The sequence below is a fragment of the Ursus arctos genome, unplaced genomic scaffold, assembly GCF_023065955.2.
Source record: "Ursus arctos isolate Adak ecotype North America unplaced genomic scaffold, UrsArc2.0 scaffold_21, whole genome shotgun sequence".
NCBI classification, from domain to species: Eukaryota; Metazoa; Chordata; class Mammalia; order Carnivora; family Ursidae; genus Ursus; species Ursus arctos.
The window spans coordinates 21,844,171-21,916,259 of NW_026622886.1; the positions used below are offsets into that span (position 1 = coordinate 21,844,171).

Here is a 72,089-nt window from a genome sequence, read left to right on the forward strand (position 1 = left end):
AATAACTTTTGGGTTAAAGAAGACAAATGTTGGGCCAAAGAAGAGAAATTTTATTTGAAGTAAATGGAAACGAGAGAACAAGTTACAAAAATTTGTGGAATATCATACAAAGCAGTTGTAAGAAGGAATTAATAGCAATAAGTGCACATATCACAAAAGAAGAAAGACCTAAAGCCAACTTTGTCTTAGGAAACTAGACAAAAGTTTAAAAAATTTATCTTATAAACAGCCAAAATTTTAAAAAACGACATGATACATTTAATTTTTGTAATCTTATAATTTTCTTACTTTAGAGCAATTTGTAAATATGAGAAATTGGGGTACAGTGTGCTATAAATTCAATGTTTGTATTCCCCCCAAATTCATTTATTGAAATCTAATCCTCAATGAGGGTATTTAGAGGTAGGGATTTTGAAAGGTGGTTAGGTCCTGAGGGTCAAGCTTTCATGAGTGTGATTCATGCTGTCATAAAAGAGGCCCGAGAGAAGGTCTCTCGCATCTTTCGCCATATGAGGTTATCACAAAAACACAATGGTCTCTGAACCAGGAAGTAGGCTCTTACCAAACACCAAATCTGCCAATGTGTTGATCCTGGGCTTCCCAGCCTCCAGAACTATGAGAAATAAATGTCTGCTACGTATAAGCCACCCGTTCTATGGTATTTTGTCGTAGCAGCCTGAACAGACCAAGACACTGTGTTTTCTTCACAGATGGACTATGAAATGACTGTTGAAAACTGTTGGATTTTAATGCACCTTTTTCTTAGGGATGGGATGATGTGAACAGAAAATGTCATTGTTGTTCTGGTTGCAGAAGACATTTGGGGAAGAATCAGCCACATCTTTCCTCAACCCTCAAGTGTTAACATGTGAAAACCCCTAGCCTAGATTGCAATTCATTACACTTGATAACAAAATTCTGTAATATAGTCCACCTGGCATTTCTATCCTCTCAACAAAACATAAACAGTCATGTATAAGTCTGTTAGCCAATTTCATGACTTTTATATACCATCAATCCATTGTAATTTGTTTATGGACTTGTGTCAAATGTCCAGTGTTTTAGTCTCAATGATTTAACAAATAATTATTGAGCAACTGTATACCCATTATGCCAGATGTCCAGAATGATGAAGTTGAAAAGACATGGCCCCTACGTTCAACCGACCCATAGTCTAGTGAGATAAACAATTACAAATACATTTTCAAAATAATGGAAATACTGTGAACTTTATTTATATGAAAACATGGCTTGTTTTTCCCTATGTGACAGGACTGGAGGCCCTTGCGTAGACTGTTGTGGACCGTTGCCCAGATCTCTTCAGCATTGAGGCCCTCACTCCTCTAGCTGCCGGAATTTTTGACAACTGACAGTTCCCAGCATGGCCACATTGGTGAGGGAGTTTCACCTTGCCTAAGGTTAAGCCCCTTCCTGGGGGCGACTCACACACCATATCTGGCTGATGTGAGGGTACAGAATTGCTGAATTCAAGTTAAGTCTCAAGTCCTCTGAGCTCTAGAAATTCCCAGGTGACCAGCTGAGGCTGTGGTTGTGACTGCAACACAGCTCTGCTTCTCCTTCTGTCTCATCCTGCTTTCCTCACACCTTCACAGGGATTATTTCTGAGGGCTTTCTCCAATCAACCTCCTGCAAGAAAGCTTTGTCTCAAGATCCACTTTCTGCTGACCTAAGACATCTCTGACTATATGCACATGTAGGAGTCCTAAGTGTCAAGGAAAATCCTGAGGGCCAGACTGGAAATAGAATAAGACATTAAATAAGGGAGTCTGTTAGGGGAGACCTGATGTGGGATTTATAGGGCATTAGAAGACCCTTGAGACTTGGACTAGACACTTGCTTCAGGTAACTTTATCCAGTAAGAGCAGAGTGGCCGATCAGCCCGGGACCCAGTTAGAGTAGTTTTAACACATAGGAGGTAAGATGAGTGTAGCCCTTACATTGCTGTTATGGGGAGTCTCTGTGACATTTCGGAAAGAGGTCTGAATGACCTCACAAACATGAGGAACTAGAGATATGTTTCTGACCTGATCCCAACAAACTAAAGTGGCCTTAGGTAGGAAGTCCCCAAATATGTGTATGTCTGACATCTTATGGATTAATCATTATTAACTTTCAATTAAATAAAAATATTGGAATTTGGTTTTAAAAGTATTGGGTTAGGGGTTATTAAACATTTTCCAAAAAGTGAAACCTCTGCCGTTGATAACAGGCAATGCAAATTTAAGCGATACATCGATGAATAGTTTTATTAGAATCATTGTGTATTTATTTAAGCATGTAACAGAAAATTTACCATATGATGATGTGGTTTTGCAGACTTTATTATTATTTAGAACAATAACCATTAAGTAAATAATGAATAATCAATCAGTAAAATACATAATCATTGAGTAAAACAGAGATGATAACAAATTATGATGTTGGTGATCTGTCTGAATTTTGAAGGTCACTGACTTATAGGGGAAGTAACAGTGGTGATGGAAAGATGCAGTGTGGAAAAGCCTTGGGGTATGGAAATGGAAGTGGAGAGGCGCATAAGAAAGTTTGGACAGCAGCACTTTTGCAACGTTACGTGTGGGGATCTAGGGGTCATCTGTGGGGCTTTGGAGAACAAATACGGTTGGTGATGTCTCAACTCTGCAATATGGCGGGGAAGCTGGAAGGGCTGAGATCTTCCAGTTACCACTCTGAAACTATACTTAGCTTAGGTGGAACATTGACTTGATAATCTGCCAATCTAAGGGGACTTTGTCGGGGAAGACAGGTTTTTCTAGCTGTTTAAGGGCAGGTAACATAGAGGAGTTTGTGGCACCTTAAGTCCTAAGGGCTAATGTTCAATAACTATCTGCCTTGTCCCACTATGTGCCCTGCCTGTTTTAAGCATAAGAGATCCAGCAGTGAACAAAAGGGATGCATCTCTCTGTTCTGATGGAGCTTTCATTTTGATAACCATATCCAGGATACCCTAATATAAATCCAGTTTACAGTGAACTGAATTGTGACTCTTAAATTATGAATGAAAGAAACTTCACTACTCCCAAGGTAGCTTTTGTCCAGGACTGAATTTTTGCTTCCAAAAAATCTCTACACAAGGCTTAAATTATGTCTCTTGTTTGGAATTAAACATTTAAGTGGCTTGTTTTTAATTTCAACATACTCAGTATTTTTAAAGAAATTTTAAATGTACTTTACAGAAATAGATGCTATTCTTTCAGGAAGATATTGTTTTTAGTACTTTCAGAAAAATAGCTAGTTAGTGTAGAAAATATTTGTAGTAAGACCCAGGTTTATTTGACTATGCCAAGTTAAACTGTTTTATAATCATAAAACATAGCCTTACGTCCTTTGTGTCACAGGCCTGCTGTGACAGGACACAGATACCTTACTGAAGCTCAGTTATCAGTACTGAGCAAAGAACTGAAAATCAGTGCCTACTGATAAGGAGTCAGTACCATCATTCCAAATGCATTAGCTGTTCTTCAGATTATATTCTCAATGTTTGTAAACAAACATTTGGCAATATTAAAGCTTCTTTGGTGAATGACTTTCTACGAAAAAATCTGTATGTTTTAATTGTTATGTTTTGTTTGGTAATGCTTTTAATTAAAAATGTTAGGTGTCTTTAAATTTCATCTTTGACATAAACATAGCAAGCTCCCCGGGCACATTGACTAGGATTTACTGATGGAGGACAGGGTTGTTCTCCAAGAAGAAACACTTCCCTTGAAGCAATATGGTTCTGGCTTCTTCATTGCCTGTGGTAATTTCCTCTTATTTCACTATCTTCCCATTTAAATATGTATTTTTTTAACTAGAAAAAAAAAGTTTTTTTTTTCCTAAATCAAATAATTCTACTTAAATGGGGTATCTAGGATAGACATATTTGCGGAGATGGTAGAATAAGGTTTACTGAGAACAAGGGGAAAAGAGAAACGGGGAGTTATTATTTGGTGGGTACAGAGTTTCTGTCTGGGGTGATGAAAATGTTCTGGAAATGGACATTAGTGATGGTTGCATTATAAATGTACTTAATGCCCTTAAATCGAACATTTAAAAAGAAAGCGATGAAATTTACATTATGTATACTTTTACCACACACACACACACACACACACACACACACACACGGCCTTTGAAACCACCAAATTTGCAATGGCATCATTAAATATTTCTTAATGTAATGTTGGTGTCACCATATTCTAATTTCCAGCCGGCAACCATCAGGATTTGCAACCACATGAAAGCAAAAAAAATCTCAATTATTTCCTGGAATCTCTCAGAGCTTTTACTACGTGGTTTTACTCTCCTCAGACAGGCACATAATGTTCTTATCATTCAGAAGGTTAACAAATCACCTATTTAAAGAGCTGCTTTGATAGCACACACTTCTATGGTTCTTGGCCTGTGGGAAGAATTAAATACTCTGTTTCTAGTTGGACAGTGTATTGTTTCCGACCATGAGTAATGCTAGGGAAGTTACTGAAACTGGCCCCCAAGAATGAAGATGTTTCATGAGAAGCCAACCTTTTGATGAAGAAAGCCCCAAAGAGATTTAAACCTGAAACACCAAATGTGATCATGCCTCAATTTTCTTTTTTATCCCCACAGACTCATAATTATAAAGTAAGCTCACAAATTGGTGATTTAATGCTTATATAAATGATATGCTTAGACATCATTCTATAAAAAATGGGCACATAAATTATTTCTGAACAGTAATATTTCCTCAAGTATTTGAAGTGGATTTATTCAAAATACAGGATTGTTTCCAAATATAAAAACTCTCATATGATTTAAATGGGAAAGCATCTTTCACTTTGTTGTCATGTTAATGTATGTCCACATCAAAAAATTCATCTCGTGAATTATTAAAGAATTAACCTCAACAAGGCAAATTACAAGGAACGAATTATTGCTATTAAAGGGTCAACTTGAATCAAATCAAATAGTGCTCAAGGGGCTATAACTATCTCAGAAAAAGTTCTAAATGAAGTCATTATTTTACAGTAGACATTAGAGCAAAACTTTTCATTCGGTTGCCTACTTAAATTCTAGAAGACTGTATTCTGTGGTGGAGCGTTCACTTTTCCTAGGATACAGGGTAAATTGAAAGGAGAATATTTGCAGACCAAATAGGCGCCATGCAGTAAATACACACTCCCCAGACATGACCTGCATCTGAGGGCTCCAAACCAAACAGGACATAACTGTCAGGCTGGAGGATGAAGAAATAGCAACACGGAGGAGAAAACAGTCTCTTAAAACCCTCAGTCCATTCTGACATTTTCATTCCTTGACAGAAACTTACGTAGCTTCTCCTGTACGGTTCGTTCTACATCTTTTACAAATACAGACTCGTTTTCTCCTGTGCTACCGTTTTACCCTAAGGTGCTCTCGTGAATGGCGGAACTGCCTAAGGTCACGCAGATCATCAGTGGCAGAGTCAAGAGTCAAACCTGAGCATTCTGCCCCAGGGTGTGTGTGCTCAGCCATGATACGAGGCTAGCTCCCTGAAGAACTAATGAAATGATCTTTGTGAAAGGAAATCACAGACACCGGGTCCCCTTTGCTTTCTACAATTCAGGCATTGCACGTTATTCTATTCTATCCCATCTCGTGCTTGAACTCAACTTTTGTCTTCACGTGGGATGTCTTCCTTTGTTTGAAAAGCAAGTACAGCCAACGGAGTTTACTTCCATGGTGTAAGGTAGCAGGCCTTGCTTCCAGCAGCACTGGTCAGCCAGCAAGTAAACAGGCAGGAGCAGGGCCAGGAGGTGGTCTTCTGGGAAATGCCTGGCTTTTATCTCTCTCTTTTGTAGTTTCTTTTCACTTCCATTATGTGCATCTCCTGAGCTGGTCTCATCGGTCAAATGATGACAATTCTGCCATCACGCACTGTGAGAACAGCCTTCATTCAACATGAAGTTTTCCACATGTGAGAATTCAGAGGGAAAAATTCTGCATTAATCCTTCCTATTTTTTTTAATCCCATAATTCAGATTGCACGCTTTCTCCCTCATTACTTGCCCTAGAGTCACCTTCAAGGCTACAAATCATTATAGTGCCCTAAAAGCTGAATTCACATAAAATGGTTAATTTCTTAGGATTTTTGCATCCATCAAGAGCTTTAGTTAGCATAATCCTTTTTGCTTGTTGCTCTTTTCCATTGAAAGAATGCTCTCCCTTGAGATAAAGAAGCAAGCAAAGACGTTTACTCTCCCTGCCTTTGCTCACATGACGAAGCAGCTGGTCAGGATGGCAGGGAACAGTGAGTGGAGTACAGGGCTTCTTCAAGCCTCAGCTCTGTGCTTGTACGATTGATTATGAGGGGGGCTCCTGACGGGCTCAGTCGGTAGAACATACGACTCTTGATCTCCAGGTTGTGAGTCCCAGCTCCATGCTGGGTGAAGAGATCACTTACAAATAAAATCTTAAAAAGGAATGGATTATGAGAATTGATTATGATAGTGCCTAAATGTTAGGGTTCTCATGAGTCTTAATTGAGATAATGCCTTTGAAGAATACACCACAGGGCCTGACCCAGGACGGGTGCTCTAAACGTTTATCTTTAATATATCACATTCCCTTCCTGAGCAGTGGGCCTGTTTTCACCATGTTCATCTTCTTGTTAGTAAGATATTAATACATCAAGACTAAAGCAATACCTTCCTTACTAGTTTCCTTGATTCTACTTTCACCACCCTGCATGAACTTGCTAGAGTTTCTCTGCTAAAATAAAACTTTTTTTAAAGATTTTTTAAATTTATTTGACAGAGAGAGACACAGCGAGAGAGGGAACACAAGCAGGGGGAGTGGGAGAGAGAGAAGCAGGCTTCCCGCTGAGCAGGGAGCCCGATGTGATGCGGGGCTCAATCCCAGGACCCTGGGATCAGGCCCTGAGCCAAAGGCAGACGCTTAACGACTGAGCCACGCAGGTGCCCCTAAAATAAAACTTTTATCATGCTATTACCTCATTCTAATACCTTTGATAACATCCAGCTGCCAGCACATCAATTGGCAGATATTAATCACCAAACGCATTCGGTGAACAAATAAATAAACACACGGGTGCCCTATGGGAGACTTTTCACAAACTCTACCCTCTTTTCTTAACCTTATCTCCTGCTAGTTATTACCATCAACAGAGAGCATTCATTTATCTATCCTGTGACTTCCACAAGTCAGGTACCATGGTAGCTGACGAATATTCAAGGGTAATAAAAGGGCTTATGGCTTCTTTGAAAGAAAACATTCACTTAAGCCACATTGACTTATTTATTGTCTTTTGCCTTCCCATTGCCAAGATTTTGATAGTTCTGTTCTGCCAGACCAAAAAGCTCTCTCTTCTTTCACATTCTTTTTATCCCTCAGGTTTCAGCCGCTCAGCTTGTACCTTGTTCTCCATAAACACTTACCTAACTATCCATGTGTAAAATGATCTCTCTCCCATCCCTCCTCTGCTTTTCTAAGACAATTATTTTTAATTATATCATACTTAACTTTGGCTAGGAATTATAATTATATAATGCATTAGAAGTTTCCTGGTACGAAAACTCTAAAATGCTATTATATATATTATATAACATATATATATTATAGGACATATAACATATAGCATATTATATAACATAAATATATATAGATAAACATATAATAAACATTATATATATATATATATATATATATAATATATATGGTTTATGCACTATCTCCTTACTGGTGTGAGTTCTATAAGGTCATGCCTTTCACATTGCACTTTTTATTTCTTAGTATCTTATATTAACCTAATATTAATATTTTGTCACATAGTCTTCCTCAGTCAGTATTCGCTGGTTGATTGATTGTTTGATAAGTTACTGGAAATTTCCTCGTGTTTAGCAGAGAGGTATGTTGTTTGCCCACAGTACTAGATATTCAATAAATGTTGCCTTGTCCCAGTACAAACTGATCGATTCATGAAAAGAATAAAAATCTCTTGACTGCCGTTGATAAAAAAGAAGCTCCCGAGCATTCAAGAGAAGAGGCAGAGAATTAAGGAATTGAATACCTCCTTGTGGTGAAAGAGAGTTACCTTTCCCCTGTCTTAATTCCCAACTTGCTCTATCCTTGTCCCTGTTCCCAGAGTGGAGATTCTTCCCCTGGGGTCTCTGGCTACTTATAAAGTCCATGAATGGTTCTGAGCAGGACCTGGAATCCAGTACAACGTTCTGCACAAGGAAAGGCAGATAGTTATATTTAGCGAGTACAGAGTAAAGGTTTAAACTCAAACTTATCTAACTGCTTTTCCGACTCTATCACGGCTTAGATGATTTCTTGCATCTTGGACTGGGGGAAGGATACAGTACTGGAGTGTCCAGGAAAGTTTTGCAACACCACCACCACAGCAGTGACAGCAAGAGAAGCATCAGTCAACACTTACGTATTATTTGATGTGTGGCAGGCACAATCCTAAGTGCTGTATGTCTTAACCTATTTGAAACCTCTCCACAAATCTATGAAGTAGGTAGTACTATGCTTATCCACAGTTTATAGTTTAAAAAACTGATGGTCAGAGAGGTTAAGTTATTTATACAAAGACACAAGTACATGGAACACAATGGTGCTGGGTGGGGGCAGAGAAGGCTTGTGGGAAAGAAAGATGGCCAACGTAATAGTTTTCTACTACCAGATTGTGTTTCAAGCCACCCTGTATTCAAGGCTACCCTGAATTCCACCTGAACCTTCTTCCTTGGCCAAAAGAGAAAATCTGTCCATGGTGGCAAAATAAGGAGCCAGACAACCCATTCCAGCCCCTGACCTGACCTTGAAGAGTCAGTCTAAGAATAAACCAGTCACATCAGGTTTGTGAAGATAATGACTTGCTTCCAGACCTCTTAGAAAATAAAAGGGTGTCCGAAGGAGACCTTTCTAAACTCTGGCATTCTTCACATCTTTAATATACAGGTACAATTTAAATCACTTGTATTTGATGTTGGTGAGGAAGAGCGACTAGCCTTGAAATGAACTTTGACAACCTGTAGAATATAGTTACCCTGCTAACTAGTGGGTTGTCAGTAGAAATCATAGTTTAAGTGGTTTTAACAGCAGATGTGGAATGTGCTCTGAATTTGAATATTTCAAATATCTATAAGGCAGCCAAGCTTTAGGTGAACCCTACCCCCAAACGTTCCAATTTATTCAGGATAAATTTCAGCAGCCTCTGCACAAGCACTGCTTCTAGCCTCAAAAGTGTTCCAAGAGACCTGGATCCTGACGATAGCCCCATGGCATCTTTGTGACTTAACTGCCCATGACTTGCTTGTGTCTTAGTGTCTTCTGCCTAAAAGTGGGTGTGACAATGTATGCAACTTCACATCCGATTAATGGTATTTTAAATACGATGATGTTTGGTAAAATTCGTGGAGTTTTGGAAGTGAAGTTCTTACTAAAATTTAAAAAAAAGGGAAATATTTGTTCTTGTACAAATATGGCATGTAAAAAGAATTGTAGCTTGGTCACAGTTTTTAAACTAGTCTGCAAAGACATGCTATCCAAGAATTTTGCTAATTAATTTTCTTTATTAAGAGTTTGGTCTTTCTTAAAATCGAGTACAATGGAAGAGTAGATTAGGTGCAAGAAGATCTGGGTATTAGTTTCTGTTGTGCTTCTTACCAGCTCTGTGAATTTGGGCAGATCATCGGACTTTCATTTACTCATCTGTAAAATGAAAATAGTGGAAATGATTTCCCTTGCTCATCTCAAAGGATTGCTACGACATACATCAGAAAACAGTAAAAGCTCACATTTATGGGAGCTTAACTTATCGGGCCATGCTCTGAGTTATGCACTTTATATATACTGCTTCAGTTCATCTTCTCTCCAATATTTTAAGTTAGGTAATCATTTTTACCTATCATACAGATATGGGAACTAGACTCAGAGAGGTTAGGTATATTGTCTTTACTATCAGAGGAAAAAGCCCAGATGTGAACGGCAACCAAAATGACTCTGCTTTATAAAAGTAAGATGGTCTACCTGTCAAGATAATGTGTCTTCTTTTCCTCTTCCTTTCCTACTTCTTCTTCCATTTTCTCCTTAATACCCTTATCCCCCCACTCCTTTCTCTCTCTTTGGTGACAATTACTGCCATTATTCATCATATGCACTATGGTAGGGTTGGGTTTTGATTCGCAGCAAACCAGGGCTGGGCAAAGCAATAATCATGGTGGAATCTATAGCCAATGTTCTGTCTTTGTGTGGTCATTCACCAAGTGTTTCTTGGGAATTTACTATATACCATGACTGTGCTGGGTACAGGGACTCTACAAATGAAAATGATGCACTTCCTCCCTTGGGGTGACACACATCCGTAAACAGCTATTACAGGAAGAAGAAGCGATTGCATGTCGTATGAAAGAAATGGATGCAAGAGGAGTTCAAGAGGAAAACGTCATTAATTCCACATAAGGGGATCATGGATTTTGCACCAAGATCCAGGGAAAATAATACTTGGCTTTTTTTTTCTAAATGATCGGAATAACTGGGCATGTGGTTATTCAATGTCAAAGACAGGAGGCGTGGGGTAAGATGTTATAAAATTAGGGAGGCGGGTCTTGGGAAATAAGGCAAAATGTCATGTGACAGCACCCCTCCCCTCCTTTAGATACCCACTCAAGAATTTAATTCCTTCAAGTTTCATCAAGGCAAAAGTATTTATTGTAGAATTGTGTACTTGGATGGCTAGAGGAAGGAAAGAGAAGGTGGAGGATGGGAGAGCTATCCTCTCAAGTTTCACAGATGTTGATTTCAAGTTTCCACCTGGTAACAGCCTAGGGGCCAGGGCAGAAAGATACAAGTCAAAACATAGAGACACACAGGGAGAGAATTAAACAGCATCCAGCAAGGGAATTACAAAAACTCAAAAAAGCTTTCCAGTGGCTAAATAAATATCTTTCCTTGTGTTTACACTTTTTTTTTTCTATTTACTGAAATTTGAAAAGAGCCATAGACTCTGTTGCCTTTTCAAAGTTCTGAATTATATAAAAGTATAGTCCATGAAAATCAAAATTTTCATACGCAGGCTAAATTATAATGTGACCAATTTCTAGTATCTGTGTGTTTTATTTAGAAAAAAAGAAGAAACCCAATGGCTGGTAAACAAGAAAGAATATAAACTATGAGTAATGAAATAATAATAGTAATTAATAATAATAATAATAATAATAATAATAATAATAGCAAACGTGACATTCTTTTCATATAAAACCATTACTGTCTTCCAGGACACTTTAGAAATATGTTCAAAATACATAGAAAAACTCCACAGCAGAGTACTTGAATTTGCACAAACAGCCCAAGGCAAGTAAGAATCTGAAAGAGTATTTTCATATAAATCTACTCATGTATTTCTGCAGACCACATTTAAAATAACCACAAGATTAATTTGGTTCCATTTGCCAGATTTGCACATCACGAAAGCAAGAAAAACTGTCATTTGGCAAGTATAAATGTTACTTATAAACAAGACTAGAAAGGGTGGATAGTGGAGTGAGGCTGGGGGTGGGGAAGCAAACCCTTTAGTTACAATGTTTTAGGGAAATGAATCGACACAATAAAACAAATTTCAAATCAAGTTACCCCTCTATACCACATAAGCAGTTTAGAATCTTAAGCAGATGCAGAAGGAATAAAGCAAATGGGGAGAAAAAAGGCCGATAAACTTTCTGGCTGCAATACAAGAGACATATCATTACCATATGATCTAATGTGGGTGTCAGCCGGATTGTGTTCATTGAGGGAAACCTTATTTTTTAACTGTGCTATGGAGTAGAAGCAGGAGGTTTTCAACCTAGTGACAGTCACAGAGCAGCACCTACCCCCTCCTCCTTTCCACACCTGCAAACTCTTTTGCTTGGGCTGAATATTTAGTGTAATTACATCTCAGCTTTGAGGGCTCCTGTGGCAAATCCCCGGATTAAAAGGTATGGTTTTCAATAATTGTCCTGAACTCTGCTACAGACTAATAAAACTTCGATCAAGTTGAGAGCAAAAGGAATTATTTGGTGAGAGAAAGAAAAGAAAAAAAAATCGTGCTAAACTTTTGATAATCTTTATGCAGTATTTTAAACAAGTATTACTTGAAGACAGAAGTTAAATATTTGGTAAAATGGTTGAATGCATTGTTTTAGTTCTTTCTGTTCTTGCAAAGATGTTTATTAAAAAAAAAAAAACTATAACCTAACACCATGACTATCTATATTGATATATTTTGTATTTGTACTAATGAAATGTTTTACCTCTTTAGAAAGTATTTAAATTCTAGGTCAGCATACTATTTGTAGTTGGGTTACATATATATATATATTTAAGGATTTAGTTCCCTCCTGAATTCTTGCATATTTTCAGAACTTTTAAAACCTCAGAGATGTGAACTCTGGTGATTAGCGGCAGAAATCAAATAAATGTATATTTCTACAACCTAGAAAAGAATAGAAATTATCACCAGAGAAGTGAAAATAAACATTGAAAATACTTATGCTGCTTATTAAAGATAATCTCACAGTTAGCTACATAATTCCTTACAGAGAAAGAAAAAACCCAGTCAGTTATTTTCGATGCAAATGAAATTTTATTGTAAGGTACATCACTTGAAAACGAAGGTGTAGGTTATTTTTCTTGCTAATTTCAAAACAGGGGAACACAATGACCACTGGTTAAGTGGGCTCCCAGTGACATAAATTCCTGTGGCTTTTTCTTTTCCTATTGCTATTTTGACCAGAAAAAGAACCAAATGCCTCCGATAGCTTTCCTTATTTATGGATAAATGCCATTTTTATTGTCTATTTTTAAATTATTTCCATTATTATTGAGGCTTTTCCTTCACCTAGTGCTGGGGGATTTTTATTTTGCTCTGCAGTTATAGTTTTCCTTATCTCCTGAGGGTTCAATTTTGATTTTGAAAGTCATCCCAAACGCATAAATGACATCCTACAAATGTTGAACTGAGTGATATAGTTAATTTAATGGGCTGAAGTAGTTTAAGGAGCCAGAAATTATTATTTTTGATGAAACACGTATAAATTGTGGCGACTAGCTTTAGTGGAGCAGTGATATTATACTTAGCAATTAACATCTAGGAAAGAGTCATACTTTTTGAGAATGCTTAAAACAGTTTCAATGAAATTTAGAAAGTATATTATCTCAGGAATAATCTCCTTGGTTTCTACAAGGGCATCTGCTCTTTTTTGTTTATTTTTCTTATATACTAAGGAAGGAAGGGAATTATTAAGAAATTATTAATATCAACTGCCCCCATTAATTGTTTTAAGATGCTGGGTCTTCAAGTATGATGACACTTATTTAAAAGAAATCATCTCCTGGGGGAATTTGTATAAAGTTTCTGGATGCATATTCTTCTCCAGGACATTCAAGGTTAAAATGCACACACACACACACACACACACAAATCAAAATGATAAAAATAAGTAATGGAAACTATAAACTTCCAGCTTGTGCTCAGCGTTAAACCAAGAAAAATATTGTACAGAGAATTTGCACCATTTTAACAAGAGTAAACACATATAAATGATAATATTCGTCTGAGCTAGCGTTCAACATTTCCTTTTTGGGGTTAGTGAAACAACCAGGCATTTTCTGTTCTGGAGAAAAGATCAAAAAGCAACATCTGCATTAATTCTCATTGCTATTTATTCAATCTGCTATTACTTTGCTTCATTTTTCTTCTAAAATTGTAAGATATTAAGTATGCAACACTAGCAAACTGTGGTAAACCGTAAACATTGCATTTTAATGTGAAACAGACAGAAACCACTCCCTTAGATCCAGTCCAAGGGAACACTGCCAAAACAATGGGGCTCCGTTAAAAGGCTAGGCAGCAACTGAGTGGGAACAGGGAACACGCTCCCAGAGAAAACCTGATACCAAATTTAAAGGGGCAGTGTGAACAATAATCTTTGTGGTATTTTTTAAATGAGAAGCCACATGCCAGTGCTGCCTTACACATACCCAAGTAATAAATATGAACTTAAGAACAAAAGTGTAAGAAATCCAAAAACTTTTTTTTTCCTTCTCCAGTGCATCTAGCCAAGAATTTCCAGAAGTTACGTAGATAGATGCATTAAGGTTAGGACATCCAAAGTGGTTTATTTTTTTGTCTTTGTTTGTCTTGGATTTGTTGTTGTTGTTGCTTATGTTACAATTGGCTGATGACTGAAAATCATTCTTGGAGTTGGGTTATGAATGGGCAGCATTAATATGATTCTTGTAAGTGTACAATTCAAAGTAGATGGAGGGGAACGAAAGATAACATCTGCTATGTGTTTTGGGAATCCTTAGAACAGTTTCAATAGGATTCGAAAACATATCAAGTCAAAAACACACTGCTTGCTCTCCACATGATCAACTCCTTTTTGTTATTCAGATCTGTGTAGTTCCCTTCAGCCACCTGAACACCAGCTCAACGACAGATGTATCTAACACGCTTATTGAATGAATGGATAAATATTGTATGGATTTGTCGAAACTGTACTTTTGTTTGTTTACAAAATTGCCCTCTGGGTAAAGCCAGATGACATGTAAGTCCTGTAAAAACCAGGAGGCTTTTCCATATATGTTTATTGTTTTATTAAAAAAAAAAAAAGATCAGTTTGAGAAACTGGCCCACAGATTTATCTTAAAAAATAAATTATGTTCCACCAAGTTGAGGTTTTCCATTTGTTACCTTTCTCAGGCTAGAAATTTGATATTGAGAAAAGATAAGTTTGTGTTTTAAAAAATCAGACCGACTGGTTGCCCGGAACAAGCCGAATAACTGGTATTGTTAATAAATTGATGGTCAATTGAGTCATTTATGTGCAAAATGTTGTGCAAGGCCTGGGTACAGAACAAAGAATAATAAGACACGCCCTGAAGGAGTACATCTTCTAGTTGGGGGGACAGACCAAGCACGCAAAACAAATTACAGTATAATGTGATAAGTTCTTTAAAAGAGGTAAGAGCAACGTGCTTTAGGGCACAGAAGAAGGAGGAAGCAGCATCCTGCCTGGATGAGCCAGGCAATCCACAAGGGAAGTCCATTAGCTCAGTCAGTCTTCACAGCCATCTTACAAGGTAAGTATTTTAAATGGCACTTAGCTTTGAGTGTCGGGGTTGAGGTGGCGACTGGAGGAGAGAGGAAATGGAGAAAAATAAGGCTTGAAACATCGGTTGATACCAAATTATGAATGGTCTCACAGGCCACAAAGGGGACGCGAACCTTACTGGCAAGCCTTAGGAAGTCAACGAGGAGTTTTCTGTAGAATAGAAATACAATAAAATCTAATTCTCCGAACATGACTGGAGCAGCAGAGTGGAGGATGACCTGGAGTAGAGGAAATAGTCAAGGCCGAGACCAGTTGGAAGCTCTTGTTCAGGGAGTGATGAGAAATGTCTGGACCAAGATAAATACAGTGGGATGGGGAGATGACATTGGTTTCCAGAGGTATTTCTGATGCAGGAATTGAAGAGCTCTCATGTGTATAGACAAATTTTATTTGACTGTGGCTTGGCTTGTGTTGAATGAGCCCTGAGAATTCCAACATGGTCTATCATCATAACAGTTTTGCAAATGACGTGAATATATAATATACTGTCTCAATTTGGACCCCAAATTCAAGCAAGCAGATTTAAATTACATTCAGATTTCTTTTCCTAAGTAAATAGCTGAGCAAGGTAGTCTGTTACGTACCTTTCAAATACATTTCAGTGTTCTGCTTCCTAATAGTAAATGAAAGATTTTTTTTTTTTTTTTTTTATACTTTACACTCACTCTACTGTGGGGTGTTATATGAGACAAAATGCAGTAACCAGGCGGCACGGCTCTTCTAAACCTCTCGTTTATTTCCTAGGTTCCTTGGCTGTGAAAATACATGAGATAAATCATGAAGGCAACCATCATCTTCCTCCTGCTTGCACAAGTTTCCTGGGCTGGGCCCTTCCAACAGAGAGGCTTATTTGACTTTATGCTAGAAGATGAGGCTTCTGGGATAGGCCCGGAAGAGCATGCTCCTGTGGATTCTGACCTCGAGCCTCTGGGCCCTGTGTGTCCCTTCCGCTGCCAGTGTCACCTGCGAGTTGTCCAGTGTTCTGATCTGGGTGAGTAGGTGCAGCTCTACCTTGCTTCATTCACAGGCACGGCTTCCCGAGGGGTTAGCATTTTCCTTTGTCATCTCTGCAGTTCCAAATGTGAGAGACAGTGCCATCTATGGAGAAGTCAAGGAAGCTGAATAGCCTAGCAAGAAGGAGCTCGCAGTTAGGAGACCTTTTGCTTTCCTTTTTAAGTTGGGGCTCCATCACTCTTGCAATCTCGGAAGAGTCACTTTTTAAAAAATCTTTCTGAACTTCATGGTCCCCCTTCTGTAAAATAAAATTTTGAACAAAACAATGTCTTCTGTTCCACGATTCCAAAGGGATGGCTTACTTTAATTCCGTGATTTGCTTTCAAGAAATGTTAGATATTAAAACCTGGGTGATGGCCCTACTCTTGGCTTAGTTAGCCCAGATAACAGAGTTTGAACATTACTAAATTGTAAAGTATGCAGTTATCAGAAGCAAAACAAGTGAAGTTTTAGAACAAAAAAAATTATCTTTCAAGTACCAAAATACTCCCTTAATCTCTGGGGTCTTAGTTTTGCCTTTGCCTTTGGCATGTTGTAATCTAGCTATTTATATTCTTTAGAAAGTTTCAAAAGCAATCTTTACAACTAAGATACGGTGTACATATTCAATATAACCACAGGACATATATCTTTAGACTAACACTGTATACAGCTTGATTTATCATGTTTCAAGAAAACATTGGCCTGGGAATTCCAAGAGCAATACACTCAAAAGATAAATCTCTAGAAAGTTTGAGGCCCCAGCAGATGGGCCCAAGGGGAATGAATGTAATTGACATGACAGTTAAATTGCATCTCTCTCTCTCCTCCTCTGTTTTTGGTTCATTTTCTTATAAGGAAAAAAGAAAAAGAAAGAAATCCTCACAGAATGACTCTGCCATTGTATATTTCCTTATTGAAGAAACTCCATAGTATAGTTGGGTACTGCTTTAGGGAACCCTATATCTATTCAGAACATGCTTTCTAGCAGTATTTTGCAGGAAAATTTGCCACTAACCTCTACAGTTGGAATAAACTACATGCTGGAACCCAGGAAAACATAAAACATGTTAAATAGTAACAACTCAAAATCAAACATTCAGTATAGTTTTTAAAATGTTGACATATTGTATAACCATGTAACACCCAGAAAAAAAGTGCGTGGAAATGTTTTTAAAAAGCTACAGGATAATTCCACTGGATTCATTCATTCATTCATTCATTCACTCATTCATTCAGCAAATATATTGAGATCCCACAATGGGTCAGATCTGTTGTAGGCCCTGGCAAGAAAGGAACAAGGAAGACAAATATGGTCCTTGTTCTTGTGGGTCTGATATTATATTGGTGGTGATTATTTCTCTTTTGAATTGTATATTTGCTACAAGTGGGATTAGATCACTCTCAAATTCTATAAAAACTGTTATAAGCATCTAGAGATTATCTGCATTACTGGTATGAGCAAGAAAATTATGCAGTTGAAAATATTTGCACATAAGAATCACCATGTGATGGATATACTAGGAGTAAACTTTTAAAAAAATTTATTAAAATGGCCGAGTTCCTAAGAAATGTGAAGCCAGTTAAATCTCACTTTGCCTCTGGAAACAAGGTTAAAAGGATTCATGGTTATCCCCATATATTGCCAACAATGAACAGTTGATATTTTTAAGGAGGAAAGACTTGGGTACTCGCTTCACTGATTTTATTTTACATAACTGTAGTTTGCTCACATTATAAATAGTTTAAAGCTTGAGTCTGATGAAAGCATTTGAGACAGTTTTCCAGTTGTCTTTCATAAAAAGGCCTAAGCCTATTGCTCAAAACTAAACAGAAAAATCCAGTCTCTGGAATGGTCAAGTTCATTGGCTTGGGTGTCTCATGATACAGTTTTGTTGATGTCCTTGTTATTATCTTGTTTCAATTTATTTTGTCTTGTTTTTGGATGAGGCCATTTTCTACATGTTACCTTTTATCTAAGAGCCCAGATTGCACATCATTCCTTTAAAAGGCTGACTGGCCTTATATACTAAAGAAGTAGCGAAGATTATAATAATGAGTTGTTTGGGGGACCCCTACTGAATGAAGAGAACCAAGTTCCCACGAGCAATGGTCTCATCTAAGTTACTTTTAGTTTTTATTAAATTTGTATTTAAATATATTGTGAAAGGTTTTGGTCAGATATTTCTAAAACAGAATATGCATTTCAAAAAGGAAGAACAATCTGTTTGCCTTTAAAGAAAACATTTATTCACACTTTCCACTACCATCTGACTTCTCACTTTATGTTCTTGGCACCGTTCGGAACCTTGACATCCTCATCTGCAGAAAAATCACAGCCGGCCTTAGAGATTCTAATACTTGTGTGTGGTGCCTGGCTCATAGTGGGCTCTCAATATGTATTTTCTATGTGTTGATTATATGGAGTAAAAGGTGAAAGATATGTAGAAAAAAACAAGGAAGGAGAAATAGACAATCTTATTCATCGTAAAGGCAACACAGTTTATTTTATTTTTTGTTTTATGTTATTTAGTGATCTGAACATGAACCTTGAATTATTATAATAGAGAAAAAGTGTAATGCACTTTGGGGTGAGAAATGTGAATGCTTATCCTTATCAAAAGCTAATGTTTTCTTAAGGATTATCCTTGCCAGAGCTTTTAATGAGCAGAGGGGAGCTACAGTGTTGAAGGACAGTAGTCCTTTGTCATCTTATATCCAAACATGTTTAATAGAAGCAAACATTCCTTACTAAGATGTTTGACTATTTTTGCCACTAAGAAGTATTTTGATGAAGTTAAACTACATAGAATTTTTAAACAGTTCTTTTAAACAGTTTTACATCAAAGCTAAGATGTAAAAACTCTGAAATTGGAATTGAATAATTAGTCCATAGGAAAATTTGAGGTGTTCAGGAAGACACATGGACTGTTTAGTTCCTCATTCCAATTTATCAGAATAGCATTATGTATGTTTTTCTCTAGCATGGGGGATTGAGAAAGTAAACATTTTTTCACCTGTCCAAGAAAGTAATGAGTATGCCATATATATTGGCCAATTGTTTGGCTGAATTTGTTGTAATTTAGCTTTTATTTTGAACCAGAATTGAATGAGACCCCCATCTTCTCTTCTTTTTTTGTTTATCTATCCTCTTAAGACATAAAGCAATTAATTCCTAAATGTAGCATTTATAAAACAAATAAATGTAAGATTAGCAAATTCAGAAATCTATGGGTTACCTTAAAATAATAAACCTACAATGTAATTCATACTTGTCAAATCTTTTTAAAATGTCCTAATATTGATCCTGTGAATGGATGCTGGTTTTTTTAAAGATTTTATTTATTTATTTATTTGACAGAGAGAGAGAGCACAAGTAGGCAGAGCAGCAGGCAGAGAGAGAGGGGAGAAGCAGGTTCCGCATTGATCAGGGAGCCTGATGTGGGGCTCGATCCCAGAACCCCGGGATCATGACCTGAGCCGAAGGCAGACACTTAACCAACTGAGCCACCCAGCATCCCAGAGTGCACACTGCTTTAAGTACTTACTATCTTGAAGGAAAACAGTTTCTTATTTATACGTATATTCTTTGGCTCAGGTGTTACCAGGTAGCATTATTTGATGTTGGTTTTCATCTTGTCGCTAAAAGGCAGATCAACCCTGGCAGGTCAAGTAAGCATAAACATTGTGGTTTTGGGGTTTTTTTTTGTTGTTGTTTTTTTGTTTTTTGTTTTTTTTTACTATTCTTCCGAATTAAATAGTTATTGATACAATTCTTTTTTAAAAAATTTTTAAAGATTTATTTGAGAGAGAGAGAGAAAGAGAGTGGGGGGAGGGGCAGAGGAAGATGGAGAGAGAGAATCTCAAGCAGACTCTGTGCTAAGGAGCCCAACAGGGGGCTCAATCTCAAGACCCTGAGATCATGACCTGAGCTGAAATCAAGACTCAGATGCTTAACCCACTGAGCCACCCAGGAGCCCCTTGATGCATTTCTTATAACAAATTTCAAAAGAATTTAAATGGCTTTTAAAATTAGTTAACAGTTGAAAGAACTTGGGTTTTGCAGTTCAACACCTCTGAACTCTACTTCTGCTTTACCATTTACTACCCGTAAATGTTAAAATGTTGAAACGCATTGGATAAATGGGAATATATCACATTTCATTAGGTAAGAATAGAAAATATTGATAAATACCATACTATTCTATTTAGTTTACCAGTTCAGACAAAGTTGGCTAGTAACATGAGGATATTCCTCATAATGTTCTTTTATTTTCCTTTGAAACTGAGAATCTCTGAGAAGTACATGGCCTGTCAAGCTGGAAAAAATAGCACCTTCTTTCCCCTCCCTCCTAAAGAGGACCACATCACCTCCAACTATAAATAGATATGAATTAGAAAATGGTATAATTATCAAGCAATCTATTCAGTCTTCTCCAAACACCATTCCTTTGAACAAAATGGGTTTGGTGAAGTGGAGAACAGTGAAACATTTGGCTATTTTATAATCATAAATGATTCACAACCCACATAGTTGGCTCTCTAGAGATGATGTTGGAAGATGTAACATTTTATTTTGCCGTGTAAAAGCAGTGCAAATAACTAATGGTTCCTAAAATGTACTTCATATGGCAAAGGATATTTTAGTTTTAAAAATGTCTTAGCAAAAACAAACCCCCAACCCCTCCCCAAAAAACCAACAAAACAAAACACACACAAAAAAAACCCATACAACCCTTTACACTGCGTAGTTTTCTTCTTTTTAATCATTCTGCTTCAACTGGTGAAAATTTTGTCAGTAGCCACCACTTGGAATATATAAGCCATAGCTCATTTCTTGTTTGGGGAAACTGGTTTTCCAGAAGCAAATTTTATACATAAAGTAAATGAACCGTTAGACTTCCTTTGTGAAATCAACTCAGAAGAATAAATTAGGGCTATTTTGTAGAGGGGCAGAGAGAATGCTGGCAGCTCAGTTGCTTTTATAGTTTATGTCTGGCTCTGCAGCAACAGGGACATGGGGTGACCCTGTTAGGAGTTTCGGATGCATCCAAAGGGTGTGCCTCAGACGTGGTATGGGAAGGAGGCTGTGCACAGAGCATGCCCCATGTGTCGCCTAAATTCGTATTGGGTAGGATGAAGCATGACAGATCTTCAGATGAAGGGGAGGAATTCTCCTGTGACCCAGATGGCCAGTGTTCCTGACACCAGGGGTTAAAGATGGGGAGGAGGAAGAGAGGAGTCAGAGAAAGCCAAAGCATCTGTCTTTTTGACCTGACTGAGAACTGACATACCCCTGGTTTCCTTCTCGGTCCCAGGAGGGAGAGAGAGGCAGCTGTGTAGGATCAAGGCATTTGGTCAGCCTGCAGCTGTGAGGCATTCTCCTCTGCAAGATCATCCTGGCTCCAGAGGACAGGATGGGACTAGGTTACGAGAATATGGATTCCCCCGGACAAGAGAAATGCAGGAGACCCTCTAATCTGAACTTTTCTCCTTCAAAGAATAGCAAGAAGATTATATATTTCGTTGAAAATAAGGATAAAGAAGAATTAGCCCAGTTTTCAATCCAGTCTTAATAAAAGGAGAAAGCCCTGTAGCAACTACATGACAATGCTCGGGATTCAGTTAACCTTGAGTTAGTCTGAAGATCACTTTGAGGCGATGCGTGCAGCTTATCTACTTCTGTGCTTTCACTGTAATCCACATTTGCCTAGATTATTCTCTACTACCCCACATATACACTATGTAATAGTTATTCAGTGTATTTTGTTTACCTAGTTAAACATTTCCTTCCTCTACGAGAAGGGAAGCATTCAGAACCTATTTCTGTATACCCTCTACTCAATAAAATGCCTTATACTTGGTAGATACTCCAAAATCAATAGATGCCTGATGAATAAGTGAACATATGCATGACCTAGTGCTTGGATGAGTGCATAATTCTACACTATGCTTGATTCTATCGAGCTGGAAAAGAAGGAAACGTGGCTAACTGGGAATTAGGAGTCATGGAGCTTTGGTACACAGCGTTTTTGCTTTTGTTTGTTGGTTTTGTTTTGAGGATGACCGTACATAGAACCAGGAAGGTTAAACCTTCCTTGAGTTTATTTGAAAAGAGAATCGAATTAAAAGGGGAATGTCCTATTTCTGAAAGCTGGTTCAACTGCCACCACAATCAAATTGCCATTTTTAAGAGGGAAATAGGGAACCATGCATGCCTGGAACAGAAAGGTTTTTGAGGGAGCTGGGACTCCAACATGTCATGTCATGTGCCAAAAACTGAAGCGTATCACCATTGTCCTAATTATTAAATGGAAGACAGAATTATAAAAAACGCTGTTGGAAACCAACAAGAATAAATCTTAGAGTTTGGACCCCTGCCACAGAGCAGGGGGGAAAGAAAGCATGATGTCTTAGGACAACCTGGCCTTTGTCCAACATGATGTTTACCAGATTGCTGACATTCGCTAGCAGAACCATGCTATTCATCACCGGGACAACTTGAAAAAAAAAAAAAAAAGTACAATTCTCATTAGCCTTTATTTCAAAAATGATTTTCTGGTAACATCTTAAGTAGAATTTTATTTACTTTAATAAATAACCCTGTTTTAAAGTTCCATTTACAGAATTTGGGAAAACAAATAAATAATTCAGACTAGCCTTGGAAATAATTGCATTTTAATGGAAAATTTAGAATTATAGTAAAGGATGCTCATGGAAAAATAATGAAATTTAAAAAACCACTCCGTTCCTGTTACTACTGCTGAATAAATATTATCTCAAAATTCGGCGACTTAAAAAGATAATTTTATTTTGCTCATTATTTAAGTATCAGAAATTTGAGCAGGTCTCAGAAAGGCTGTTCTCGCTTGGGGTCTCTCAGGCATCTCAGTCAGGTGTTGGCTGGGGCCATGGCCACGAGGAGTCTAGCCAGGCTCCACACCCAAGACAGCTCACTCTCATAACTGGAGTTGGTGCTGCTGTTGCCTGTGAGCTCAGCTGTTCTGTCATCTGGAGTGCTTCACGTGGCCTCTACAGCAGGGTGGTCTCAGCTTAGACAGGCTTTTTTACACAGCCCATGGCCCCTGGCTGCCCCCAGAGCAAGTGTCCCAGAAGAACTGGGTAACAGCTGTACAACCTTTTCTGACCTGGCCTCAGAAGCCATGCTCCGTGTCTCTTCTGGCCCATTCCATTAGGTCACAGAGACATTATAAGTCCATCCCAGATTCCACAGGAGGGGAATTTGACTTCATCTTTTGATGGGGTTGGTATTAGTTTGTATTGAATAAGAGCATATAGGATGGGAGATATAATTAACGCCATCTTTGGAAGATGCAATTGTCTACATACTCACTTAGATTTTGTACATTTCTAATGAGAAACACAGGCATCAATTAAGTGTGATATATAGAAGGTCCACAGATATTACACATCCCTGTGAAGGTCATTATTTAATAGCCGCAAACTACTTAAGAGGTCAGTTATATGTGTGTTAATTTACAAGTTTATTTCATTATTACTTAAACTTTCTACTTAAGATTTTAAGAAAGGCATGGAGTCATATCTTCACGGCTTTCTTTCTATTGTAGAATATTGTTTTTGGAAGCGAATTTTACCTGGCTGATATTTCATTTTAAAAGCTCAACATCTTACTTTCCATATAGATTGGGAATGACTATAAAATTGATCTGTTTCAGTAAGAATGATTTAGTTAAAATCATATATGGTTAATAAAATCATATATATATATACACATATATATATTTATATACATATATATACACATATATATATATAGAGAGAGAGAGAATTTGTTTTTTATTTAAAAGCTTAAGATAAAAATATACTTAAGGTTGAAAAACTGCTTTCATACTCTTTGAGGATTAGTTTCAGTTGAAATAAACAATTTTTAGCTGAAATAAAGTTTTTAATGACCTCAAAAGAATCTTTGGCTCTAGTATCTCTACCCCAGTCTACTTCGTGCTCGGCACGTTCAGGTGAAGCGATAGAGGCAAGGGAATGCTACAGTAAAGGCTCCTAGTTAGCTCTCGTTAGTGTCTGAGTTGATTTTAACTCACAGCCACTCTGACTCGAAGGATGATAACGCTGACCAAAGCAAATAACCCAATATAAACAAAGACTGATATTCACAAATTTGACAAAAGAGTGTAACTTTTGCCACTATTAAACTAGAGTTAAATGGACCAGGAGAGCTTTTGGGAAGCTTAGTTATTTGTTGGGGAATATGTGCTTGGTAAACCGAGGGGTGACCAGCCAAAGGTAGACAAGCTCTTGAGAGACCCTAAACTTCATGGGAGCCATGATGAACACAACAAGGCCACGAAGGGTCTGGTAAGAAGAGCCAACCCGGGAATAACAGCTTTAAATGAAGAGTCTGTGCGTGATCCATACGCAGAGCAGCATTATAATTATGTTATACGGGGAACAATCAACCCCTTTGTCACAGATTTACAGACTAAATAATCAGCAAGATAATTGGAGCTGCACCCTTTCATCTCCTTATTGATGATACTTCCGGGTCCCAGTAATTGAGGGCCCGCTCTGCATGATGGTAGGAGATGATTCTGTAGAACAACTTACTGAATTCTCACAAAAATTCGGTGAAAGATGCAAGAAAACCAAGGCCTCAACAGCTGAAGCAGCTTGCCTGGGGATGTTAAGGATCAAGAGGAGGAACCGGGATGAAAATTCAAACACCAATCTTATTTAAAAAGTTATAGAAACATTTTTAAATACACAAAATCTGCAAAATAAGAGACTCTGGTGCATACATCACTGAGCTTCAACAAGGGTCAACTAACGCGAGTATTTTTCTAGGTATCTCCACCCACCTTCCCCTTTCCATTTTATGTCAAAGCAAATTCCAGATGTCATGTAATTTTATCCAACCGTATATCGGTATGTTTCTCTGAAAGATTAAAGCTCTTCATTAATACAATTATAATAATCAGATCACATTTAAATTTAAAATTATTTCTTAATATCATCTATTTATTTAGTGTACACATTTTCAATCATCTCATAAATATTAGAAATGTTTTATTTTACAATTTGTGTGAATTAGGGTCCAAATGAGGTACATATATTGCAATCATTTAAATAGCTTTTAAGTCTCTTTTAAACTATACATTTGGAAAACTAATATTTCTTTACTTTTCCTTACAGTTTATCTGTTGAAGAAATTAGGATTTTGTTGAATCCATTTCTTTTTTTAAGTTTTTATTTTAATTCTACTTTGTTACCATACAATGTTATATTAGTTTCAGATGAACAATATAATAATTCAACATTTCCATACATCACCCTGAGCTCATCAAAACAAGTGCACTCCTTAATCCCCATCTCCTGTTTCACCCATCCCCCCATCCTCTTCCCTTCTGGTCACCATCGGTTTATTTTTTATAATTAAGAGTTTGTTTATTTGTCTCTCTCTTCTTTTTTCCCCCTTTACTTGCTTGTTTGTTTCTTAAATTCCACATATGAGTGAAATCATGTATTTGTCTTTCGCTGACTGACTTCTTTCACTTAGCGTTACACTCTCTAGCCCCATCCATTTCATTTCAAATGGCAAGATTCCATTCTTTTTTATGGCTTAATAATATTCCATTATATCTATATCTATATAGATATCTTCTTTATCCATTCATTAATCGGTGGACACTTGGGCTGCTTCCTTATCTTGGCTATTGTAAATAATGCTGCTAGAAGCATGGGGGTGAATGTATTCCTTTGAGTTTGTGTTCTTGTATTCTTTGAGTAAATACCCAGTAGTGTGATTGTTGGATTATAAGGTAGTTCTATTTTTAATTTTTTGTGGAACCTCCATACTGTCTTCCACATTGGCTGCACCAGTTTGCATTCCCACCAACAGGACAAGAAGGTTCCTTTTCCTCCACATTCTCACCAATGCCTGTTGTCTCTTGTGTTGTTGATTTTAGCCATTCTGACAGGTGGTGAGCTGATATCCCATGGTTTTGATTTGCATTTACCTGATGATGAGTGATATTAGAATCTTTTCATGTGTGTATTGGCCATCTGGATGTCTTCTTTGGAGAAATGTCTGTTTATATATTCTGCGCATTTTTAAATTAGCATTGTTGAATTCATTTCTTTGGCAGACTTAAGCATGTACCTTTGACTTCCGTATTTCTTCTAAGTTGGGAGTTATATTTAGAGGCTTAATCAGATTCAATATTCATTATTTGCTTGATTGCTTTTGACAATACTTATCCATAAATGAGGATCTGTTTCTTCATCCATGGTTTTATAATTGATCTCTTCCCATGAGAAATACATGTCATACTGAGGAACTCTACCATTGGATTAGTTACCATGTGGGACAGGAAGGGTAGTATCCCTCAGACACATGTAGCCAAAAGTTCCTCACAAGTATGTCAAAGACACAGAGAAATTGAGAGAAATTTTCAGTTGCAGATAAAGGGGATGATATATCTGATGATAGTATTTATTCTTAAAATGTTTCTGGCCAACCAAGAATCAGAGAGAAAATTAAGACTATTATAGCCAGGTGTATTCTAGTACTTCTGAGGAAAAGTAAGAACCATTATGAAAGCAGGATGTGAAGAAATGATTGTAACAAAACATAGCAGAAAAGATCTTGAAGCCATGACCATGAGCTTTTCACCATGGGACAGCAGGACAGACTATGCTTTTAAAACTAATCAATCAAAAAGCTACCTTTATGTGTAAAGCGGTAAGATCACAGCTCTCATGAAATACAGTCATTTGTCCCTGCTTTTCCAGAACTTACAGAAAAGAAAGAAAACTAAAGTCCAGGACAATACCTCTTGAGCTTATATACACACAAGAGTTTATAGGGGGTGGGGGGTCACTGTTATCTGGTGCGTTAGGATGAATTTTATAGAGGAAAGGGGTAAAGGGGTTGTTAGAACATTTTAGGGGTTGTTAGAATGAAGCTAGAAGGACATGGGTGGATGGAATAAACATAAATTATAAGAACAAATAGTTTTGAACAATATGTTCAAAGAACAGTGTAGATCAGCATCTTTAAAAAAATACACTGTGTTTACATGTGTATATGGCATGTTGGATAGGTCTAGAGTGAGGTCTCACCATCTTGTTCTTGGTTTAGTTTAAACATGAGACACCTTAGATAAGCCATATAATTTCATTTGATTTCTGTTTCTTTACCTATAAAAGGAAATATTGGACTAGCTTAGAAGTTCTTTAATTTCTGGGACAAGTGAAATTGTTTGAATGTTGAACAAGTGAATTTCTTATAAGGTCAACACCAAATTCAACAGAATAACAACAACCTGCCATCTGCTTATTATAATTATTTTTAAGAAGGTATATTTAAAACAGAACAAGAAGCTAGTTTCAGAAATGTGTGTGTTAATGTATGTGAGTATGTGTGTGTGTAATTTATATTAAAACTAACTTGATTACACTCATTTTTTTCTAATTTTGATATAGACTGATAAGAACCTCATCATAGAGTCTATCTGATCAGAGTTTAGGAATCATAGACTAGCCGTTACTTAATGGTCCTTCCCTTTGTGACATTCTAAGAACTAATAACTAGGATAATGTCCCTGTTATACTCTGCCTATAGTTGTTGAGCAAGCTAGTTGACACCCCATGCCCTGGCTAGACCTTAAATGTAACAGTACGTTATTGCATCTGATGTCAGAATAAATATAAAATTTTAGTAAAAATTCTAATATGTAAAATCCCTGAAATGGATATAAATTTACTAGTAATTTAATGATTTTAATCATTAAAATGACTTTCTAAGCACAAAAATGCAAAGATCACAAGCTTAAAGCTTTTTTATGCTAAATCTTCAGAAAAATAATGTATACAATTCACTCCAGGAAGTTCCTAAAATTCTAGAAAGACAAAATAATCAAAATTGTTAGCCAAGTAGATATATGATTTTTTTCCTCTCCACATCTGAAATTTATCTGCACTTTGGCTTTGAACAAAGGTTAAGAGAGCCGCTAGGATGTAAGTTCAATAATGTATAAAAGTAAGCATAAGTGGAAACTAAAACTTTGACAAGAAGCCCACAGAGTAATAATGAAATGTAGGCAGTTAACTTTTTTTCCAAATGAAAAGAAATGTCTTTTCTTGGTTGGAGAACACTAATTATCAAAGATTTGGCAGAAGTCTGCCACTCCTAATTGCATGAAATTATCAAACTGACATTTCTGAAAATGGCAGTGATCGTGACTGCATAATGCAGTTAAATATCCTCCTACAAGATAGCTGTTTATCGCTGAAAACACTTCACTCTTGTCATTTCTCTGTGAACTGTTTCTGTAGTAAGTTCTTGGAATGCATTTATGTACGTTTAGAATCACATGTATTTCAATATATCAATTTATAATAATAGTTGATCTCCGGATTGGGTACTAGACATTTTTTTCCCCACTATCAACAGAGCCATGATAATGTGAGTGAAAAAGTATTTGCAGAGAGCTTAGAAGGTAGGTGATTTCAGATACACTTTCTGTAATTTTCACGGAAGACATGAAGATAGCGCTATGACTGCCATGATAATTTAAGAGTATACGCTTACATAAGGTTCAAAATTGGAAAGACATCTTCCTAACATAGCAATTATATTCCCTGTAGCAATTTTCTTTTTAATTGAAAACTGCAGATTGAATTATATTTTCTATGGGGATGCAGGCAATTTCTGTGTTGGTCCTGCTCTATTCCCAGGGCCTGATAAACTGATGGTGTCTAGGAGGTATTCCACAAGGCTTTGTTGAATGAATGAAAGAATTCAAGTTTCAGGTATGATGGAGAGGTTGAAAAACTTTTCTGGTTTATATTATGCAACCTCAAATATAGAAAAGATCACATGAATTTGAGTCAATAGAATATTAAATTTCTGCTTAACATCATGCATCAATATGAAACAAAGCCAATGGAAGAGAGAGAGGCGTTTTAAATGTAGATCTGTGGCAATGTTAAGTTAGGTCCAATGGACCTTTGATGATCTGGCTAAAGCTTTTCTTTATTAAATGGTATATTTATGTAGAAAGGTATAGATTTAGAAATCAGTTGGCATTTTCTTTCTTCTTTGGAAAGGATAAAGCAGATATTTTAAACTATAATTGATATAATTCCTAGAAGAAGAAAAATATGGCAGTGGTAAAATTTTCATTGCCACACTGATTTTTTTGTGAACATATCCTTTATGATTCTGCGGTCCTGTGGCCCTTTTACTGACTGCACATTGCTTTTACTCTCATGCAAGGTCTGGAAAAAGTGCCAAAAGATCTTCCCCCTGACACTACGCTGCTGGACTTGCAAAACAACAAAATAACTGAAATCAAAGATGGGGACTTCAAGAACCTGAAGAACCTTCATGTAAGAGTTCCTTGTTTCTTTGTTTATTTTTGAGTTGTAACAAGATCTGACTTACAGGATTTTTTAAAACAAAACTTGGGTAAGGCCAGGAGTACTATATGGTAATAAATAAGCACAGAACCATTTATCAAATTCTCCATTTAGGGGCTGAGAGAGGAGCACAGCATTATATTCATTAACCCCTAAAAAATCAGCCAATTTTCTTACAAATACCCCACATATCTTTGGTCTTTGCATCCTAAAAAATACTTTATATCTTAGTCTTCTCTTACGTTTCATGAATTAAAGTCTTTATTTTCCTAGTTAGATCATACTTCAATATTGGAGCAAAATACAAAACGAATTACTGATCTTAGTATTATTTTATTTCTTCTGTCTTCTTTCATTAGCTTTCTAAGAGGTGCCAATGTTGTAAAGTCTTAAAGATTGGCACCAAGAGAAAAAGGGATAGCCATCCATATTTTACTTAGTAAATATAATTCTATCTTCAAATAACTATATATCTATACCTTGCTTGGCATTTAGGACTATGCATGCTGCATTCTTATCTGTATCTGTGCTTTGACTGTGATTTTTACTAACCTCTACTCTATCATAATGTCACACATCTAGTGTACCAGACAGAATTCCAGCAGAAAATTGGTTGCACTCTCAAAAGTGTTCACAGAGAAGGCTTTACTGAAAGGATGATGTACAGAGGAATATAAGAACCAACAAAGCATTATGAAGCACCCAAGCCCATCTTGAAAGAGGTGGGGAGCTGTAGTCCTACCTCCTTATTTCCTGTCAGTGTCTCCTGTGGATGAACCTAACTGGGGGCCAGAGGTCAAGGTCATCTGCGTGAAGCAGTCCCGAGAGCTCATCTTCCCAGGACATAGAGGAAGGTCACAAAGAACAAAGAATGAGTATAACTATAGTTGGAAGAGGGTGTGTTATAAATGGAGGATGAGCAACCCAATCAAATAGGGTTCAGTGTTGATAAGGCCGCCTTCTGTAAGAGTAAATGCATTGTCTTTTCAGGTAGGGCATGAGAATCCCTATAAACTGTATTCTCTAGTCCAGCTCTCTACCTGTGGGATAAATAAGATGTAGTTTCCCTTCAGAATATCATTGTACATTTAGTATAAATAAGCCAGACTTCCATGTCCAAAATAAATACTACAAGTCCCACTGTCTCTGTATTCTGCTCTGGTAGACCACTCTTGAAGTATTAAGTCTGGTCCTGGGCAAGACATTTTAAGAAGGGCATTAACCATTGAGTCTCCTCAGAATGATCATCGTGAGGATAAAGACTTTGGAAATCATGTCTTATAGGCACGGTTGACAGAGCTGTGGATGCCCAAATTGAGTGAAAAAGGTCGCGAGTGACATATTTGAAGGGCCATGCTGGAAAAGAGAAATCGAATTTACTTACTTCAACTACAAGATGAGAGAATTGTCCTATTGACAATTGAGTGAAAATTTCAGGGAAGCAGAGTTTTGCTCAACATTAAAAATACAACGCATAGCATCAGAATTTTCCGAAAACAATGGAGAGAATTGCTTAGTTATGAGCGACCTATATGTAGAGATAGCATTACAGCTTCTTATGATGAACATCATAGAAATACATTTTTAAGATTGAGAGCATAAACAGAGAACTCTAATTTCACATCCATTTAGTTCTTGTAGCCATTTAGAAAATGATTGAAGGGATATACAGTAAGAATACGCAATACATATAAATATAAAGATAAGTCATCTGGCTGCTGTGTATTAGAACACGGAATATAGATTCAAGGGAAATAATATAAAGTAAAATAAATTGGTCGTCATATGTTGTAAGGTTAATATAATCAGGACAAGATTTAGTTATCAACTTTCTGACAGCTAGGATGAGAAAAGAAATAAACACCCATTAGGAGAAAATAGACCATATTTTTATACGGTTGCAAAGAGTTTTCCTTAAGATTTTAAGAAATCTATGAAACAGTTAATATAAACAAAAGCGGCAAATAAAATGGCAGAGTCAATTTACCGAAGTGTCCAACATGGGAAGCCCAGTGTGATGTACGTAGTGAATGCTATGGGCACCGAGAAGGAGACAAATCAGACGTATCCTACATCAGGTTACCAGTTAGGATTTGAGAGAATATGGGGCACAGGATCTTACACGATTAGCAGAATTCTGAAAGGAAGAGAAGAGAGGGTTTTCTCTACAAAAGGAAAGGAAAAAGAGAAGAAAATAAGCAGATATAGGAGTTGGCTAGAGTGAAAGATACAGGCTAGCAAAGGTGAGATAAGGCTTGAGCTAGAGATCTCGAATCTTGAACCAATGGAATCCATCTCCACTGATAAGATGCCAGGTCTGAGCTCCAACTCACCTTTTCTCTGCCTTTGTATATGTTTTCACTGAGAGTGAGCCAACGGTGATACCAGCAAGGTTTTGTCAATGACTATTTAAACTATCATCAGATATGTTAAAAGATTAAGAAAAAATTAATATTATTTTCAATGAACTAAAATTTAAAACTTCATCTCATTTGTTTACCCTAAGGCATTTTTTTTAGGAAGGAAAATTCTCATACTCTAATCCTAACTTCCTGTATGTTTAAGTATAATCTGAATAATTTATTTAAACTCTTCATAGCCTTAAATACGAGATATCTGGTTTCTGTGACACTCCCATTAAATCTGGCATTTGTAATAATATGTTCTTTCTTTCCCATGTTTCTTTCTCACTATGCTTTAGGCAACTACCATCTTGGCAACCTCTTTCTTTCTACTTCAAAGTATACATTGAAGAGAGGAAGAGTTTATTAGAGCTTCCAACTGTTCAGAGGACATTAAACAGCTATTTTTCTCTTACTCTTTCATTCATGATCATTTCTATCCTTGTTATTATACAAATAAACATTATAATTTCAGCCAGGAAAGCTACACTTGAATGAAAAGGAGGACGAGAAATGAAACTTCAGCAAAGATTAAGATAGAAAGGATTTAACAGAAAGTTTCCTCTTTTCTCAATAATTTTATCAATTTAGACTCTGTGTCTCATAATGAGCAGTACATGCTGGCAAGAGTAGTTTTATACTTATTTGTAATAGAAAAACACAATTATCCCATGAAATAATGGAAATTAAGTATTATAATGCCAACATTTAATATGTTTCCTTTGAATTCGTGCTTAAAAAACCTAGTCAGGAAGGTTTTTTTTTAACTAAAAAATTACTATATACTAGCCTTAATACCTACCTACACTCACTTATTTAATTCTTATAACCATTCTTTTGAGGTAGACACTCTTGATAACCCCTTACTACAGAAAAGGACACTCAGGCCCAGGTTACTTGTTCATAGTTTCTTGTTCATAGTCACGCAGCAAGTAAGAGCCAGATCTTGAGATCGAAACTCAGGAGCATTGTGACGTGAGTCTGTTCATTAATTGCCTGTAAATATGATAGTAACCATACAATTCCTTAAAACAATACCTGATACAATGTAAACCCTACCTAAATGGCTTTAGAGAAAACTGTATATAATATTAAGTCAGATTTCAACAGTTTTTTCTTCCAATTTTATTGAAATATAATTTCCATACAGCACTGTGTAAGTTTAAGATGTACAGCGTAATGACTTTGTATTGCAAAATGATCACCACAATATGTTTAGTTAATATCCATCATCTCATGCGGATATATATATCTCCATATGTATATATGGAGAAAAAATGTATTTTTCTTTGTGAGGAGAACTTTGGGGCTTACTATCTTAGCAGCCTTCAAACATATCACGCTACAGCGGCGGCTGTAGTCCTCGCGTCCTGCCTTACCTCCCCAGCCCTCATAGACCTTATAACTGCCAGTTTGTTCCTTTCCATCACCTTCTTGGACGAAGGTGGTGAAATGCTTTTACTCCTACTTCTACTCCATTTCCATTGCCAGTCGCCTTTTTCATCACCTCTTTCCTACCTCCCAGGCTAGATCGCTTTTTCTTGAGTTACCAAAGAAATAGGTCAGGCTGATTTTTGAGGCTGTGTTTCAATTTTAGTTTACGTGGCGCTCAAGGCATTTCCTGCCCCCGCACAAGTTCTCTCCTCCTCTGACTTCTCTCACCTCTTAGCAAAGTGATGATAAACCGATTCTGCCTGTCTTTCACCTTTTCATTTTTTTTTTTCTGTTTTTACTTCTATTTGCATTTATTTTATTCAGAATTTACTCCCAGGCCCTAAATTTTTGTTTCTTCAGTTTCTTCTGGGATATCTTTTTCCTCTGTGCATCCTCCTCTTCTGGTTTAAGACAAATCCGTTTTTTCAGCGAGGCATCATCTCAGTGTGGCAGGGAGAGCACGTAGGGGTTCATCGGCCATAAGCCCTGTCAGTTCAGCACTGCATTGTGGGAGCTTTGTTCACCTGGATGTGCTCACTGACCAGAGAATCCACATCTAAACCCTTAAGTGCGGCATTACTCCCTGCATTTTTGAGCATGTGCAGTAAGAACTCAGCACTCTTTTTGGGCCACCTGTGGCCAGTCTGTCTGGCCTCGGGAACACCTACCAAGTCCACCATTGTAGGGACGGAATGGCACACATGGCTTCTGCAAAGTGACATCCTTCAGATAACGTGGTGGCTTTTCCCATGTGCATACCCTTGATGGCTTGGGCAGGTTCATGTGTGTTCTTAAAGTGATCACAAAGATTTGAACGTCTTGATTTGCATGATTTTGTAGGATTTTCTGGGTCAAGTGAATGGTGAACCATTTTCAGAGATCACCTTGGGTTGCTTACGGGAAGAGCTTTGTCCTTTTCGTCAGCTGATCTCCTAAAGAACACCAGGGTTCACCTTTGGCTCTTCCTCTGGTTTAACTGGCCTTTGGCATTAGCCGTCGGAATTAGTCATCCCCCCCCCCCCGCCATCTCAACATCTTGTCATTGCCCCTTACAATTTTAAGTGTGCTTTCTTAAATACATATCACTATGTATGGAATTAACATAAACCATATTTAAGCAATACTGTATATACACAAATAATTTTTTTCACCCGTGGATTTTTTTTAAGGTGGTTTTATTAAAGCACGGGGACAGGACCCGTGGGCAGAAAGAGCTGCCTCACCTGTGGGTCTGTTTTAGGTGAAGTTCTAATTCATATATAGCTCTTAAGATTTTACCTCATTATGACTAAAATTTGCATAGTTTATTTATTTTTCAAATGTATTTTAATTTGAAAGCAGAGATGTTTTCCACTGGACTAAAACTTTCAACCAACAATGCCATATGAAAGGCGCTTTGCAAAGAAGCCTATATACATTATCATGTACCCCTGTACATGCTATGATTATTCCCACTGTACTGAAGAAATAATTGGGGCAAATGTCATACTACCCCCAAAACTTAACAGCAGATACTACTATGGCATGCTCACAGGGGGAGGAGTCATCTAATTATTGTCTAGTAAAAAAAAAAAAAAGCAACATTTTATTAGCTGAAATGGCAGATAATATATCATCAGGCTGATTCTTCATAATAGGTTTCAATATTTAACATGAAATAAGCAGATTTTCAGACCATATTTAATGCATTTAAGATATCAAGCTTTCAGAGCTTTCTTCCGTAGATGGCAATAGAGGAACTCCTCTTTCTTCATAATTAAACATCTGCCTTTTTGGGTGTCTTCCAATGACACGAATCCTCTCCTCTAGCTCTAATTTTACTAATTTCCTGGACATTTTGCTCACTAATATTAATTTCCTATGATTTTAACCCTCATGAGTTTTTGAATTCTGTAATATTCATTGGAATTTCCTGAAATTTTGTTTTAATCAACCCATCATCTTTTAGGATTAGCTGAAAGATTGTTACTTATAGGAAATTTTCGTAAGTCAAATAACGTGAACTACCTGAGGATACACATGGATTAACTAACCAGCTGTTACCTTCAGAAAGTATTCCTGCACTTCTGACACTGGAAGTTCTCATTGTTTTATTTTTTGTCCCTGTGCATTTTTATATATACACATAAGTGCACTACAATTGAAAATGAGGTTTCATAGACCTTGATCAAATGATCCTTATTCCTTAAGATTAATTGATAAGAAGACTTTGAACAATAAGAAGTATGGTTCAATAGATATACATGTGACCAGAAGAGAATGAGGTGTCCAAAAATAAGTTTAGCAATAGCTACATGTATACCAATAATGAATGAGAAGTAATTTTCTATATTAGGAGAATGCAGAAACAAAAATTTAAGAATTACCAAAAATATTAGTGTATTTGTCTACATAAAATCTTTATATGTAAAAAGAAAAAAAAACAGAAGAAAAATATATTAAAGCTGTATATTTTGTATTAACTACATCTTTATTTTCCATAAACCTATTATCAAAATATATTAAAATTTGGGATGCCTGGGTGGCTCAGTTGGTTAAGCGTGTGCCTTCGGCTCAGGTCATGATCCCAGAGTCCTGGGATCCAGTCCCACATCAGGCTCCCTGCTCAGTGGAGAGCCTGCTTCTCTCTCTGCCTGCTGCTCCCCCTGCTTGTGCTCACTCTCTCTCTCTTTCCCTGATAAATAAATAAATAAAATCTTGAAAAATAAATAAAATAAAATAAAATAAAATAAAATAAAATAAAATAAAATAAAATATAATATAATATAATGAGAAGTATTATGATCAGGTAATCCTTTCCAAAAAATACATTAAATAGTAGCAGAACAAAAGGAAATTGATTTAACCTTTCGGGTGACAAAGAAATGCAAAGAAATGACAATGAGCTACAACATGATGTACTAATTTGACAAACTTTTTGAAAAAATATATCTAAATTTATAAGGCTGCAAGAAAGTAAGAAAATTTTACTCTCTTGCATTGCTGATGGTAGTATAAATGGATGCCACCGTTTTGTCATGGAATCCATGATAGCAGTCAGTGAGGTTGGATTTCAGGCTGGGGATGGATGCCTGTGGCACTGGATTCTTTTCACGCATCTCGGGTTGCTCTTGTCATTTCAATCTTTAGGAGTGTTTACTGTTTAAAAATGAAGTGTCTGTCTATGTGTCTATATTATAATCTCTATTTCAGCACCTTTATTCCTGATGTTCAGATCCTCATACACTTCTTAGAATCATATTTGCCTAATTTTTTTCTGATTGGCAATTTTGTAGATTTCTGTTAGTCCCATGAATGGAATGAATAAACTACACACCTATTATATGTATATATACCATATATGTATATATACCATATAGTATATGTATGTGTGTGTGTGTGTGTGTGTATGGAGAGAGAGAGAGAGGGAGGGAGTGTTTTGGAATTAAACTGCTGTTTGTGTTCACTATCTACAGACGTTGATTCTTGTCAACAACAAAATTAACAAAATCAGCCCTGGAGCATTCACACCTTTGTTGAAACTGGAACGACTTTATCTGTCCAAGAATCATCTGAAGGAATTGCCAGAAAAAATGCCCAAAACTCTGCAGGAGCTGCGTGCCCATGAGAATGAGATCACCAAAGTGCGAAAAGCTGTGTTCAACGGACTGAACCAGATGATCGTCGTAGGTACAGATATTCTTATAACTCTAAGGCCAGGATCGAAGGTCCACCTTAAAAGATTCCAAGTAAGCTAGAGCTTCAGGAAGGTAAATTAGCTAGAATTTACATGTCTTTAGCCCGTAGGAGTAAGAGTAGCAGGCAGAAGTGAGATTCACAATTCAAAATTGTGCCTTATAAGGTTTTTATTTCTCGTCCTCAAGGATATGAGAATGGGGAGAAAACTCTAGGGCCAAAGTCACCCTCCTGCATGCCCAAGATGGGGGATGGAATTAAGCAGTGATTAATTAGAGATGTGTGGAGATACCTTTCCATCATGGGAATTGTTTCTATTCTGAACATCTGTAAACCATTTGCTTTAAACAATGTGTTCTAACGTTTTGCTCTATGTGCGGTAAAAAAATGGTGATTTTATAATTGGCTTACAAAATGCTAATGTCAAATTATATAACATTTTAATTCATCTCAGGAAAGTAATAGCCCCATAATAAGTGTGACTTATTAACACTTGTTTTTGTTGATTCCTGTACAAACCTGTATATGCACTTTAAATAATCTTCTTGTTATTGTTTTTGCGACTATTGCTTTTTCCACAAATCTTTGTGTTTGTCTGTTGTTTTAAAAAGAGAAAATTTTACCTCAGTTTGCTATCCTTCTGAAGAGTGTGTCCTTTAATTTCTCTTTTGTTTCTCAGTCAAGTTGTTATCGACCCAAATTTCTTTTAAAATCCTTGTTGAAACAGAACCACTCTGACTTGCAATAGCCTGATATTGTAAATAAAGCTTTGTGCTTATTGCATTTGTAGAACTGGGCACCAACCCACTGAAGAGCTCAGGAATCGAAAATGGAGCCTTCCAGGGAATGAAGAAGCTCTCCTACATCCGCATTGCTGACACCAACATAACCACCATTCCGCAAGGTGATCGAAAACTCTCCAAGGCAGTTTGAACACCTAAATCTTAAAACTTTAACATTTAAAAAAAAACTGTTTTGGAAATTTAAATGGTGACTAAAGTAGCGAACATTATGTCTGGCAAATTGTTTACCCTTGGAAGTGTTTCTGTTGAGCCTGGATGACCCCTGGGCCATTGAGGCCCATGGTAGAGATGGCTGGACCCATCTACCTATAAAGTCTCTTCTAAGATATAACTTAACACATAATGGTGTCATATTAAAGAATTGTGATAAAAAAATTGTGATAGAACAAAGGAAAAAGTACAGTTACTTAAAAAATAGACTGCCATAGTGGCATTAAAAAATAGATACATGAAACCTCTGAAATTGGGCCAATTTGTACATTGAGTCTTCAATTTTTAGTGAATTCCTTTCCATCTCAGGCATTATTATCTGATAAGAGCATCCGCAGATGCCGTGCTCTTGTATGATCATGGTGCTTGTATGTGCAGAGTGTGTGGATTTTGGTCTGTATGCTTGAGTTCAATTTGTCCCTAACTCGTTCTAACGCCTTGGACAAGTTATTCAATATTTATACCTCAATTTCTTTTTTTTTTTTAAGATTTTATTTATTTATTTATTTGACAGAGAGAGACAGCCAGCGAGAGAGGGAACACAAACAGGGGGAGTGGGAGAGGAAGAAGCAGGTTTCCAGCGGAGCAGGGAGCCCAATGTGGGGCTCGATTGCAGGACCCTGGGATCACGCCCTGAGCCAAAGGCAGACGCTTAATGACTGAGCCACTGAGGCGCTCCTATGCCTCAATTTCTTTCTTTTTTAAAAAAAATTATTTATTTATTTGACAGAGAGAGAGAGAAAGCACAGGTAGGCAGAGGAGTAGGCAGAGGGAGAGGGTGAAGCAGGCTCGCTGCCGAGCAGGGAGACCGACTCAGGGCTTGATTCCAGAACCCTGGGATCATGACCTGAGCCAAAGGCAGATGCTTAACCAGCTGAGCCACCCAGGCGCCCCTGCCTCAATTTCTTTGTTCATGAAGTGGTAATAGCACTAATATACAACTCATTGGTTTGTCTTAAAATTAAATAAGTTCAGAGAAATATCTGGTATACAAATAAGCAGCAGATTAATATTACCTTTTATTATTTCTTAAAAGTATTTTGACACTCATTTTGCTTAGGCAAAGTACCAAACGCCAGAGACAGAACAGTGATTAGGGTATTCTCCCTGCCTTCAAGGAGCTTATTGCCCAGAGCAAAGTCAGAAAGGTAAACAGCAGTTGTCGCACAGCCTTGTGCTAAGGGCTACCTGGGAGAGGCACAGAAGCCCATCTTTGTGAATCAGAAAAGAAATCAAATCACCAAAAAAGCAATTCTTCTAATTCTCATATTTTCCCTGCCCTAGGGTTTTAGTCTCACAAAAGCCCCTCTATATTCTCAAAATTTCCCCTCCATTTGGCCCTTTCTCAGCTTAGGTATCTTGTTCTTGGACTGGGTACAAAATATAGGTTCTTGCCCACAAAAAACAATTAGCCTTCACTGTGTTTTCACAGAAATGTCAGCTCCCAAGAGGCTATATTCCATAGAATGGTTCTTTTTTTTTTTCTATTTTTAACTTTTTATTTTTTTATTTTTATTTTTTTAATAGTATTTTTTTATTATATTATGTTAGTTACCATACAGTACATCCCTGGTTTTTGATGTAAAGTTTGATGATTCATTAGTTGCGTATAATACCCAGTGCACCATGTAATACGTGCCCTCCTTACCACCCATCACCAGACTATCCCATTCCCCCACCGCCCACTCCTCTGAAGCCCTCAGTTTGTTTCTCATAGTCCATAGTCTCTCATGCTTCATTCCCCCTTCTGAATACCCCCCCTTTCTTTATCCCTTTCTTCTCCTACCTATCTTCCTACTTCTTATGTTCCATAGATGAGAGAAACCATATGATAATTGTCTTTCTCTGCTTGATTTATTTCACTTAGCATAATCTCCTCCAGTGCTATCCATGTTGCAGCAAATGTTGAGAACTCGTTCCTTCTGATAGCTGAGTAATATTCCATTGTATATATGGACCACAGCTTCTTAATCCAGTCATCTGTTGAAGGGCATCTCGGTTCTTACCACCCCTTGCCCTCTTCACAGTCTTTCTGCTACAGAGGATGTTTTTATGCCCATAATAGCAACTGCTGGGATAGAGTAGATAGATGATAGATAGATAGATAGATAGATAGATAGATAGATAGATAGATAAGATTGAGCCAGTTTATAAAGCACCTTCATGCTTGGGCCTCCAACTTGTTGCATCGTAACAAGTGTTTCGTGTTTTTTTTTATCCTCAGTGCAGATGTGTATATATCTACATATATATAATATACATGTTATATATATTTATATTATCCCCACTGCAGATGTATATATATATATTTTAATATATTTTATATTTTAATAATATTTTAAACTTTAAATTGTATTTAATTATATTTTATATATTACATATACACATACATCTTGCCCAAAGCTATAGAGCTGTAGGAGGTGAAGTAAAAAAGCTGGAATTTAAAGTCCAGGTCTTTTCCACTACTTCATGCAGCCACATGACTTGCATTAAACACAATCTTTGATTTTGCTCTCCTTAATGCCTCCCCCCAAATATGACTCGGGAGCACATTTCATCACTTCGCGATCTGTATTCCTTATGTCTTCTCCCTATCCTAGGCAGTCTTTTCTCACCATCTCTAGCTTACTTTTATGTATTAAACACTTACTGTAAAAATTCTAGTAACTGAATTTTGTTAGGCACTTATTAATACCAGGTATTGTGCCGAATGCTTTTTATGGATTCTTCTCTATGAATCGCAAACCATTCTTCTATAGTCATATTATCACACCTGTTTAATAAACAAGGAAAATAAAGCTTAAATACATGAAGTACATTGTGCCCAAGGTCCTGCGGCTAGGAGGTGGCCAGGCTGGGGCTGTGCTGACGCCAGAGTTCATGTCCGTGACCATCGTACCCTGCTGCCAAACTGAGTCCTTCCTCCTATGATATTTATGCCAATAAAATAGATGAGTCTGCCTTTCCTAAACTTGACCCTGAAACCTGAACATCGCCAGCCTCTGGGAGTCTTAATGTGCACACATCTGCCATCAATGACAGAAACTCAAGGCAGTGGAGTGAAGTGGAGACTTATGAGTTCTCCACGTAGACCGTATGGGAGACAGGTCTGACTCAGCCACTTTGTTGTTCTGTGACTTTAGGCTAATTATGGCACATCTCCAAAACCTCAGTTTTGTGGTCTATGAAATGGAGGTCTTACTGACACCTATCTTCTAGGATATTTGTGAGGATTAATAGACACAAATTAGATGTGTAATGTGCATACATAGTATCTGGCCCAGAGGAAGCTTTCAATATATTTACCTTAAAAATGGAAAGGGAAATGAAAAAAAAAGTAACTAGAGTATAGGTTCTCCACTAAATGCTACAGTGGCAAAGGTTACTGATATTCTTGATAAATGTGCCTCTCTCTATCATATTGCAAAGTTTTCTTCCACCGTCAAACTTTCTCCTGGCTATAACTTTCCTTTTGGGAAACTGATACTGCAGAAGGGAAGACACTTAGAACCTAGGTAAGATTATGGATGTGACGATAATTGTTGTTCTAGAGACACTACGTTTTTAAAAACATCTTTTCATGGTGATAGGAAAGAAAAGATGTATATTCAATTTGCTTTGTTATATAGTCACTTAGTAATTACATGTAGGAGAAGTATTTTAAAAATCCACATTTATTTATTCTAAGGAGATTTGAGGGGTTGAAATCCGTTGTTCCAAGAGTACCTGCGGTCTCCTGGTATTTAGTCATAAGAATGACTCAATTGTGATTTTGTTACCGGACCCCAAGACCACGTTCTTGAGACTCCATGTTGTAGAAATAAACACTGAACTCAAGAGAAAGAAAGCCGGCAGAGTTAATTAGAGATAGCTTGCCTACAAGGGAGCCAACAGGAAAGAGGAATGTTGCTCTCTGAAGGGGTATTGTGCAAGGAATGGACAAGGCAACTTTCCAGCGGGCAAGGGACTGGAAGTAGGGAGGCATTCTTCAATCCCACGGTCATTAACTTGTGGTCATTACTTCTCAGTGGACACAAGACAATCACAGGATGCCTTTCTCCATGGTTGACATTCTTTTAGGGCTCCTGAAAAATAGAAATACTTGTGCAAGCAGGCTTTCAATTGTTACTTGTAATTTTGCCCAGACACCCATTACTCCTAACGACTATTATCTCGTTTGTTCGCTTTCCCAGAAGGAGGTATTTGTCTCTAAGCTTATGGAAACTTTTAACCTTTGCCTCAGACCAGTGGCTTTACAGGAGTTAAGTCCCTCTGGCTTTTCCTATACTGTCTCAATTTCATTTCCTTCAGTTAAGAGCTTGCTATTTTAACTCCCTTTGACCATCTGGGAGCATATTACATTCACTACTTGGCAGCTAGAAAACCTCCAAAATTCGTAACCTTGAGTGTCTATTTCTTCATCAGTGAAAGGGGGGTCCACAAAAAAATAATTTGTAAACTGAAAAAATTAAATGAGCGAAGTTAACGAAAGTACCAGTAACAGCGTTCGCTGCATGACAGACTTTCAGTGAGCAGCGGTTCCCTTCCTTAGCGCCTCCCGCACAAAACATAGTGCCGTAGAGAAACTACTAAGTTTAAATCAGATATGGACTAAACTTTTTCATGACAGAGATGGTATTGACAGCATTCAGTGGTATGCCATGAAAATTTTCATACCCAACATAACCTGCAGTTTCCCAACTTTGTTCCTTATGGACAAATAACCAACATTCTCTGCTAAGCAGATGTTAGTTCGACATGTAACCAATTTGCTCTTTTCTTTGTAGTTGTGGCTATTCTTGTAAGTGGAACAATATGCTCCTTGAAAAGCTGTATAAAAGCATCATATATCCTCAGATGGCAGGAGGAAATGAAAATAAAATATTTAAACTTTTATATTAATATTACTAAATTTTTAGAAATCACAGCCTTTCGAGAAGTACTATCTAGAGGTTTCATGGATACGTTGGATCTAAAATTATTTCCCCAGGTGTTCTACATATGGCAGATCACTTGCTTCTAGGCCTCGGCATTCCTCTTGTGTAAAGAAACAGTCTTGATTTAAAAGGTCTAAGTAAGTGTTAGCTCTTTCTACACATCCATGTTGTAGACGCACTTGAGTTTTGTTTCGTTTGTTTTTGTTTTTTAATGTGGAAAAGCTGATTAAGACTAAGGCCAGCATGCTCTATCAAGTGTTAGTTATTAATGAGACTATTGTTGAAATACCTCATTAAATTTGTATATAGGTTTAACTTATACATGATCTATTATAATTTAAATGCTTAACTCATTTTAAAGTTGTCTCTTTTATTGGTGACAGTGTTAACTTGGTAACAAAGGTGTAGGAAACTAACGAGTTTCAGGGTTTGACTTCAGTTCTATGATTGCATCCTAAAAATTACTAGGACAAAAATCTACTACGTGATAAACACAGTCCATGTTTCTGTTAAAATCGATCTACAAGAAAAGTAAGAAGTGCTTGTCCTACTTTCAAAAGCCTCTATTATTATGAAAGGGATGAAGAAAAAGATAAAAAGCAAAACTGATGGAAAAGATGAAAAGCACATCCTTTGAAACTATGTCTTTCAGCAAATTGGTGGCCTAGGTGCTCGTTAAGTCTGTCTACATCCTGTAATTACATTTCTCTGCTAATTTAACATTCTGTATTTCTCTATTCCAGGTCTTCCTCCTTCCCTTACTGAATTACATCTTGAAGGCAACAAAATCACCAAAATTGATTCATCTAGCCTAAAAGGACTGAATAATTTGGCTAAGTAATAATATTCTTTCATGACCTTACATCAGTAAAATGGCCAGATATATTAGTACCCACTTGCTCCGAATTAGAAACACACTGGGTGCTTGCTGTTTTTGTTGTTGGTCCTAACAACTTCAAACCTCAGCAGGCCCAATTATTTATTTAAAAAACAATGGAACAGTGTACTTACCATAACCATGAAGGGTATCTACCATATTGTTTTTAGATTAAGACATATCTTCTGTACAAGGCACCTGATTAAATCAGTATGTTCATTCAATATGTTCTTAGTTGCATGAAACAGAAGGTTGAGTAAATTATAACACAGTGTCCAGAATTTGAAAATGCCTTAAAATGAAAGTTACCAGGACATGGAAATATTGGGCAGCCCACCCTATAGTATTGGAATAATTATGATGAGATTCTCTCGCTTCTGTTCTTTGAAGAGTTTAAAATGTCTGTGGACATTTAGTGCAGTCTAACAAAAGAAGTTTGTTTGTTTTTCTGGTCCTTCTTAACTTTTTGTTTTTCCTGATAGATAGTCATTCATTCCTTTTCTGCTTTCTAGCCTAACTTTAATCTTTCTCCACTTACAATCCAGTTAAGTAATAAAAAGAGGGGAATGCGTGCAAACTACTTGCTTTATCTTCAAGAAACACTCGGCTCTTGAACTATATTACTGAATGTTCTTACAAAGGAGCACGGTGTTATGCCAAAGTGACTCACTCCTCTTTTATCTTTCTAAATTTTATGGTAGATAAATAAATATAAAGTTATCATTTATCCTTGAGAATTAGCTAAGACCAGATGATGTATAATACAGCTTTTCTCATTTCTGTGGAGATACCCCGTGAGCCGATGGATGGTGAGGGCTGGAGGTGAGCCTGTGCACGTGACTCTAGCTATCTTACTCTGTGTCTCAGATGATAAGAAATCATTTATCTAAAGATATTTGAATTATAGTCTCTAATACAGCAGCTATATTTCAAAATAGCATTATGCATCACTGACATTCCTTTGTGATTTGGTCCCTCTACCCGCAGAAATCTATAGGAAGATAAGTTACATTGCCTATTGTGTCCGACTGTCTTTAGGACAGCTAGTAAGTAGTAGTAGTAATAGTAGAGGTGAACAATAATCTAATTCCAAATATGGTAAATCATTAATAATATCTGTGCCTTTTTAGAAGAAAAATTCATTTTGTACTGAAAGTGATATGGAGATTTTTTTTTTTAATTCCATACATTGCATTGGAACAGACTGACTCAGTGGCCAAGCAAACTCTTCTGACTCTTGAATTTATCAAATTTCCTGTTAGAATCAAGTCCAGAAACATCTGTCTATGAAACCATCACATCCTCATGTTGTTTACTCTTCACTGATGTTGGAACACGAGCGGTATTTTAGTGTTGAACGTCAAAACTGTGAAAAGAAGAAAAAAGCAGCCCCTGATCTCAGAACATTGTTACAGGGCAAATATTCCAATTAGTTACTAGGAACAAGTGGGAAGAAAATAGTATATGTCTCTCTCCAAAAATATGAGATGGTTTTCAGGCAAACTTCCCTTCTGTTATACATGTAGACATCTATGATCATCTCCCTTAGTAGGTGGCTTTTATTCTTTGAGGAAAGAATCATGGCTTTTGAGCTGTGTGTCCTCTGCCTTCATAAGCCTGGGATAACATCTCAAACATAGTAGGTCCTCAAAAACATTTATTGATTGAAAACATAAATAAATCATCTGAAAAGTGAAGTTTCTTTGAATCAGTTGTGAGGAATATCGTATTCTAAAACCGAATTAGCCCAAAATTGGATATGGGACTTGAAGTGTTGTAAGGAATAGGAGACATGTTTCTACAATAGAAAAGAAAAGACCAGAAACAAGGGATAAATGTCTAAGACTGGGGGCAGGGGAGGGGGGAGCAAAATGTTCTCAGCCAAGATGCCAGGTTAATAAGATAAACCAACCATTTTATTAATAGCCTAAAATCAATATACCATGATCTCAATTATTTCAAATACCAAGCCATGATAAAAATGGAAAGACTTTGGTTATATAAACCAAAAGGGCTCAAAGATCAGAACTAGCTGAAGGCAAGCAAAAACCATCCTACAGAAAGTTCCCAAGCCTTTCCCACCACATTTGAAGGAGCTCAGCAGACTCCTCCTCTTTCTCTTGGAGCTAGAATTCTGGCTCTCTTTCATTACCTTGTTGTCTCATCCCTGGTACCCCCTCTCTGCCCTCGAGGACTGGCAGCACCCTGCTTCTGATGGAGAGTCATACATCCCCCGAATGCCAAATACATTAACCTTTTCTCCAAGTCAACTTCTGCCTTTTGAATCCCATTTACTAGGAAGGGACCTCACAGATGCAGAACTTTGACCTTTTATGCATTTACTTTAAAAAATGCAACCCAAAACTTTGAGTGGCATTGTATAAGAAACATCAAAGGGGCTAAGAAAGAGACACTTTAGGTCAGAGATCGAGGCCAGAAGCCGGGCATGTTGGCACCAGGCAAATTCTGATAGTAACAGATGGTCGCTGATAAACTCAAACGAAAGAAAAATGCTAATTCTATTAAGCTTCCTGGCAGGTACGTTTATTGATTCATTAGATCCTTCTACCTTTTATTTCCAATGAATAAATTTATATAATAAGTATACAATTATTTGATTTCCAAAGTGACCAAGATGATAATAGTATTCCTTTTAGTTTTCTCTGGAATAAATTCATTATATTCATTATACAAAGAAATCACTTCAACAGCTACTCATTGATCATAACAAGTTCTGTGTTAATACTGGGTATGCCACAAAACAGTCACTTTTCTCTAGGAGACACACACAAATCCACAGTCCCTTGAGTTTTTGAAGAGGGTGACAACAGGACCGTTTACGAGGGGTTGCCTATCCAGTCTGGTACAGTCAGAGGAGTTTCAGGGAGAGTGACTCTAAGCTGGGAACTTAAAAACAAATGGGCTTTATCCAAGCTCAGAAAGGTTGGACAAAGCATTCGAGGCAAAGGGAACAGTAAGTGCAAAAACAAAGAGAAGTCCTTTTCCGTTGACTGGATAAATCACACAATGCCTGCGAGGAGGGCAGCCGTGGGGGTGCACGCGTTCATTTCTGCTTTCTTTTGCAGGTTGGGACTGAGTTTTAACAGCATCTCTGCTGTTGACAATGGCACTCTAGCCAACACTCCTCATCTGAGGGAGCTTCACTTGGACAACAATAAGCTTATCAAAGTGCCTGGTGGACTGGCGGAGCATAAGTACATCCAGGTAAGGCCACACCACGAAATGTGAGGAGTATCTAGGGAGCGAACGTCCCTACTGGGATGTTAGGAGGCAGGAAGGGAAGCTCTGCTTACAAATCTTGTTTTGCAGAAAGATGTTTTTAATGTTTCCACAGAAATAGTCATTCTGGTTACATGAAAAACATAGGTTAAAATTATTATTTTTTTAAATAGGACTATTACCTTAAACTTATTACAGTGATGACTTCCAGAATATAATATTTTTAATGAAGCAGGCAAGCTAGTTTCAAGTCATAGATCAGTGTAACAGAAACCTACTGGTTGAAAAAGATGATATAATTTGTGCAGCATGGATATGAAATAAAATAGCAGTTGTAACTTTAAGCTTCAGCAGATGTCACATAGGTCAAAAGGGAATGTTTAGCTAATAGTGTGACTGAGTTAACTTTATATAGCTTATCAAGGTATAGTACAATCATAAGGTTAAGAAGATACGGTCCAGTGGTCCACGGTGGTAACAGAGCTTTCTAGTCTGTTAATCTATAAATGTAAGGCATGCTCATTAGTTTAAATAGTAACATTTTCAATAGAATAGCATAAGACCTCCATTGTTACTTTGAGGAAATAGAACAAATAAGTTATTCAAATTTTATATTTAAAAAATAATGTGGTAATTTTTAGATTTTATGTATTTGGTTATTTTATCTAATTTTTTGGTTTCTTTAAATGTCATATTTAAGTTGTTTCTTTCAGACATTTACAAAGGTACTTATTTCAATCATGATGATTTAGGAATTATACATTGGAGGTGCCTGGGTGGCACAGTGGGTTGAGTGTCAGACTCTTGGTTTCGGCTCAGGTCATGACGTCGGGGTTGTCAGGTGGAACCCCACATTGGGCTCTGTGCTCAGCGGGGAGTCTGCTTAAGATCCTCTCTCACTCTCCCTCCACCCCTCACTGCTGTGCTCCTATTCTCTCTCTCTCAAATAAATAAATAAATCTTTAAAAAAAAAAAAAAAGGAAATTCTACCCTGACATTGATGCTCTATTATAGAGAAATCCTTTTTATAAAGCTGCTGTTTTGGTAATGAAGCATTTCCACTTCTTTGCTCGGGGTTCAGGATAGGTTTATCCCTTACTCTGCTGCCAGTTAATGTCAATTTGTTACTGATCTCTCTTCTTTTTTTTTATTGAGTTGTGACAAAAACTCCAAATGAAATTGATATATCATGATTTGCATAAGGTTTCTGTTGGTGGTGGGCATTTTGGGGCAGGCAGTTATTTTATTCTCATTTTTATATTCTAGAATAATCAATTTTACCTTCTTGATTGCTATTTTTCAAACATCAGTCTGGATGCATTACTGAGTCCATAAAATAAGTTTAATGAGTTAATTAAGAACATTTATGGGATAGGCTAGGCTACAATAGTTTAGGATGAATGGAAAAATAAAATATCACTGTAATGGTAAGTATTTCATAAAAACTTTGTTTAAATGCACAGATTTATATATACTAAATATATGTATTGGTTTCTAATTGTGGGTCACAAAGAAAAATTATAAAACATGCTATTTTGAAATCTTTGTTGAATATCAACAAATCTCATGGGCATTCACACAGGGCCTCAGTCTTGGTTTTTCACCTCTAATTGGCTATCCATGCACCCAATTCACCTCCCTTCTTATAGGCTCTTAGGGATTTCACCTACTTTACTGTCTTTCTTGTAAGTATATCATTCAGTTATTTTTAGCAAAATTATATTGTTCTCTTCAACCATTACCACAATCCAGTTCTTTTTTTTTTTTTTTTTTTTTTTAGATTTTATTTATTTATTTGAGAGAGAGAGAGAGCATGGAGGGGTCAGGCAGAGGGAGAGGGAGAAGCCAACTCCACTGAGCAGGGAGCCTGACATGGGCCTCAGTCCCAGCCCTGAGATCATGACCTGAGCCAAAGGCAGATGCTTAACTGACTGAGCCACTCAGGTGCCCCCACCACAATCCAGTTCTAACACTTCTATTACCCCGCAAATATTCCTCTTCCTTTTTCTAGTCAATTTTCAATCTCATCTACCACAGGAGATCATTCATCTAATTTCTACCTCCATGGATTTGCCTTTCCTGGACATTTCATATAAATGGAATCACTTACTGTAATGGTTTTAGGTATCATAGCATGAATCCTAGCATGTATCAGTAGTCCATTTTTATCGGTGAATAACATTCCATTATATGGATATACCACATTTTATTTGCTAGCACTACACCCCTTTTGATTACTGTAGCTTTTGATTGTGTTTTGAAATCGGGAGTGAAGGTCTTTTAACTTTGCTCTTATTTTATTTTATTTATTTATTTATTTATTTATTTATTTAAGAGAAAGAGTGAGTGAGTGAGTGAGTGAGTGAGTGAACATGGGTGGGGAGGGAGGGGCAGAGGGAGAAGCAGACTCCCCACTGAGCAGGGAGCCTGACACGGGGCTCAATCCCAGGACCCTGAGATCATGACCTGAGCCAAAGTCAGATGCTTAACCAACTGAGCCACCCAGGCATCCCTATTTTGTTCTTATTTTTCAAAATTGTTTTGGCTATTCTTGTTTCTTTGCATTTTCATATAAATTTTAGAATCAGCTTGTTCATTTTTGTAAATAGAGCCTGCTAGGATTTTAATAAGGATGTGGTGGATTTATAGATAAATTAGGGCAGAATTGTTATCTTAATACTATTGAGTGTTCCAATTCATAAGTGTGGAATATTTCTCCATTTCATATTATTTAATTTCTCACAGCAATGCTTTTTTCATTTTTAGTATACACATCTTACAATTCTTTTATTAAGTGTAACCTTATTTTCTTTATTATTTTTGATAACTGCTGTGAATGAACGGTTGACCTTAATTTCATTTTTGAATTGTTTTTTGGTAGTATATGCAAATACAATTGATTTTTGTATATTAATCTTCTATCCCGGTACTGTGCTGAAGTTGTTTTTAGTTGCAGAAGTTTTTGTGCACTTCTTTGGGTATCCCATATTTGGGATCATGTCATTTATAAATAAAGTCAGTTTTTATTATTCTTTTCTTGTTTGAATTATTTTCATTTATTTTTCTTGCTTCACTGCACTGGCTAGAATCTCCAGTGCGATATTGAATAGAAGTGATGAAATTAGACATCTTTGCCTCGTTTACTATTTTAAGAGTGGAGTGGACATTCAGTCTTTTACCATTCAGCATGATGTTAACTACCAGTCTTTTGTAGATGCTCTTTATCGAGTTGAGAAAGTTCTCTTCTGTTCTTAAGTTTATTGAAGATTTTTATCATGATGTGTATTCAAATGTTTTTTGTGTGTCTATTGAGATTATCATGTGATTTTTCCTTTTATTCTCTTAATATAGTACATTAAATTAATTAATTTTTGGTTAAACCAGTTTTACATCCCTGAGATAAATCACACTCGGTCTTGGTCATAGTGTATAATCTTTTTATATGTTACGAGATACAGTTTCCCAATATTTTGTTAGAGTTGTCTATGTTTATATGAAATTTTTGATTTTAGGTTGTGCGTGTGTGTGTGTGTGTGTGTGTCTGTGTGATGATTTTTGTCTGGCTTCAATATTAGAAGATACTGATTTCATAAAATGAGTTGGGAATCTAGTTTTCTTTTTTACACAAATACTTGCTTTATGCCTTGATTTTTTTTTCTCTCACTTTCAATATTAGCCATCAACTCTAACCAAACGTGTTTCCCCTTTCTTACTAATAACCGCTAGGAAATAGAGAATGGTAAATGAAAAGAAATTTTCTGCTTGAGAATTATAAAAAAAATACTTGCAGGTATTGTTTGTCTTTAATATCCCTTATTTCTGTTTTTATATGGTCTCTCTCTAAACCCTTTCTTAAGGCCCTTTTCACCTGCATATAAGTGTAAATGTTCTGGTAGGTGGAACAATATTTTAAGTTAATTATTATAAGAGAGCACCTCATAGGTTTTATAACACACTTTAGAAATTGTCGCCTTCTTACTATATTTTAGCTCTGGTTGTATAAGTCACTTCTTGCCCTTCAGAATTCACATGTACATAATGGAAGTAAAAACCCATTTCTAAAGTCCTTTTCATAAGTCTAATATTTAATTTCCTGGAGAAAAATCTATGAACAAGTTACCATTATCTTAAACATAATCATAAAATACATTTCAGAAAAGAATCCTATTGAACAATAGAATTATATCCATAAGGTAGACTATGTAACACACAGTACATTTTCAGTAAAACTTTCTAGGTCTATTCATTCCAGATTCTGTGGTACTCAATGTTTCTTAGGGTTTGTAATTATTTTGATTCTAATACTGCCTGTACTCTTTTTCTTCACTATATATTATTTCCTTTTTTTGTATAATTTCATTAAAAGGTACGTCATTTTATCTTTGCCCTGAAAACATAATATTTCACATAGGCACATAACATTAAGTTATTCATATATTCATTCAACATATATTATTGAACACCTACTCTGTTCTAGTAGACACTGGTGATAGTCATGAACAAAACAGAACAAGTTTCTTTCCTCATAGAACTTTCATTCTAGAGGAGGAAAACAGACAAAACAAACAAATATATAATAAGCTATATGGTGATAATTATTTTGAAGATTTAAAGAAGTGTGAATTGGGACAGAGAATGGCAGCATTGGATAGTCAGGGAAGACATCTTTGGTAAGGAAAAGTTACATGAATTACATGAGGGAGTAAGCCCTGCAGACATCTTGGAGAAGATCAGTTCAAGTGGAAGAAACAATGTGTGCCAACCTAAGGAGGAACTGTGATTTTTGTAATAGAGGAAAAGCAAGTAGGCCAGAGTGGTTAGATTGAATAGTGAGGGGAAATGAGGTCAGAGCAGAAAGATGTCAGATCCTGTTGGGTTTGTGAGATGCGAGAACTTTGGACTTTATTCTGCATGAGATAGGAAGACACTGGAGTTTTGAGGCAAAGAATATATAACTTGGCTTACTTTTTAAAATAATTGCTCTATGAACTAAGAAAAAGGAAAGAAAGAAGAAGAAAGAAAAGAAGGAAGGAAGGAAGGAAAGAAAGAAAGAAAAGAAAGAAAGAAAAACTGATTTTAGGGCAAAAGAGGAACCAGGAAGGATGACTTCTATCATCCAGAAGGAGCAGTTTTGGACAATGTCACAGGAGTCGATATGGGGAGAAGGACTGTGTTGCGTGTACATTTTGAAGATTGAGCTAGCGGCATTTGTTGATGGTTGGCTAGAGAGTGTAAGAGAAAGGAAGTGTCAAGGATAAAGAATAAAGAATAAAGGGACAGGAATAAAGTATTTACATGAATGGTTCAGTCTATTTAGAGGAAAATAATCATTCTCCATTATTTCATTTTGCAGGTTGTCTACCTTCATAACAACAATATCTCTGCAGTTGGGTCTAATGACTTCTGCCCACCTGGATACAACACCAAAAAGGCTTCTTATTCAGGTGTGAGCCTTTTCAGCAACCCAGTCCAGTACTGGGAGATCCAGCCATCCACCTTCCGGTGTGTCTATGTGCGCTCTGCCATCCAGCTTGGAAATTATAAATAATTCCCAAGAAAGCCCTCGTTTTTATAACCTGGCAAAATCCCATTAATATCATTGCTCAAAAAAAAGAAAAAAAAAAAGGAAAGCTAGATACTGGAAACTTAACTGCAATGTGGATCTTTTTCCCACATGATTTATAATACATAAGCCAAATATGCAGTTTAAATAATTGCCTACAATAAAAAAATATTTTGCCTGCCATTTTCAGAATTCTTTTTTGAAGCTTTCTGTTGATGTTAACTGAGCTATTGCAGATATTCTTATTTCCCTAAACATAAAATTTGGAGTAAATATATATATATATGTCAAAAATTTAGTAAAGCTTTTCTTGTTTAATTTTTAGAAGGAATCAAACAAAAAAAGTATCCATCTTCTGTAGCACATAGGGTGTTAGATCCTTTGACATTAAAGTCAGTCTTCAAATTCTGTCTAGCTCTGTGTTAATCCCCATTATTGTTGGTAAAGCCTCATTTGAATATGTAAATTCAATAAGGCTATGTAAAATTTTTGCTAATGTCATCATTTTGAAAAAAAAATAAATTTACAAATACATTCAAAATTACCATTGTATAAAAGTGTAATTGTAAATCTTCTCCAAACCCCACTTTCTGAAGAGAGCAGACATTGTGTTCTAGACAATAATAGCACATCTTTTCAAGTTCTCAGATATTTGTTTTACTCTTGTTTTTTGGCATTTGTGTATTATAACTTACATTATCTATAATCAGTGCTAAGCTGATAGAGCGCAAAGCTGACTTTTTTTATGATTGGTCTAGAAAGCTGGTATATTCAGTTACTAAGATACTAAATCAGTTTTAAAGCATCATGTGTATAATCAGCCTGCTCACCTGAATATTTCTATAATTACTAGATGTATTAGAAATATTCCTTGCATTTAGTTAAACTTTCAAATTTAGAATTTTTTTCTTCAGAATTTATAAAGACCTAGCAAAGCAGACCATTCAGCAAGCCTGGGGAATGGGCTGGTTTACAAAAAGGAGAGATTTACCAAAAACTACATTTATGTTATTGACATCTAATAAACAAACATGTGAGGATAGTTTTTTTGTCTACAACGTTGGATGTTTTATGTTTGAAAATACTGATAACCAAATCCAAACTGTTTTTTTTCTTTTTAAGATTTTATTTATTTATTTGAGAGAGAGAGAGAGCGAGAGAGCGAGCATGTGCCCACACAAGTGCGCACATGGGAGGGGAGGGTTAGAGAGGGAGGGGCAAGCAGACTCCTCGCAGAGTGCAGAGCCCAACTTGGGGCTCCATCTCAAGAGCCTGAGATCATGACCTGAGCTGAAAATCAAGAGTCAACCTCTCAACCGACTGAGCCACCCAGGCGCCCCCAAATCCAAACTGGTTTAAACCATAAAGGAAAACCCAAACAGTTCTGCTATTAGATGAACCTTTGGGTGCAGCTTCATCAGCGTTCCAGCCGAGTTTCTCTGCAGTTCTTTCAACTTTCCCTTCCTTCATTGCATTTTCAAGCTGGCCTTCCTTATGGTTGAAATAGGAATCTCCCTCATTATTTACCACTCAGATCACAAAAGCATATCAACATAAAACTTCCAGAAGTCATGAAATTCTCTCTAATTATTACATAGTGACTTCATAGCCCTATAGAGTAAATGAGTAAAGGCTATTGTTATTCCCATTCTGTAGACAAGTAGACTGAAGTTAGGAGAAATGAAGTAACTTTCCTGTAGTCAAGTACCTCGTAAATACATGGCAACCAAACTTTCTCTTTTAATCTTTGTGTAAGTCAGGATCTGGCAGAAAAGAGAATTTACCTCTCAGAATTCAAACGAAGATAATTTAATGAAGGGACTATTACAGAGTGTATGCAGCAAACAAGGGATGACAAGGCACCGAGAGATGGCAATGGTGGAAAGCCATTGTCACCCAAATGGCTACGTGGGCAGGGGAAGAATTGAGTTTCTGGAGCCATGTGAGAGGACAGCTTTGGAGGATTTCTATGCCTGGGGGCTATGTTCCTGGAAGGAGGCCACATCTGCCAGAGGTTAGGTACTGAAGCAAGGTATGTCCCCTTCTCTCCTTCTACGTCAGATCCTCCCACCGATGAAAGATAAAGGGAAGACATACATTAAGAAAGCTAGAGAGAGGAAGGTTCTTCTTGGGGCAGGACAGAGACAGAAGAAAAATGGATCTGGTCAGGGCACTTGGAGAATAACTAATACGCCCAGGCACTACAATTCTATCTGTAGGATTATTAAACAAATCTCACCAGCCACAGATAAACATGACGTCATATCCTGCGTCATCCCAGCACCTTTTCTGAAACCCAATTATTTTGGACTTTTCTGCATTGATCAGAGGTGCTAACAAATAAAACAATATCTGATGAGACTTGGGTCAAATGATTAACTGAATCCGGTTTTCCATTAGAAAACATTAGTTACTTTTATAATGGTTTGACTGAAGCAGAGTTTACTTCTTTAAAGAAATGGTTAGTGTTAAAAATCAAAGAGTAAACAGAAAACTTACACTGCCAATATTAATGGGCAGTCAATTATGTACTATACACAAATTTGGCAGAAAATAAAAATAATATTTGGATAATCATGAGAATCAGAGCAGAGAGCTCTAAGCTCTTGTAGTCAAAGTCATATTCTCCTTTATCACAGTGACCGCCTGAAATACCCAGTGCTCTGTGTGAGTTATATAATCCGTGCTAGACTTCCATGAAGTGACCATATTCGTGGTATTTATTCACAGCCTGGCATCAGGCAATAAATGAGTTGGAGAGGCTATTTATTGATTCAGCATACTTCATTCATTCATTCATTCATTCATTCAATAAACTAGCACTGAATATATTGGAAATATGAGACAAATCTTGGTAGAAAGATACCAACAGCCACAGATATTTATTTCTGGAGCTTATTCAGTGCATACAAAGCTTCTGTGCTAGGCTCTTTATCACAAAAATCCCATGAGAATGTACCGTTCCTATTTCACAGATGATGAAATCCAGACATAGCACATGCAGAGTCAGAATTATGACTCTGATGTGTGCTGATCGAGTTAGGGTCAGCCTTTGCTTTCGCCCTAGTTTACAACTATACAAAGCACGTCAAGGCCAAGGGTGGTAGTCTGAAACACTGAGAAGAGAATCTGTTCATGCTTCTTCGCAGTTCCTCTGCATTGTGGTAATACGTCCGCGTTCTGAGATGCAGGCGCCATAAACATAATTACTGTCATTTATTCAATACCATGTCTTACAGGGTCTCATTCAATACTTGCAATAGCTCTGTGGACTATGTATGGTTATTCAGTCTTTTTTACAGATGAGAAAATGAAACCTCAGAGAAGTCAAGTAGTTTTCCCATGGACCCCAGCTTGTAAATAAGGAAGGCGAACTTTCCATCCGTTCGATATGTTGCCTTCTAATACCTTAGGAAAGAACGTATTTGTGCCCAACAATGAGGACTCCCTGACCATCCGTAGGGTCTTTCATCTTCTTTGCCATATGGTGCAGGGCTGTAAAATAATGGGTCATCCCACCATTGTGATTTGTTACCCTTCAAAAAAAATAAATTTGTTCATAAAAAAAAGATGAAACTACAAGACTGCTCAACTTTAAAATGTCCCATATCCGCACTGCCTAATATGGTACCCATCAGCATATCCAGGCAGGAGCACTGGAACTGTGATGGAACTGAAGAGCCAAATTTTAAATTTATTTAATTTTAATGAATTTACAGTTAATAGCCATACTTCACTGAGTGACAGCATATTGGATGTGATGTTCTAAATACTCCTAATGAGTTTATTTTTTTTTAAGATTTTTTTAATTTGACACAGAGAGAGAGAGAGAGAGAGAGAGAGAGCGCATGAGCTGGGGGGAGGGGCAGAGGGAGAGGAACAAGCAGGCTCCCCACTGACCAGGGAGCCCAACTCGGGACTCGATCCTGGGACCCCGGGATCATGACCTGAGCTGAAGGGAGACCCTTAACCGACTGAGCCACCAGGCACCCCTTCCAATGTGTTTAACTATGATTTTTATGGTGTGGAGTGTTATTTCTATTCATGCAAAAATATTTACTAGGCCTGCGTCTAACTAAGGATATAAGCATGAATAAGATTCCGTTCTTGACTTTAAGGTGATCATAGTTTAACAGAGACACAATCACTAACCGAATAATAGAAATACAGAGAGATAAATTTTATCATTGGAAATACAGGCATACCTTATTTTACTGTGCTTTGCTTTCTTGCACTTTGCAGATGTTGTGTTTTTAAAAAATGGAAGGTTTGAGGCAACCCTGCATTGAGCCAGTGTATAGACACCATTGTTCCAACAACATTCCCCCGCTTTGTGTCTCTGTCACATTTTGGTAATTCTTGCACTATTTCAAGCTTTTTTCATTATTATTGTATTTGTCATGGTGATCTGTTATCAGTGATTATGACTCACTGGAAGCTCAGACGATAGTTACCCTTTTTTAGCAATGAAGCCTTTTTAATTAAGATACATACATTTTTTAGACACAATGCTACTGAACACTTAATAGACAATGGTATAGTGTACATATAACGTTTATATGCACTAGGGAACTAAAAAATTCATTTGACTCACTTTATCAGGATATTTGCTGGATTGCAGTGGTCTGGAACTGAGCCCACAATATCTCCAAAGTATGCTTCTATATGCAAGTTACAGGAGTGGCTCATAGGAGGGGTGATCAGCTCTGCCAAGGGTAGCGGAATGAGCCCAGAGGAACATGAAAGACTTCACTGAGGAAGTAATTTTGGGGGTGGGTTTTGAGGAATGTGTAAGAGTTCAACAGGAGCGTTTGGAGGAAGGGGCTAAAGGCAAGAGAGTAACTTCAAAGACCCCGGGGTACGCCTGGGCACATCTTCTCTGATAGGCTGACATAAAAGAAGGGCTTCCTCGACTTCCTTACCTTCTTCTGAAACAGATGCAGGAGTCTCCGTGTACCTAGGATACACACAGGGTACAGAGGATATCGGAGGAAGCCACTCTTTGCCCTTTTTCCAGTCTTGCTGGCCCGCAAAACATCGATCTCCCAGAATGGTCAAAAGGAGGGAGGAAACGGCTTTATTTTTCTTCTCTCTTGCATCTCCCAAGGGATCCCACTCGCATTACTACAGGGAAAAGATAGTTTCCCTTGGTGTACAAGGTCCACGGCGTCACTACAGATTGTCTTCAGAGCTCCACCTTGAACGCTGCCCTCTCTTCTCTAGTCCTTCCTCCCGCATGTGGTAGCCTTCCTGTTGAAGGAGAAAAGCTGGCGTTACCCTGCTGCTTAACTTACAGCCGGGTGAGGAATGGGTCAAGGTAAGGAACAGAGAAGACCGTTTGGACTTTGATCTGCAAAACGGATCTTCCAGCACACTTTGCAGCAGTAGGTAGCTGCTGCTGACCTTGTCGGGACTCGGGAGCGAGGCCAGGCCTTCGGCAGCCCCCTCTCAAGTAGCAACGCAACTTCTTTCTTCTACATGTCTCCTTTGAAATAAAGATAGATAGGGCTCATTTCCTTGACTTCAACAGTTGCTATTTGCATAACTTAGCAACGTTACTTAACCTTTCAGTGGCTCATTTCCTTACCTCTGAAATGGGAATACTATTAGTCCCTACCTTACCGGTTGCTGTGTGAACGAAGCGGGTTAACGTAGTGTGTAACTCTTCGACCAGAGGCCCGCACGTGGAAAGGGCTCATATACGTTGGCTGCCAGGTCACATGGTTTGGGGGGCAATCATCTTAAGAGCAATTCGTCTCAGGTCTAAGATGCGGGCTGAAATTATGCATTTCCAACAAACTCCCAGGAGGGCTGTGCTTCTTGGTCCATACTTTGAGGAACAAAACAAGAGAGTTCTCTTGTCTCATATGGGGCCATGGCTGATGCTTGTCTCCCCCCCAGCTGGCTCTGGTGAGAAACCCCCGCTGAGTTAGTTTCCTAGGGCTGCCGTACCACACGACCTCAAACGGAGTGGCTTGAATTGTCAGAAATTTACCCTCTCATAATTCAGGAATCTAGAAGTTCAAATTCAAGGTGTTGGCAGGGTCATGCTCCCTCGGAAGCCTCGAGGGGAGACCCCTTCCTTGCTTCTCCCAGCTTTGGAGTGACTCTAGATGTTCCTTTGTGGCAGCAAAACGCAAATCTCTGCCACCATCTCCACAAGGCCTTCTTCTTCTGTGTGTCTGTGTCTCTTCTCTTCTTGTAAGGACACCAGTCCTATTGGATTAGGCCCCACCCCAGTTCGGTGTGACCTCATCTTAACTTGATTGCATCTTCAAAGACCCTATTTCCAAATTAGGTCATTCACACTCACAAGTACTAGAGATTAGACCTTGAACATATCTGGGAGGGGGGGAAGGGATACATTTCAACCATTAACACTCACTTTCTTTTTATCTTTATAAAATACTTATTTTTTGTTCTTATTTTTGTTATCAATTGTGTTTGATTGTATATGGATTCCATAAGAGGTTGGAAAGTGTAAATTTGCCTCTGACCCTCTGAGGTTGGGTAAGCACCCTTCATGCACTCATACTAGTGTTAAGTCATCTCACTATATTCAAGCCACCCAGGTTTTCCGGCACACAGTATTTATGTTCTTTCTAATGCATTCTTCCTCAATGATCTTGATCTGGCAATGAAAACTACTGTGTCATTCTCATCGCATAAATCAGGCATAAAATGGATCTCTGCTTTCCTTCTGGTTCACTCATTTTACTGAATCATCATCAGTATCTCTCTTTTCTTTTTCCCCTTCCTCCCACCCCGTAGCACCGTTCTAGGAATTCCCTCCTTTCTGCAGTTCTGTCACAGATACAGATGCTGCAGGACCCCATTGCTTTATCGTCCATACAAACAAAGGAATGCCTAGTCCCTCAAGTAAACTAGAAATGTGACGTACACCAGTTTCCCATTCATCCAGAGTTCCAGCGAGGCCTTCTGGAAAACTGTCTGGAAGACACACACCGCTCTTGACCAGACTGCATCGCCCGTCAGACTGTTCTCCCACAGCAGAGCTGTGGGTTACGGGCCGCTGAGCCCACATCACCGCCGTTCCATTCTCCACTTCGCTGCTCATTTTGTTTGCCCACATGGATTGCTACAGAATTTCTTCAGCGGATGTGCTTATATCTCCCAGTGCACCATCTGTCATGGTTACTTCGAGTCACAGGTCTGCGACAGACTGCCAATTTCACACGACAGAGCAGAACAGTGGAAAACGAAGAAAAATCGAGAGAGGGAAAGCACTACACTTAATGAAATCAAATACACACAAAAACATCATGGAGTGTAAAACACCCTTCTCATGAATTTAAATAATTTTGAAGTAAGAGACAGTCCCTGCGCTCCCCTCAGTGTGAGATAACCGGAGAAGGCCTGCGTGAGACCCCTCCTGACTGCATGACGCGCAGCAGGGTGCCAGCCCTCGGCGATCTGGGGACTTTCTCCCCAGGCCATTGATTTCGATACGGACGGCGAGGGCTAAGTGACTGCTTGCACGTCCCCATGAACAAGCGTAGGAACACAACTCGACTTTAAAGTATCCCTAAAATATCAAAATAATCCAACCCTCCTGCCCAGGCCTGTTATGTTTTCTGGCAAGGATGACTCGGTCTAGTCAACGTGTGTCTCAGAGCCCCGCTGTGTGCCTGACACGGTCCTAGTGGCCGAGGGGGCGCGAGAAAGGGGGTCTCACCACCGGGTAGCGGCCGTCGCGTGGTGCGGGGCAGGACGAAGGAGGCACGTGCGGGCGGGCCGCGCTGTTTTATGTAAGATGGTCAGAGAGAGGCCTTCAGATACAGTGACGGGTGAGCAGGGATGTGGAAGGCAGAGGGAAGCAAGCCAAAGGAAAAAAAAGAGCTTTAAATTGGAAGGTTGCATAGCAGGTTCTAGGTACAGCAGGGAGGTCCAATGTGACCAGAGGAAAGGGAGGAAGGAGAAGCAAAGTGAGAGAGGGACAGGAGCCCACACCCTGTAGGGCTTGTAGGCAATCTTAGACCACCATTCGTCTGAGCAAGACAGGAAGCTCCTGAACGGTGCTCGGCAGAACGATGACTTGATTCCACCGTCTCTGAGGGGCTGTGCTCCGACTGCACCAACCGCCGAGGGATGAGAAGGGACACGGGAAGGAATTTAGGGTGCTGTTGCAATAATCACGTGCGAGGTGATGCTGGTTAGTAGCAGCCTGTGACCTGGAGAGTAGCCCAGAAGTCGCTGAGAAGGGTCCCACCAACGAAGGGTCTTACAGACACAGAGGACAAGGAGGGCTGAGAAACCAAATGGGGAGAGAGAAAGAATAGAGACAGAAATGATTCCAAGTCTTTTGGCCTGAGCCCCGAGAGGATGAAGTCACCATTGCCTAAGATGGGAAAGACTGTGAGGACGTTGAGGTGGAGGGGAGGGCATCAGTTGGTTGGGATCTGCTCGTTTTGAGATCCCTATTCCGTTTCTACATGGGGTATCAAGGCGGCTTTGGGTTTAGGAGTCTGGAGCTCAGGGGAGAGGACGGGCTGTAGACATGAATTCGGGAGGTGCCAGAATATAGATTGTCCTTCATCAGTGCAGAAATGACTCGACTTTATCCAAACTAAGCAATCGCTCTGTACATGTTAGCAACACATTTTACAGGGCCAATTCTGGCCTCTTGCAATGTTCCCGTGGTTTCTAAGATAAATAAACATATTATATGTTTCCCTCTGGATGCCTTTGCTAAGATCATGTCAGCATTTCCAAAACAGTCCTTGCTTAAACAACACCAAGAAAGAAAAACCTCTGGAGGAGAAAGGATTTTATTGTTTTTGAAAAGATTCCTGTGTTTTCTCTTACGAGTTTAAAATTGTATAAAAAACAATTTCATTTCTGTTTCCCTCAAGAGCTCATATTAACAAAAGTGCAGCTTGGTGCCTGTCTTGAATGTGGGCTGAGAACTTGCTGGTGGTTTGACAGTTATGAATAAACAGTGCTATACCATAAAGCAAGCATATTCCCGAGTCTACGGAAGGTCTCAGTGGGCCTCAGGCACCGTATCAACACATTTAACTAGAAAACCGTGGAAATATGTATAAATTCCACAGCTAAGGTGATTATTTTATAGAATGCTAGCATAGGCAATCCTATAATAACTTATATTGATTGCTAGTTTATCAGGAATCTACATTGTCATTTGATGTGGGATTGATTTATGATAAATATAAAATATTTCTCTTGAAATATTTTACCTTTTCCCCTCTTTTCACAAAACCAGTTAGTACATGTGTGTGGGGGTGGGTGGATGTATCCTCTTGCAATGTTATCATGCTCATAAGAGAAAAAATTTTTAATGACTACGATCATTCATTTATTCCTTTAATTCACACGTTTATTGAAGACATTTATTAGGACATATCCTAATATGACAGGAACTATGATCAGTCTAGAGAAAATAAAAACAAAAAATGTACACATTTTTTCCCTGTAATAAATAACTGTGGGATGTGAAAGTGAGACATTCTTTCAATAAACTTTAAAAATGAATACAAAGATGATATCTGAGAAGATTTTGAGAGGAAATGAAAGCCAAGACTATTGTGCACCCCTTCATGATTAAAACTTATAATGTGAAACAAATTTCCTGTGGCTGTCATTCATTTCAAAAGAAGAAAAAACAAAACATCTGGAACACTGCAAGAAATGCCAGGCCACCTACAAATCACAAAGCTGTGGCTGAGGTCTAGGCAATGATAAATAAAGCTTATAAGACCAGATGTTTCTGGATGCTGTATTTTGATTAAGATCCTTCTCATACCGTCTGGACTGATAGATGGATTTTTTTCCTAGGGTATTTCTTCCCAGCTTTGGCAACCCTCACTGATAGATATAGTTGCGATCTCTTTTCATAAGACGAGTGACAACAGAGCTAGAAATTTTCCGAGAGGCAATGTCAGGACAGAAAACTCTAATGACTCGTGAACAGGTGGTATGGTTTAGCCCAGGTTTGCAAGTTGCTGTCACATTTACAAAGCCTACATTTTCTCCAGATACCGGTGTCCACTTTTAAACTGTCTGAGACAGAATGCCTCAAGCCTTAGTTGGCAAAAGTTGGAAATCAGGTAATAATGTGAAAGGTCTTTTCGTGGGTTGCTAGGACTTTCTACTTTGGTTCTTTCTGACTCTTGCAGATAGCACACTGATTCGGAGTCTTTTTGACTTTTGGTTCTTGGGTTTTGTTTTCATAGGAGAAAAATGTTTATTTTATTTTTTTTCTAGTTTTAATCAGATATAATTGACATAGAACCTTATATACATTCAGGTGTACAACATAATGAGTTGGCGTTCACAAAATATATACATGCAGCAAACTGATTACCTCAACGAGTTTGGTTAACCTCCAACAGTTTATAGCCATTCTCTGGGTTTTCCTTTGTTACTATAATAATAACAATAGCGATGCTACTTTGTATTGATCCAGCAGCTTTTGGTTGACAAGTGTGTTCATTGGTATAATCTCATTGTTTCACAACCAACAGCTTAATTGGTTTATATAATGATAAGAAAGGAGATGAGGGGGAAAAAAAGAAAGAAAAAAGAGACAAGGAATAAGTAATTTAAAAGGGTTTTGATAGACCGATGAGATGAACACAGGCCTGCTCTATGAGCGAGGGGCAGAGGAGCTGAGCTGCCAACAGAGTTGGGGAAGAAAAAGGTCACTTTCCTGCTCCATATTCTTCCTGGTATTGCCTCTACTTCTTACTCCCTTACTTCTTCATTCCCCCGAATAGCCATTCCATCCCTGTCATGGACTGAATGTTTGTGACACCCCAAAATTCCTATGTTGAAACCCTACCCCCTAGTGTGATGGTTTTAGGAGGTGGGATTTGGGAAAGGTAATTAGCATTAGGGGAGTTCAGGACGGCGGACACCGTGAATGGGATTAGTGGCCTAATCAGCCTCAGAAGATTTTGCTTTGCTCTGCTCTCTGCCATGTGAGAACACAAGAAGTCAGCTATCAGCTCCCCAGGAGAGGGCCCTCAGTACAACCTGACTATACAGGCATGCTGATCTTGTGCTTCCTTCCTCCAGAACTGTGAGAAATAAATTTCTGCTTTGGAGAAGCCATGCAGTCTGTGCTGTTCTGTTATAGGAGTCTAAGCTGACGGAGATGACTTCCACCATATGTGGACGTTCACATCCTCACTACACCAAAGGGTCAGAACAGAACCATTCTAGTTCAGAGGTGGAGATGCCCAACGGGCTGTGAGGCTCGTGAGATCCGGGTCTCAGAGCTGCGGCAGGATGTGGCTGGAGGTACGAGCAGCCGGTGTGGAAGCCTGAACTCTTGCTTCAGAATCTGATCCCACTGCCGAGGCAATGAAGAGCAACCATAAAGAGCAAAAGCCTCAAGCAGCCGAAGTGTCCACGCACTGATGAATGGACACAGAAGAGGTGGTAGATAGCTACAGGGAATATTACTCAGCCGTGAAGAAGAATGAAATCTTGCCATTTGCAATGATGTGGGTGGAGTTAGCATTACGCTAAGTGAAGCAAGTCAGTCAGAGAAAGACAAATACCCTATGATCTCACTTACCTGTGGAATTTAAGAAACAAAACAAACCAGCACAGGGGAAAAAAGAGAGGGAGGCTAACCAAGAACCAGACTCTTAACTATGGAGAACAAACTGATGGTCACCACAGAGAAAGGGGTGGGGGGGTGGTGAAACAGGTGATGGGGATGAAGGAGGCACTTGTGATGAGCACCGGATGGTGTATGGAAGTGTTGAATCACTATATGGTGCATCTGAGATTAATATTACACTGTATGTTAACTAACAGGAATTTAAATAAAAACTTAAAAAAAAGCGTAAAAGCCTGTGGTCAAATTGACTGGGATAGTCTTTGTTTTTGTGATTATAAGCTGTGTGACATTAAGCATAGCAGGTTATCACTTTGAGCTTAAAATGGGGAATGATAATAAAGGTGCCTACCACATAAATTACTTAGGACAATTAACTGAGATACTGTATGTAAATAATGAAAGAGAATGCTCTCACCCCAAAATCAGGAAAACGCAAGAATGACTAATCTTTCCACTTCTCTGAAACATTACACAAAAAATCCTGGTTAGTGCACTAGATAAGAAAAAATAAGTGAAAAGCATGATGATTAGAAAGAGGATGTGAAACTATCTTCATTTCAAGACAACATGAACATGTCCATAGAAAATTCTAAGACGCCAATAAAAAGGTACCTACTCGCATTAATAAGTGAATTTAGCAAGATCACAGAATGGAAGGTTACTGTAGAGGAATTAGATGTGTTTTTATTTACTAGCAGCCAAAAAAACTATAAAATATTTTTTTAAATTCTGTTTACCTTAAAATCATACGTTTTGAAAACTTGTGAATAAACTTAACAGGAGATATGTAAGACGTATGCATAAAAAACTATAAAATATTTCTAACAGAAATTAAAGACCTTGACAATGGAGATACATACTGTGTTCATCACTTAAAGATTCAATATTGTTAAGATAATTGACGAACAGATTCATCACAATCTCAATTTTAATTTTAAAAAGGCTTTATCTAGATATCAATAAGCTGATTCTAAAGCTTACATGGAAATGCAAACAACCTAATAGATACAAAACTTTTAAAGAAAAAAAAACTGAGGGCTTCAATTTTTGAAATGTTCCATGAAGCTACAGTAAGGTTAAAAGACAAAAAGACAGGGGCGCCTGGGTGGCACAGCGGTTAAGCGTCTGCCTTCGGCTCAGGGCATGATCCCGGAGTTATGGGATCGAGCCCCACATCAGGCTCCTCCGCTGGGAGCCTGCTTCTTCCTCTCCCACTCCCTCTGCTTGTGTTCCCTCTCTTGCTGGCTGTCTCTCTCTGTCAAATAAATAAATAAAATCTTTAAAAAACAAAAAGACAAAAAGACAGATGCAAAGATCAACTGAACAGAAGACAGAGTTGAGAAATGAGTCCACACACATACCATCAAATGATGTTCAGCAACAGTAAAAAGGCAATTCAAGTGGGAAAGAAAATCACTTTAACAAATGGTGCTAGAACAACTGGGTGCTGTCCTGGTCAATGACACACACTGACCATTGCCTTATGTCTACATAAAAGTTAACTCAAAAGGGATCATATAGATATAACTTAAAAGCTAAAACTATAAAATTTCTAGAAGAAAACATAGGAGAAATTCTTTATGAACTTGAGGTAAGCAAAGATTTCTTAGATACAAAAAGTGTGAACCATAATAGAAAAAGTGGATATCTTGGGCTTCATCAAAATTAAAATATTTACTCTTCAGAAGACATTTTAAGGAAAAAAGAAGCTACAGACTGAGAGAAAATGTTTACAATATATATATTTAACGAAGTGATTTTACGCAATAGCTAGCTAGCTAGAGATAAACTTTAGAAATGCAGTAAGACCAAACAACCTTAAAGAATTGGAAAAAATGACAGATATTTCACAAGAGAAATATATAATTAACAAAAAAAAATGCATGATAAAATCAACACCTATGGTCATCAAGGAGATGCTAATGGAAACCACCTGATGACTATAGTTAATAACATCGTACTGAATCCTGGAAATTTGCGAAGAGAGTCGAGTTCAAGTGTCCTTATCACAAAGGAAAGAAAATGGTACCTATGTGAGAAGATATGCTAACTAACTTGAGTATAGTAATCATTTCACTATGTATATGTATATTAAATCTCATGTTGTACACCTTTAATATATACAATTTTATTTTAAAAACAGAAAACTGACCAAACAAAACTCAAGATCCTACTATGTACCCATGGCAATGGCTAAAATTAAAAAGAGCCCTAATACCAACCCATGACAATAACGTGGAACAACTGGAACTCTCATACATTGTTGGTGACAAGGTGTAATTAACTTACCACAAAAATACAGGTTCTTTGTTGGCCAGAGTGAGGAAAGCAGCAGCATTTATTTAGAGTCAATTTCTGGGAGAGCAAAAGATTTTAAATTTCTAAACTTATGCCCTAAATACTACATTTTTTTTGCATTAATTTTGGGATTGAAGTTCAAAGAAGTTACATGTAAAAATCGGGTAGAAAATAGTATGTCATGTCCAACACTGTAAATTCACAAATGGAGAGGTAATCCAATTTTGTAACATCTTATAGAGGCATTTTGTAGCATCTTATAGAGGCATTTTGTTTTTATGCTTCCTGGTAGGGCCACAAAAACGGTGCACCCCTGAGCTTATAAGTTATTTTTTAAATTTTCCTCTTTTTGTTGTACCTGAAAGAAAGCTGACTAGGTGATGGGACCAGGAATCTCCTCCTTAGGTCTGCAAATTCACGTTCAAGAAAACATTTAAAAGACCAGAATGCTACACACCACTTACTTTTCCTGCTTAATACATGAAAGGATTATTATTTAAAAGCCAAAAGAGGGCAAAAAAAAAAAAAAAAAAAAAGGACAAGAAGTATCTGAAAAGTTTGTTGACTGGCAAAATGCCAGCCTGGAGAGAAATCATTCAAGGATGAGAAAACATTGTAAAAATAGTTCGAGCCTTATGAAAAGATCCTGTCATATAAAATAAAAGGGAGAACTGAAGTTGAAGGGTGCGGGGAGAAAACACTGCTTTGAAAACCATTTATATAGAAAACCGACATTTTGAAAACCTCTATCTTCTAGTCTAAATAAATATCAGAAAAGTAGTAGGCTTGAAACAAGAGATACCGAGACAGAGGGAAATAGACAGGTGGGGGGTAGGCTGAGTTTGAAGAAATGTAAATAAATTTTGAGAAAAATAACAGTTTCAGAAACATTGAGAGGGAAATCAGCATGGCAGGAAGAAGGCAAAAGAAAAGGACAGAGATGAACGATCCAATGTGGTGGCCAATAAAAGCAGAAAGAAAACACTATCCCATGGGTCACTGTTGTCTTTAAAAAGAAACTAATTCAAAAAATGCAGGAGGAAAATTGAAAGGCAAAATAGGAGAACTATTCTCTGAGTTGAAGATTTCAATCTGTAGCTTAAAAGGGGGCCCATGAAAAATAAAAAAAAAATTAATGAAAAGAAACCAATCATAATGAAACTTGGCAAAGTACTTGGAATTCAGAAATGAGCACAATACCAACCACAAAACAAAACAAGTCACATGGGCGTAAGGTGGGACAAGCCACAACAAATAAGTGTCTATCCACCTGCCTTGGCTTTCTCTATAGCACTAAACTTCAGAGGAAAATTGTCAGAATTCTAGTAGAAAGTTTTGTGACTGTGTCTACGTACTCTTTTACATATTTCTTAAGACCTGAGTTATGGTAGGCAGTCAAAAATATTTGTTAATTGAATTAAGAAGCAATAGATACAAGTGTGAGTAGAGCAAGCCTTTGAAAAATCACTAGGGAACCAAATTATGTACTGGTAATAAACCCATTGAATTTGAAACAAAGAGTTTAAGTTCCACTCATTAAATAGTAATTAGTGTACCTGTTTGTCAGCTCTGCTGTTCATCCTTATTACTATTCTTAACCTTCTGTAATCCAAGGGAACATAATATGGTTTTCATTGCCTTCGTGCTATTGAAATGAACAAAGATTGTTTCTTGCCAGTATGCTATAGACTCATTGACTTGCTCACCCAAAATCTGGGAAGCTTTTTTCCTAATTTACTGGTAAGTACTATGAGGATAACATCAAAAGCATATCCTCAGTCTGTCTTGTTTTCATCAACTCCACTGCTACCAGCCAATTCAACACCATCACGTCTCACATGGATGTGACATACTGTGATTTTCTAGCTTCCTCTCTCCACCTTGTCTCCTCTACTTCTGTACAAGCCACTTCTATAGCAATGCAATCTATACAGCTGTGTGTGAACATCTCCCCTTCCAACCCTCTGCACTGAACTCTCACCGCTAACATGCCAACCTTGTCCTACCTCAGGACATCCCCCAGCCTGAGACACTTTGATCTGTACTCAAATGCCGTTTCCCTGACCGGCCTTTATAAAACAACATATAGACTCATCATTTTCTATCCTTTTATCTTGTTTTATTTTTCATAGTACTTAAACTATTTTCTGAGATGGTCTTGTTTACATACTTTCCTTCCCCAATAGATAAGCTCCCTAAGAGCAGAAATCTTGTCTGTCTTGTTCATTTCTAGATGCCAAGAACACGGAATAATTTCAGATACATAGCGGGGCATTCCATGTATCCAGAGTGAATGAATGAATGATTAAATACATGAATGAATGCCTGAACAAAGGAGACTATTTAGTTAGTCTCTATATTCACCCTCACCACTAACTACTCAGAAGTTTTGAAATTAATTACTGTTCAAAACTGGGCAAACTAGCTTCTTTTATTTATCTCCTTTTCCTTAATTTGGAGTGTTCAGGGGGAAAGTCCAGTTAATAGAGATGTTTTGTAAGAGGGATTCTGCCAGAGAGATCTGAGGGAGTAACCTGGATGCTAGAAGGGAGAAAAATAAGTTCAAGATGACATAACAGTAGCACTCTTTGTAAATACCCACAGATCTATAAGCTACGAAATGGGTGTGTGATGCGGGCATTTCTTTCTTTCTTTTTTTTTTTTTTTTAAGATTTTATTTATTTATTTGACAGAGAGAGAGAGAGCCAGCGAGAGAGGAGACACAAGCAGGGGGAGTGCGAGAGGAAGAAGCAGGCTCCCAGTGGAGCAGGGAGCCTGATGTGGGGCTCGATCCCAGGACCTTGGGATCAGGCCCTGAGCTAAAGGCAGACGCTTAATGACTGAGCCACCCAGGTGCCCTGCTAGGGGCATTTCTGATCCTGAAAATCCACTCTCTTCAGCAAGTGTGGAGAAGTCTTCCATTTTGTCTAAGTGTCCAAAGAATGATTGGAGAGATAGAAAGAGAGAAAAGAGGAAGGAAGGATGGAGGAAGAGAGGAAGGGAAGGAGGAAGGAAAGAAGGAAGGCAGGCGAACCAATTTTACTTCAACAGCTGGACCGAATTAAGAAAACCAAAAGAAATTCTCTGGGTTGGGTTCTGAACCCAGAAAAATGCAGTTGTGGTAAAGCACCACATTATTTCCAGCAAAATGTAAGAAAATCACGTCTGTAGTACCAGTACTGCATTTCCCACTCTGTAAATGTTGGTGCATTAGACAGATACCTTCGGGGACAGTCCTCAGGACCTGTAAAGTATTGTTACTGGTGAAATGGAAAAGTAGAGTCAATGAAGTTTAAAACAGCCACCTAAAATACACCTTTCAGCAAACTGAGCCAGAATTTATTTGAGGTTTGCCTCTGTTTACATAAGGCGTAACGCCTGAGAAGCCTTCTTTGGTAATCAGAATGTACATCTATTTAAAATCAACTTTTTTTTTTTTGAGGGGAGGTCATGGTTTCTGAGTATCCAGGGTATTTTTTTTCCAAAATAAATATAAGCATAAAAATGAGGAGAGATGTGCTTGAGGAAATATATCATAATATTTATCATTGTTTGAAAACATGATGAAATTTGTAGAATATGTCATTTGAATTTTTTTATTTTATCTTTTCTCACATTTAAATCAGAAAGCATAAGTTCATTTTATAAAATTACCATAATGGTCAAAATGTAAAAATCAAATTAAAAGTTTTCAAGGTTTTATCCAAAATGTGCACATAAGTTTAACAGACAAATTCTCCAATTTATTTCTTGCTGTGAAAAGACTACAAAAATAAAATGGAGAATTAGATTACACGTTACAAAAAGAACCTATAAAAATGAATCCCGTGTCTGTATTTAAGAATTAGTCCTCATTAGGAATTAGAAACTGCCTTTTAGTGAAACAATTATTTTAGTGTTAAGTTGTGTAAAATTGTGATACTACAGCTAAAAGGAATGTTAGGTCAAGGAGGTCATTGGATGATTTCGGTTTAATTTGCTTTACTGTTACATGTACGCTGACGCACGTGCATACAGCTCCATCATTGCAAACAGAAATGATGAACTTCCGGAGTGCACTTTTGCTGATTGATTTAAATAGAAATATTTCCACTTCTTTACATAGTATGGGTATATTTCAATATTTCAATAATATTTCATAACATTTCCTTATATGATTTTACTATATGGTCATTTATGCAAGCTTTTACTCCTCTAACCTGGAATTTCTTCCAACTTTCTATTACTATATAGTGTTGAAAAGCATTGTCCTGATTATAAATCACCTAATGTTTTGATATCTAGATACAGGGATTACTAGATCAATAGCTGGGAACATTTCAGTACATTTTGCCAATTAACAAATGTTTTTTAAATTAGTGTCATCTCACAGGTTCAAAGTGATAACTAATTTTCTCTGCTTACTATTACTTTTGTTGTTGTTGTTGGTTACCTAGTTATTCTTTACTAATTCTATTAGAATCACAAAGATTATAAAACTCAAAACAGTTAAATGACTCCCAGGGGAAACACACACACACACACACACACACACACACACACATACACACACACACACACACACACCAAAACCCCCCAGCAAATTAGTGAAAGAACTAACACCCTCCCCTATTCTGAAGTCCTACGTTCTTTCTTTCTTTTTATTTTTTTTAAAGATTTTATTTATTTATGTGACAGAGAGACAGCCAGCGAGAGAGGGAACACAGCAGGGGAGAGGGAGAGGAAGAAGCAGGCTCCCAGCCCAGGAGCCCTATGTGGGACTCGATCCGAAAACGCCAGGATCACGCCCTGAGCCGAAGGCAGACGCTTAACGACTGCGCTACCCAGGCGCCCCTCCTACATTCTTTCTATGATTTACACGCAGCATTAGGGTTAATAGTATGTGTTTAACTAGCAACAAGAGACTGTTAAATTTGCAAGATTCAGAGTATTAATATTTTTAAAACACAAATTGTTTGAGAAGTAGAAGTTTTAAGGGACTCCTGCAGCGCAGAAGAACCAGACCTACATGCTTTCACGACACCCTGGGAAGCGCAGGCAAACCCTGCTATCTCCCAGCCATCTGGGAGACCGCACAAAATCCTTGGACCAGCCACATTATGGTTTAACTCTTAAAAGATATGCAACAGACTCCTAAGAGAATTCAGAATCCTTTGGTATATATTATAATCGTTTTACTATGAGTAGTTTAATCCATGATTTTCATGTGTGCGTTCATTCCTTCAACAAGTATTTGAACTCCGACCGAGCGGAACATGCAGAAGATGCTGGAGATGCTCTAGTGAAAACAACCACATGAAAAGCAAGTATGATCTCACTCCGTGGAGAGACGCGCGCGCACACACACACACACACGCACACGCTAATTAGAAAAATAAACAAAAGGCAGCTTGTGGTAGGTGCTCTGATGGAATGAAAGAACAGGAGCCTGGCAGACAGCATGCGGAGGGCGAGGCCCAAGGGCTCTTG

At 37.7% G+C, this 72,089-nt stretch overlaps 1 protein-coding gene across 2 annotated transcripts; it reads left to right on the forward strand.

The window, feature by feature from the left end:
- The first annotated feature begins 11,516 nt into the window (after positions 1-11,516).
- Positions 11,517-53,255, forward strand: DCN (decorin). 2 transcript variants are annotated; one of them, XM_026499910.4, is made up of 8 exons: positions 11,517-11,981; positions 15,906-16,152; positions 29,428-29,540; positions 36,862-37,075; positions 37,872-37,985; positions 43,775-43,868; positions 46,995-47,133; positions 52,502-53,255. In XM_026499910.4, the coding sequence occupies exons 2-8, from the start codon at positions 15,939-15,941 to the stop codon at positions 52,694-52,696; spliced, it is 1,083 nt and encodes a 360-aa protein (XP_026355695.1). In that variant the 5' UTR covers positions 11,517-11,981; positions 15,906-15,938; the 3' UTR covers positions 52,697-53,255. The 2 variants fall into 2 exon arrangements, with proteins under 2 accessions (XP_026355695.1, XP_026355694.1); XM_026499909.4 differs by having other exon boundaries at positions 11,525-15,129.
- The last annotated feature ends 18,834 nt before the right edge of the window (positions 53,256-72,089 follow it).

Bases quoted from the DNA above. Each gene is read 5' to 3' on its own strand.
- DCN (XM_026499910.4), top strand. From the start codon at position 15,939: ATGAAGGCAACCATCATCTTCCTCCTGCTTGCACAAGTTTCCTGGGCT. The intron at 43,869-46,994 runs GTAATAATATTC...TTTCTTTTGCAG, and splicing joins GGACTGAATAATTTGGCTAA to GTTGGGACTGAGTTTTAACA. The intron at 47,134-52,501 runs GTAAGGCCACAC...TTCATTTTGCAG, and splicing joins CGGAGCATAAGTACATCCAG to GTTGTCTACCTTCATAACAA.